The 72,089-nt window shown below is 45.8% G+C and overlaps 2 long non-coding RNA genes across 2 annotated transcripts; both read right to left on the reverse strand.

Moving 5' to 3' along the window:
* Window positions 1-30,183: 30,183 nt before the first annotated feature.
* On the reverse strand, window positions 30,184-36,460 carry LOC123590895. Its single transcript, XR_006709022.1, has 2 exons — window positions 35,852-36,460; window positions 30,184-32,661 (listed from the first exon to the last, which is right to left on the reverse strand). It is a non-coding gene; the product is annotated as an uncharacterized LOC123590895 (long non-coding RNA).
* A 6,286-nt stretch (window positions 36,461-42,746) lies between these two features.
* On the reverse strand, window positions 42,747-55,605 carry LOC123590896. The gene is made up of 3 exons (XR_006709023.1): window positions 55,572-55,605; window positions 53,148-53,247; window positions 42,747-42,961 (listed from the first exon to the last, which is right to left on the reverse strand). It is a non-coding gene; the product is annotated as an uncharacterized LOC123590896 (long non-coding RNA).
* Window positions 55,606-72,089: the final 16,484 nt, after the last annotated feature.

The raw sequence follows: 72,089 nt of genomic DNA on the forward strand, positions 1-72,089 counted from the left end.
GGGTTTGACCTGCCGCAGCGTGTCCAGTCGTGAGGAGGGTCCCTGGGGCTTCAGGACCCAGGGGAGCCAGGTGGAGGGCAATGGGGCTTATAAAGAGACTGAGGTCTAGCTAATCAAAAAGCATAAGTAGTAAACACAGGATCAAAAGAGGAGAAACCACTGTGTTTCTCTAGGGCTAATCCTGCTAGAGAAGTTACTAGAACTCTGTTCCCCTACGGAGTCCCTCAACCATTTCTGGAGTCACTAGGGAATCTCGGGTGTGCCCGTGAACAAGCTCCCCCCTCCCCCCCCCATGCTTCAGCTTCTGCTCCCTCAGGAGTGTTTCCCGTGCAAGCCTCAGCTGGTCATAAAGCCCCGTCCGCCTCCGGATACCCTGGCACCAGCGTGGCTGGCCTTGTCCCCCAGCACTGCCAGAGCCTCTTGAAATGACTCCTTCCACCTGTTCTCAGCATTTATTCTCTGAGGACATAATCAGGGGCCTCTTGGTACTGGGTGTGATGACAAGTCTCACATATGGGCTGTACGAAACATCAGCCACTGTCTTAGGACGGCCCTGTGGCCTCCCAAACAGGCTTCTGCACCTCTACTCTTTACTGAAGGTGAATTTTCCCCATATGACCCACCCACTCTCCTTGCACATCTGATTGTTTTCCTGACCTAAAACAATCACTGTAGCAACCATCATGGTAGACTTTTCTCAGATTAAGCCATCCCTTATGTCCCTGGTGTTTCTCCAAGACACATCAGCCTTGGGGCAAACTGCAGCCCAGTTAATGGGAATAAATCCTATCTCTCTGATTCCAGCCCCGCCCCTGTTATGTAAGATCTCAGGTGTTCCTGAGAGTTCTCTCTTGCAAGGGGCCACCTCCTCGAGGCTCACAAACAAGCTTCGCCCTTTTCCAGTTACCAATACCAGGGAGCATATGGGCTTATCACTTCTACCTCCAGCGACATCTTTAACTCCTGCTTTCTGCAGCCACTCGAGCTATTAATGCCCGTGATGGCCATCAGAGTTGCCACAAGTCACAACGCCAGCCATCAAGAAATCATGACCAAACTAGGGTTTACCTATAACAGACACCCAAGTCAATGTGAATAAGCACAAGAGGGGATTTGTTAGGTCCCATGACTGGAAAAAATCAAGATGGAACAGTACTCAGGAATCCTAGTGTCCCCTTCCCCCTCTCCTCCACTCACCCATGTGCTAGCTTCATTCCCAGACAGGCCCCCTTCTTGCAGTGGTAAAATTGGTCACTGTGACGGTTAGCTCCAAATTTATGGCTATGCACAGCAGGAAGAAGGAGAATACAAGTTTTTTCACTCAGTTGGTCCAGAGTAAAAGTCCTGGCAAGACCTCTGATTGCCCCAGCTGGGTAACTACTTTCTCTGAACCATGCACTGTGACCAAAGGAATATAAACTTCTGTTGACCAAGGTCATGGGCCCAATCCCATGTGGGAGAGTATTGGCTTCAACTAAACTTTCCCCAGAGGAAAGAAAGATTTTTATCACCAAAATAAGGAGAAGAGTTCTGGGAAGGCTAAAGCAACAGAAACCCAAATAGACTTTATTCCGAGATCTTAACATCTCTCTTTGCTCTTTTATGTTTGCTCAAGAATGGGGGGGTTGGGGGGTGGGTAAAACCAGATCCCCAAGCAGAGGAGTGAAAATCAAGGTGGCATTGAATCACTGGATCTCAGTGTGGAAATCTAGGATCTGGAAAGTCAAGGACAACAAAGTAGAGACAGCTGTTGACTCCAGCTCAGACTGGCCTTGGCCAAGTCCCTTGCTCTGTGTGGGCTGCATGAGCAGATCGGCCTAAGTCACTGTCCTTAACCCAGGGCCCCTGAGCCCACAGAAGCTTCATTATTGCCCCAGGATCTAACTTCAGCATAAGACATGAGAACCCTATTTCCATGCTGCTCTTTCCAAGTATGCTCAGATACAAACATTTTAGCAGTTAAAAAGCAGCTCCTTGCAACCACGAAGGTAGGAACAGCCTGGGAATAAAGGCAACACAGAGCTGAGAGATGGAAACAGACTTCTGGCTACATATCATTTGAGGCCTAATTCCCGCCCTGCCTGCAGCCACCGCCTTCCTCTGGACCATTCCCGTTACAAAAGCTGTCGAGTTCTCCTTTCTGCACACACCATAATGGGTTGAATCTTCTATCACTTACAACCAAAAGAATCCTAAGCAAAGGAAAGAGGGAGTTCCTTTCTGTAGCACTATCTTAAAAAATGTGATGACACATTTGTGGCTTTGTAAGAACACTCAACAGACTAGCAATGTCTGTCCTTGGCTTGAGTCCCTATTGGGACAGGGAAGTTTGGCACCTATGCCACATAGTTGAGGAAATAAATAAATCCAAATCTGTAGGACAGTAAATACCCTGTCTTTAGTGCCACAGATTACCGATCATTGACCAGACCCCAATCTCCGTTCACACGTCCAACTTTCGTTGCCCAGCGAGATATAGTTGGCCAATTTTTTATCCCCCAGGATATCAGGGAAACCAGTGCAGTGAGATTTCATCTGATTTGCAAAGTAGCAGATCCCTGAACATTAATGTGCTGATCAGCTTTCAGAGAGCCAGCCAAGCGTCGAGCCAAAATAAAGAGTCTAACATGGGCTTCTGTGAACCTGTTATCTTTCTGATTCATACTCAGTTTCATCTTAAGGATTAATGCTCTCAGTACAAGTTGAGCACCGATAATGCATATGAATTTACATACCCTGTGAGCAGCTTTGTGTTAAACTACCCAGAGCCTTCATGAATTCGTGAAATCCAAATCTCCCAAATGAAAAATTGAGGTCTTACTTGCAGCTTAGAAGATAAAGCACTTCAAAGACTTCCTTGGCGTTTTGAAGGCCTTGGACCTGTTCACCTTTGAGTTTGAGATTTGGCTCACCTTTGGAGTTTGAAGAATCTTAACCAAATTTGTCTAACTACAGAACAGAGCCTCTTCACCACTGCTCTCTCCTGCCTAACACAATTCTTACAACAAGCTAGAAAGCCACAAAAATATTTTTAGTTTTTTTTCTTCCTCTCTAGAGGAAATCCTAAAGTTAAAAATGGCTATGCCCTGGCACTCAGGATAATCCCATACAGTGGCCTTCAGAAAACTAAATTGAAGCAATAAAAGGGATTCATTAGTTCATGAAACTGAATGGCCCGGGGATGAGTGCAGCTGCAGGCAAAGCTTGATCCAGCACCCATAGTCTGAGATCAGACTTGGTTTCTTTCTGTCCATTTATTTTAGCTTAATATTTGTCTATTTTCTTTGATACTGGCTCCATTTTCAAGCAGTCTCTCCCCTCATTTTGTCAAGATTACTGGAGATAGCTTTTAGAGGTACATGATTCTTTATTCACATCCAGCAGAAATAGAGTCTATGTCTTAGCATTTCCAGAAAAAGTCCCAAGGTTCTTCTAATTGTGTGGGCTTAGACTGTATGCCCATTTCTGAGCCAGTCACAATGGGAAAAGTAGCTGCAACACGCTGAGTGGCCCAAGCCAGAGTCCATCCTTAGAGCTAGGAAAAATGTCTGTCCTACCCAGACCGCATGGCTAGAGAACTTGGGGTATAGTAGGTAGGAGAAATGGGGCAATCCCCAAACATCCATTTCGGCCCTCATTTTACCCATGAAGCAACAGAAAACCAGAGACATTACTTTTACTCACTCGGAACCACACTGTGAGCTAAGTGGGGGAAGGAGGAACCAGACCTCAAACCTATTGCCCTAAAGAGCCTTATTCTCTTCTATGTTGAACTTGCTCCCAACCAAAACTGCACAAATGCCACTGTGTCTTTTCACACTTCTAAAGTTTCTGGGAAGAAAAATACAGAAACACTCTATAGGTATGTGGGGGAAAGTAAATCACTGGCAGGGGCCCTCCATTCCTCAGGAGCAGGATCACTGATTTTCAAGAACAAACAACAAAGAAAGAAAAGTCCCAAGAGCCCGATGCATAGACTAACTGGGTCATCCCAGCCAGACAGAGCAACCCAGGATTCTGGGCATGGGGAACAAAAGAGAAAGTCTTGGTTGGGCCTGGGGCAGCCTCCAGATTTGAGGGAGGAGGCTGGGGGCCAGGACTGCCTTTTCTCTGTTCCCAATCCTCTACTAGGCTATTTGCATCTCATTGTGGTCCTGGATGATTTAGGGAGCCCAGTGAAAGCTCTTGGATGTGGTTAGGACGTTCATGCTCCAGTGATAAATAATGTGACCAGTGTGTATGGCCTAGAGTCACTGCATTATCAAAGGGCTCCATGGAAACTGGGGACATGCCACGGCTTCTTTTCCTGCTTCTGCTTGTTGCCTTTCTCCATTTATTTCACCTACTTGATGAATCGATTTCTTGTCCCTTTCCAAGAGCTTAACACCAACCTAGGAACTGACACTCTTCCCATCGTTGGCATGCAATCTCTTCAATCCTGCTGTTCCACTAGAGCTTTGATCAGCAGTAGGAGTTGAAAGAAAAAGATGCAGGAGACCAGGCCCCTTGCCCATCCTTTGCCCTCTGCCACCCTCTCCAGATTCCTTTTTTGTGTTTTTCAAAAGAAATCACCCAGTTGACTTCAAAGGAACCCCTGCCTCCAGAGAGATAATACTGGTGGGGAGTAGGGGAGGAAGGGGGAGGGTTGGGAGGAAGCAATGGAGTCTCTAGGCAGGGAGGGATGGGGGGCAGATGGGAACCAGCCCCCTGTTTCAGCGCAGCTTGTCCTGTGTGGCCAGCCCTGGTTGGGAGGGCTAGGGTCTGCACTCAGCGAGGGGCGTGACAGTAAGCACTCAAAAGTGTGGGCTTGTCTTTGCTGGCAGAGTAGTCAGGTTTGGAAAAGTCAGAAGGGAATGACGACTGGGTATTTCTGGAACAGCTTACATTTGCCCCTATTTCTGCCATGGGGGTAATAACTAGGGTTTGGAGTCTGGGTTCAGGTTCTAGCTCTGCACATTTCGGGTGTGTTCAGTGGGGCAAGCTTTTCATCTCTCTAAGCCCCTGACTTCCCAACTCGTCCCTGAGATGAGAGCACTTCCCTTCCCCTTCCACTGCAGTCAGGGCAAAGCCAGCAGAATTGGGAAGGGTGAACTGAGTATGCCCCGCCCAAAACCAGGGCCTGCCACCATTGGGACTGAGCACTTCACTATCCCCTGGGCAGGCAGGGAAATGAGGTTAAGGCATGCCCAAAGGCCCAAAGTTTTCCAACTTCTATGTTGTTGCAGGGGGTGCACAGGAATCGGAAGGAAGCAATTTGCCAAGGGAAAGGAATATCACAAGGTACACTCACAGCTGGATGAGGACAGAGGCAGCCCAGAGATCAGAGCAGTGGCTTTCGGGTACCACGTTTCAATTGTCTCCAACTCTTCTCCATCACTATGAACCAAGATGAAAAGAATGCCCACCCAGCGATAGCCGAGAAATGGGCCACCAGCTCCCCAACTACTACCAGGAATCTGAGACACATCAGTGGAAGGAAGAGACTTCTTTATTGAGAACATATGCCAAGGTCTATTTCTCCGGGTGCCTTCCTGCCCACACCCCCCCCCCCCAAGAGCTAGAGATACTTCTGTGGCCAGAGAGAACATTACTAGTGTCCAGGATACAGAAATCATAATCTTCTTGTCTCTTACAGTTGCTAGGATCCAATAAATTAATGTATGTGTAGGGCTGTTAGGCCGTGCACAGCAAAGAGTGCCTACCCCAGAGATGGTAGCTGTTGTTAGCATTTCAAAAGCATGCTATTTGCTTCATTTAGATTGTGAGTTTATCAGCACTTCCTCTTTTCAAGGTGGAAAAACCAGAACGCAACTCAGATTTCAAATATTTTCCTCCCTCATTTGTGTGGTGGCTCTTTAGGCACGGAGGCTGATCATGTTTTCTTTTCCACTGTCCCATCATCATAGAACTTGACTTTCTGACATCATATGAGCCCTCTGCGCCAGGACAACCAATTAGGCATCAATGGATGGAGGAGTCTGTAACACAAGGGCTCATTTTTTCCATTTGTCTTCCAAGGGCAGCGATGGTTGCTTTCCAGAGCCACACAGACCCCACCTGCATCAGACCCTCCAACAGAATGGTTTACGCACATCTCTTTACGGGCACCTTGTCCACTTTGTGGACCCAGTATTGTCTCCATCATGTTCTGGTTTCTTTCTGCCATTTGTCACATACCTGGAGCCTTTGTGTCCTCCCTCTATGCTGTCATCATGTGGTTACTCAGCAATTGCCAACTGGTTTTTCATAGTAGCCCAAGAAAAACATCATTAGGAATGGGGAGTCTGTGGCCAAATCCATTGCTTAATGGTCTGCTAAGCCAAATAGGAATAAATTGGAGGTAGCTGACCGAAGTCCTCTCCATTAGCAAGGAACATGAAGTTGAGTCTTTAAACATAAAAAAATGGTAGGGCTGCCCTTGCTGCATTGCAGAGTTCTCCCTAAATTATGTCACTTATAGAAATGTATCATTGTCTTTAGGCCTTCCTACAAATATGCTCTAGAAAGGAAGACCATTTTTTTCCTACGAGATAAAGTGATCGTATTGTCAGTCTTTACTAAAATTCCTGTCCCCCATAGAATGAGTTCTTTGATAATTGGCTCTATTTCTTCTTAATGGGGCTGCAAATTATGGAGAAAATGGTTCCATGTTCTCTTCCTTAGGGCTTTACTTTTTCCTCATCCTACGGTTCTACCTCTACCTCCCCAACTGACCACCTTCCCATCACCACCCACCCCTACCTCCACTGACCCCCACACATAGCTTTACTCTCATGCAATCTCATGGATACATACGCAGAAGAAACAAATTACCTACCAGGGTGAAATTCAGGCTGGCATCAAACATCTCAACAGCATAAGACAAAAGATCATAAATGGCAAGGAAAGAGAGATCCTAGAATTTTACCTGTGAGGAAGCTATCCTTCAAATTCAAAAGCAACCGCTAAGGAGAGCCTGGGTGGCTCTGTCAGTGGAGCATCCAACTCTGGATTTTGGCTCAGCTCATGATCTCACAGTTGTGGGAATGAGCCCCACATCGGGCTCTGCGCCCAGCGTGGAGCCTGCTTAAGATTCTCTCTCTCTCCCTCTGCCCCTTTCTCTTGCTTACTCTTTCTCTCTAGACAAAAAAAAAAAAAAAAAAAAAAAAAAAAAAGCAACAGCAAAGATAAAACATACCAAAAAAAGAAAAAAAAAAAAAACAGAAATAGCCTAATGTGCCCTTGGAAAAAAAAAATTTTTTTAATTTGCCTATTAAATTCAGCCAATGAAAAAAATGAATCAAAATAAAGAACTCAGAAAAGAAAATATCCCATTTTAAAATGCTTTTAAAAGAGGGGCGCCTGGGTGACTCAGTCGGTTAAGCGTCTGACTTTGGCTCAGGTCATGATCGCGCAGTTTGTGAGTTAGAGCCCTACATCCAGCTCCGTGCTGACAGCTCAGAGCCTGGAACCTGCTTCAGATTCTGTGTCTCCCTCTCTCTCTGCCCCTCCCCTGCTCACACCCTATGTGTGTGTCTCTCTCTCAAAAACAAATAAACATTAAAAGAAAATTGTTAATGCTTTAGAAAGAATAGGTGGTGAATATTAACATACTGAAATACAAAGCTAATGCTATCAAGATATAACAATTGCAATTTAAACACAAAGTGTAGGGCACCTGGGTGGCTCAGTGGATTAGGCGGCCGGCTTCAGCTCAGGTCATAATCTCACGGTCCTCGAGTTCGAGCCCCGCATCGGGTTCTGTGCTGACAGCTCGGAGCCTGGGGCCTGTTTTGGATTCTGTGTCTCCCTCTCTCTCTGCTCCTCCCCTGCTTGCACTCTGTCTCTGTCTCTCAAAAATGAATAAACATTAAAAAAATTAAAAATAAACACAAAATATAAAAGATATAAAGATGAACAAGACATACCAATTATCAAGTTAACTAATAAAAAATGTGAGATAATGATAGGTGAAGAATTCAAGTTCTAATTTTGAAGGGTGCCATGTTTGAGGTTTGTAGATTTGTCTACATTTAAAGCACATGTTCAAACAGTATAGCAACCCCAACTTGTTAGGTTTTAGGTGATCTTTATGCTTTTACCTTTGATAGTGTCTTTCAGGAACTTAATCACTAGTTGTAAATAAATGCTTACATGCAATTTTAGTCATTTCCTCAGTTCCCTTACTTGCATGAAATAACAGATCATGGAAGTTACTAACTTTTGTTTTTAAAGACACACATAGAATGTTTCTATTTTTTCTATTCTTTTATCTGTATATGGAGAGAAAGAGAGGAGGAAATGATGGTCACAAACGATGAAGGTAGTTATTTCCATGTAGTGAGACTGGATGCTATCTTTAGTTTTCTTCTTTGCATTTTCCTGTCTTGAGTGACTTATTTTAATCATTATCATGTATCATTTAAAAATTTTTTTATGTTTATTCATTTTTGAAAGACAGAGAGAGACAGAGCACAAGCAGGGGTGGGGTGGAGAGAGAGGGGGACACCGAATCTGAAGCAGGCTCCAGGCTCTGAGCTGTCAGCACAGAGCCCGATGCGGGCCTCAAACTCACGAACCGCGAGATCATGACCTGAGCCAAACCCGGACGCTCAACCCACTGAGCCACCCAGGTGCCCCTCATGTATCATTTTATAAAAACAGCGTTGTCCAAGAACACTGAAGGGCTGGATTTGAACAAAAGGAGAATGGCTGGTGCCTTCCCCCAGGCTTCTCAGACCCTGACAGGCTGAAGGGGACACTGGGGAATGACCATGATTGTCAAGGTCCATCCGTGTGTTGTCTCTGGAACTCTTTTCTGTCTGCACCAAAGATGGATTTCCCAACAACTCAACTCATCGACTCCCCCTGGAAGTACCAATAAGATCCAGAAAAAATGAATGTGTAATGTAAGGAATCTGCAGGAATTCCTGTAATTGCAGGAATCTGGGATGAACACACACATCTGGTCGAAGATGGAGGAAGTGAAATGACTTCCATTTCCTCACCTGGAATCCCCACTTTCTGAGTCAACCATGCAGGGAGCAAAGGAAAAATAGTCACAGATGCTTTTCCACCCTAAGGCCCCAATGCTTCATTCCTGGATCACCTGAGAACTTTAAGATAAAGTTTCTAGAGGAAGTCAACAAAAGTCAAAGAAAACCCGTTCCCACCAAAATCCAGTGACACCAAAGGCCTCACTGTCTTTGGGGCTCAGCAGAATGGAGCGAGTGCAGAGGGCTTTGCACCTGCTGGGGGGTGACCACCTGACTCGTGCCCAGATGTTCCGGGAAATGGGCAAGACAGAGACTCGGGAGGGGCAATCAGAGCAGCCATCCAAGGAGAAATTGCAAGTACCACCCGCCCCCAGAACCCCACGCTTTGTGTCATTAAACCCCTCTCTTCTTCGCAACACCCTTAGGAGGTCAGCGTTATTATCTTCACTTTATGCACAAGGAAGCTGAAGCTTAGACAGTTTAAGTAACTAGACCAAGGTCACTTAGCTACTATCGGTGACCCCAGGATTTAAAAATAGGCTAGTGGTGAGCTGCTCAAACTTGACAGCATTCCTAAAAGAGTCAGAAGAATGAGCCCAGCAAAATCGGCTGAATCAGAGAGCAGATCAGGTCCAATCAGGCAAGAGTTGAATCTGGGCAGCTAAGTTCCGGAGTCTGGAGTTCTAAGAGGCAGTCACAGCTGGCAGGGTTAGGGGCCCCATCTTCTCCAGAATATCCGCTTACACAGCCTGATGGGCCAGGAGAGATGCCCTATTCCTCAGGATGGCACTGTAACTAAGGAGCGTGTCAGGGCCCAGCTCTGATGAGTCAGAGACCAAGATGCTCAGATGACCTAAAAGGCCTCTTAAATCTTCTAGAGTGGAATTCAAACCATACCTGCCATAAATCAAATTAAGCTTTATTCCAATATCATAAGACTAAGGTGGCTAGATGCTTGCATTAGGACAAGGCTGGGTCATAAATTCACGGCTGGTGTGCCCAGGCCCCATGGTGAATTGCAGCCCTCAAAGTTATTATCCAAAGACAGTCTTGGGCCACCTGGGTGGCTCAGTCAGTTGAGCATCCAACTTCGGCTCAGGTCATGGTCTGGCAGTTCAAATCTTAGGGCCTCACTTAACACAGCAAGGGCCCCACTTTAACACTGCTTTGGCCTAGCTCCTCCAGCTTATAGATGAAGAAATAGAGGGCCAGAGAGGAGAAGACACTCATTCGGGTCACAGAGCACATGTGCTCCTTCCTTTTTGAATACCCCTCTTAGGAAACTGGCCCAGGAAGCTCATCTTTGACGTGTCTGTGCCCTGCTTCCATCTGCCCAGCAATGGGGAAGGGCATGCTCTGATTCACCCACACTTCCCCTTGTGTCTTGGGAAACTTGTTTCTGAAGCATTCCAATGGGTGGTGAGAATCTTGAATTTCCATTGTTCCCCAACACAAGCCCTGTATTTCATAGGCCTGCCATAACAAATCACCACAAAGCAAAAACAACAGAAGTTTATTCTCTCACGGTTCAGGAAGGTAGATGTCTGGGTCGAGATGTCCAGATGTCTGCAGGTTTGTTTCCTTCTGAAGGCACAGAGGGGAAGCAGCCTCATGCCACTCTCCCAGCTTCTGGTGGTTGCCAGCAAAATCCTTGATGTTTGTTGGCTTTACACATATCACCCCAATCTCTGTCTCCATCTTTACCTGGCTCTCTCCGTGTGTCTTTCTGTGTCTGCTCCTTTTCTCATAAGGACACCAACCATCTTGATCCAGGATGATTTCATCTTGAGATCTTTAACAAGTTACACTTATAAATATATTACTTCCAAATAAGGTCACATTCTGAGGTTCTGGGTGGACAGGAATTTGGGGGGAACACTATCAAACCCACAGTAAGCCTCAAGGAACTCGAATCCATGACCTCAGTTTCTTTCACTAGCACAGCGCTTAGCCCCTCTAGCTGAGCCAGCACAGTCCTTACTAAAATCGTTCTTGACAACACAGGCCCTTCAACTCCTACATGTCCTGTTGACAGTCCCAGCAGGTCCCCACCTCCTGGGCCAGAAGAGATAATCCAGAGAGAAGAGCCTAGTGCTTCCAGATAATATAGGAGATTTTTCTTGGAAGAGCCTGGCCTGAGGTTCTTCCCCCAGTGCTCCCTTGCTCCTTACTCAGCAACGAACTTGGGAAGGGGCTCTCTTGAGCTCTTCCTGAAGTCAACTCAAAAGTTGACTATGACTATAAACCAAGAGACAGGGAGCTTATCGGCGACATTCCAAACTCTTGGAATCCTACTATGTTTTCAGATTTGGTTCTGAGAGCCAAAATTGATAGTATCCTGGAATATCCCTAGCTTATATCCAATTCACTTAAAGGAAAATGGAAAGATCACTTTCTCTGCAGAAAAATTTGCTGGCCGTGGTTGAAGAACTGTAGTTGGTAGGTGATGCAATGAAAGTTTCAGAGAAGCCCCAAAAGAGGCTTCCAGAAACAAGACCTTGGCAAGAATTGTGCCCTGGAATGAAGCCAGTTGCCATGAGATAGCACCATGGCCCTAGATGGTGACAAGTCTGAACACACTGAAATCGAGATGACTCTTTGGTTTCTGGGTGTCTATTCACTACATTTTGGCTTTTTCACATCCAAGACTGGCTTCTTCTTGACACCAGCTTGGATCAGGAGTACATGTTTTCCCTCTTAGGTAGTCAGGATTTGGAGAATACAAACCATTGAATCGCAGTAAGATCTCAAGTTTTGGCATCAGATACACCTGAGTTTGTGTCCCAGCTCTGCCACTTGAGAACAATGTAACTTAACACAAGTTACACTGAGCTAAAATTAATACTACCTAATGGGATTTTATAAATTAAATAATTAACTCACGTAAGGTATTTAGCACAACGATGGCGCATAGCATGAACTCAATGGATGTTAGCCACCATTATCATTATCATTATTATTGCTATGATTACAAGATCATAAGGAAGAGAAATTTACACCCACCCTCCCCCCCCCCCAAAAATACACTCTGCATGTGACAACTGAACAAGATTTGATAATATCTCTTGTTTCCAATTATTCTCGCCCTACGTTTCTGGTGACTGGATAGATAATAATATAAATTGCTAACACTTTCTGAGGGCTTACTGCATGTCAGGCACTATTCTAAGTTCTTCACGTCAACAAACCTAGGATGTAGGTACTATTATTATCATCTTCACTTTACAGGGGGAAAAAGTGAGGCATAGAGCAATTACACACTGCCCGAGATCCTGTTTTGTCATGGTAGAACTAGAGCTGGAACCAAGGCCATCTGGCTCAAGAATCTGCAAGCTTAACATTCCTGATGGAGGCTGGCCAATATAACTCTGTTTAGATGCACTTCTAGCAACTTCAAAGAACTGTCAGCAGGAATTTGTAACTGACAATTTAATGTGACAGATTCACCACGATTCAAAGCTGATTGATGCGTTTGATTTACATTCAGAAAGTGTGCATGGGTTGTCTGAAGTCCTACAGTGAGTGTCTGACAGATCTCCAGGCAGCCCAACTGAGACCAGTTTTCCTTGCAAATTCAAAAGAGAGAAGAAGCACAGATTGCAGGAGGCTCTTCCTGAATGCCATGGTTCTGCCTCTTAATTGATTCCTGGGCTTAGATGCCAGGTCTGGGGTTGTCCTGCTTGCTCACCTTGGGAACTGAGGATTCTGTCTATAGTCCCAGGACAAAGCCCAGTCACAGGTACACGGGCTGAGGATCTGCTATACTCCCAGGAGACAGGATGGGAAGATATGGGGACTGAAGTTAGATCTCAGGACTCCAGGATGGAGATTCTTAGCCATGAAGGAACGCAAAGACTCTTATTAGCCCCTGCGGGATATCCATGGCAGGCAAGACTTTCATCCCAGCCACAGACCAGTTGAGATGGTGGATTCCACTCTGAGTTGGGAGAATGATGTTAAAGAGCACAAGGAGGGGGCACAGTGGTGGCACCACACAAACTTTCTCTAACCTTGGCTCATAAAGAATGTCTTAAAGTTTCCTCAGGAAAAGAGTGTATTATGGGAAGAAGGGGTAGACAACTCTCTTGGGATCTACTGATAGAGCTGAATGCCTGGGACCAGTCAGGGTGGGGACAGAGGACCTTTTCCATTTGGTGCCAGTTGCCAGTTAAACCTCAGAAGAAGAGCCACAGTCACTGAATGTGTCTGAGGCAATGGCAGCCAACAGTGGCAATAGCAAAAAGTTTTAATTCCTGCCAAGAGAAATATGAGCCATCCCACTCCACCCCAGGCCCTGCCAGGAGTAGAGGAAAGAATTGAAGGGCTCAGGACACCAGTGGTTCACCAGTTGTGACAGACAGCCCTTAGGCCCCTGGAAAAGGTCTATATAAAGAAGAATATTACCTCTTGTAATCCTCTCAACAATACCAAAAGACAGTTACCCCAGCTGATAGATGAAGAAACCAGGACAGAAAGATTGAGTGGAAACCCACTTGCTCCTTGGCTTTCTGCCTGTGCATACTGGGGGAAACGTCAGGCCTCTTGGAAGGATTGGGAAGGAGTTTCTACCTGTATTTCCACCTTTCATTTCCTTCCCTCAAGATGATGTACCTAATTAAGGAGCCTGAGAAAGGCTTAGAGCACACGTCCTTCATTCACTTTCAGGTTCTTGACTTTTTAGGGTAACCTATTCCCACCCCCACTACCCCCACCCCAACACACACACACACACACATACACACATTCTCTCTCTCTCTCTTTCTCTCTCTGCCTCTCCATCTAGTAAGTCAACTACTACCATAGGAGGAAACCTGTGCTTCTTTACCTGCTTTGAACACCTGGCTAAGAGTCACCCGCAATGAATCCAGACGTCTAGACTTCAGAAGCCTGATTTTGCTGGCAGGTCCTATCAAGCTTTATTAGTAATAAAGCTGACAAATTAATGCCTACTACTCCATGCATACCAATTCCTTGGGGGAAGGGGGGACTTGGGGCACTTCAGAAACCCAAAGTCTATCTTGCTAATAACAACTTGCCAGGGGCACCTGGGTGGCTCAGTTGGTTAACTGTCTGACTTGATTTTGGCTTGGATCATGATCTCATTGTTTTTGAGTTCAAGCCCTGCATCAGGCTCTTTGCTGTCTCTTTCTCTCAAAAATAAATAAATAAACTTAAAAAAAAAAAAAGTGTCAGACAGCTAGGAATTGTGTAGACACAAGATCTGAATCCAAAGGATGAGCTTTTAATTGTCACTCTACATTGGAGGAAACTGAGGTCCAAGGAGGTGAGGCAGGAGTCACATCACTAAGGGCCTTGTGGAATTAGAGGAAATTTGTATCTTACCACAAGGGCTGTAGGAAGCCACACACAGATTTCAAGCAAGGAGAGGAGACACTGCCATTTGCCATAACTCTGTACCAGACCCCCACACTGGAGAATCTGTGTTAGAATTTTCTCCCCAAAGAAAAAGTATTTAAGAAAACAATATTGTTAACTGCCTTTGAAAACTATTCGTGACACGTGAGACTGAGGAACGGAAGGGTTTATTGTCGTCGTTGTTTGTTCTGAAAGGAAAAACATATCTGAGCAAGTGGGTTGTTTTGTCTTTGGTCGACTTCCTCATTCTTGAGCAGTCAGGCAGGTTGGCTGGCAACCCAGGGACATCGTATGAGGTCCTCCTTGGCTTCACGAATGAGTCCCACGGAGCCAGACTTTACCGGCACCTGCTAGTCTTCTGCCCACTAAGCTCAGTTTGATGTCCCTCATTGTATTCTTCATCATCATTAACAATTTCCTGTGCCACTTATATCAGCCTCAGGGTGTACTGGCCACTTGACATGGTCAGCCTCAAACAATTTCAAAACAAACCTATGAGGTGGGTGCTATTATAATTTCCATCTTGCAGGCACAGAGATTTAAGCAATTCGGTCAAGGTTAAACAAGTAGGATTGGCAGAGCAGAAACCAGGACCCAGATATTTTTGATGCCAGCTTGCAAGCTCTTAACCGCAAGGCTACCCTTTGCCACAGAGCAGGTGCTCATAGTTGGTGGGGAGACTGCCAGAAGCAATCTTTTGTGCAATGTTTAGGGTGTAGCTGGGGAGGGGACCAGCTTTGATGGGAGTAAGGATTAAATGCCCTGGAGCACAGGCGTGTGGAAGACCAAATGCTCAGTACTACTGATAGACTCACCCAGTGATACTTAAGATAGAAAACGTTCTTAATGAACTTCAAGTCCTGGCTCACTCAGAATAATGTGGAAATCTCGCCTCAGTGATCCAATATACAAAACAAATGAGTGAGCAAATGGAAACATTTGCACCTTTATCTTTAAGCATAGTATGCAGCACCGAAATAGGGGCAAATGGCTTCTGATTCATGCAATTCAGTGTTTGTGGGGTGTATATTACACACTAGACACTGACACGGAAATGAATCAGCACAGCCATTGCCCTAATCAGGCCTACAGAGTTCTTGGAAGGGCAGAAATTTAGAACTAACTAGAACGCCAAGTCCAAATTCAATATATGCACTATGAACATGGTGTTCATTGGAGCACAGAAGCCTGATCACTTGTTTTCATTCAGAATTTAATGAAGATTTCACAGGGGCAGGGGTATTAGAATTGAGCCTGGAAGGATCAGAAGAGTCAGGATATAGGAAAGATATTCTGGAAAGAGGGATGGTTTGAAAACCAAAAGAATGAGCAGAGAAAAAAATGCAAAGTATATAAGAAACTGTGAGAAATCTCATATTTCTGCAGTGAAGAGGACAAATGGAGACTTTGCTGGGAACCTAGGTAGGACTCAGATCACAGAGTGCCTTGCCTGCGCAAATAATGAGCTTGGACTTGAACCTGTGTGTTATGCGGTTCCTTTGGAGGCAATGAGAACCACCAATTGGGGTGCATTTTTTGGAACACACACTGATGCCAGAGTGGAGGATGGACTGGCGGGTAGAGGCTAGAGATGAGGGTAAGAGAATACTGAGGAGCCAACTTAACAGTCCAAATTATTGATGACAAGGGCCTAAACCCTGGCAATGGTAGGAGGAATGGAGAAGAGGGCTCGTACTGAACAGATACGTCTGGGGTTGAATAGACCAAGTTCGCTGACTAATTGGACATGGAGGGAAGAGAGTGGGAAAGGAAGACCCTAAGGTGTCCAGTGTTTGTGAAAGGGTATAGGGCTAATGATGTCATGAGTCAAGATAGGAAACCCAGGAGGAGAAGCATAATGGGGAGTAGGGACGATAATGGGTTCTGTTGGGAATATATCGTATTGGAAGTATTACTAGACAGACACAAAATTGGAAAGCAGTTGGATGCAGGAGCCTGAATCTCCGAAGAGAGAAATGTGTGAATCATCAGCATTTTGTGGTAGTTGAAGGTCCCAGAGAACACAGAAATTGCTAGAGGCACAGAGAGGGCAGAACCCTAGGGAGGATTCCTATTTATAGTACTGTTAGAGAAAGAGGAGCAAGGAGGTTAAGAAGGAAGAGCCGAAGACCAGGTGGGATGACGGAGAGGAAGGTGTTCTGAGTCTTGTGTCAAATGCCTCAGAGAGACTGAGCATCTGAGCATTAATGTGCTATGGAGTTACTTGGAGGTCTTGTCAAACAGAAGATTCTTGACTCAGCTGACCTATGTAGGGCCTCAGAGTCTGCATTTGTAACAAGTTGCCAGGTAATGTCCTTGATCCTGTCCACCCTTTGGATAGTGAGGAAGAGAGTGAGGATTGAGACAGAATTATAGAATATAGCACTTAGGAGACCACTGGGGACCTTTGAGGGATTTTAATAAAGTGGCAGAGGTCAAAGCTTTGGTTGACTAGTAACAGGGCACTGGGGGAAATCAAGGCAGGGATGGAGACAAGATCTTCCAGAGGCTCAGCAAGGAAGAGACATGTGGGACAGTGGCTACAGAAAAAGGCAAAGGCAGGAGCTGGGAAATGTGGGCATGTTTGTAGGAAGGGGAGAGAGGCAGAAGAAAGGTGGTAGACGATTATTCTAGAGAAGGTGGGAGGACATGGGCCATGTCCTCTCACCTGCTTCAAACTCCCTTCTTCTGAGACAAGAGGGAAGGAAGGAAGGCTGGACAAAGAAACAGGTAGAGTTTTGAGGAGGCAAGATAGTGAATTTTATCACTAATGTCCTTTACTTCCCAAAGAAGTGAGAACTAAAGTTGTCTGCTGAGAACAAAGAAGCTAATTGGTTTTGGAGGGCAGGAGAGAACAGCCGTGGAAAAGATACGATGCAGATAAGAAGATGTAACATAAGGTAACGATCATAAAAATGAAATAAGTATGAGAGAAATAGACAATTCAAAATGATCCTGTTTATATAATAACCCATTACATATATAATATTCTACTTAGCATACAAGAATCAGTTGTAGAATTTCAGAGTCCAGAGAATTTGAGTTGGAAGCAATTTCATACTCATGAAACAGAACTGTCAAAGCCATAAAGTGAGCACGCATAGGACTTACGACATGTCTACCTTCATTCTAGAAGAATCTTCAGCTGCTGTTGTCCCCAGCTCTGGGCTTAGACCTCCTGAACCCCACAGACAAGAATTTCCCTACACCTCCTCACTTCATCAAACTTAATTCAGATACCCAGCCACACCAATATCGCCCATTCTGCTCTTTTATAATAGGAAATCTTTCTTTGCAATATTCCCTTTGGAAAAGATCTACAAATAGTAGGGTGCCTCTGAGATGAAATTTTATAAGTGACATCATCTTCTGCTCCATCTGAGTGAAGAGAGCAGGTCACTTTGGAAGGGTTTATTATGAGGTTTGGGGACATGTTACTTAAGGGGCCTCCCTTTGCACATGTCACCCAAGTTTAGGGACATGCTGACATGGCCCTCACCAGGGAATGTTGGCAAGAAAGAATTGCCAAGAACCTACAAAATCTCAAAGTTATCCAGAACCTGACCGCTTCTCACCATTTCCCATGTCCCCCATGACCACCCTGGTCTGACACCAGCCTCTGTCTTACTGATTACTGAAATTGCCTTCGAGTTGGCCTCCCTGCTAACCCCTGAACACCAACACTATTTCCAAGAGGTCAGCAGATTGATGCTTTCCCAGCTTTAAAACTCAACTCAGCCCTGGTCACTCCCCAGTCCACATCACTCGGAGAAAAGACTGGAGTCCTTACAACAGCCTACGAGGCTCTTTAGGAGCCACATGCCACCAGATGTTTGATGTCATCTCCTACTACTCCGTCCCTGTTCATCTTGTTGGGGCTGCATTGTTCCCTCGCTATTCCTCAGACAGGCCAGGCACACTCCAGACTCAGGGCCTTGTCACTCTCTGTTCCCTCTGCCTGGAATGTTCCTCCCTCCAGTGTGAAAAGGGCTCATCTCCTCACCTTCAGTTTTTGCTCCAATGTCATCCTCCTCTTGAGCCCTTTACTCACAACCTGCTGCACCTGCAACCCCATCTTGCCCTTCCTTTCCATCTCCCATGTCTGCTTTTATTTTTCCCCCCAAATTTTCACATTCTCATGAACGCTGTAACTTACTTATGTGGCCTATTGGCTCTTCCCACCCCCCCACCCCACCCCCCATGGAATGTAAGCTCTCGGAAGTCAGAATCACTGTCTGTTTTTTTCACTTTTGTATTCTTAGTGGATAGGGGCCGGTAATCAGCAGATACTTGGTAAGTATTACTTCAATGAAAATACCTGTGACCTAAGTCCCGTGTTGAGGTCTAAAGCATGAAATCTAAGCCCAAATGCACACAGGGGCTTGGCAGGCAGTGACCAAAAGCATTGTGAAAGATGGAAAGCGGGTGCGCTGGAGAGTCCCCATCAGCTCCGGCGGGTCATTGCTAGAGAACAATGCAAGCAAAAGAGAGCCAAATCTTCATATCTCTTTTTAAAAGAAACCGGACATACTATTTTTATACAAAATACCGTGACTTTGTTATTCATGACTAGGTGCCTGGCCTAAAAGCTCAAGGAAAATGTCCTGGCCCCATAGAACATGTGGCTGAGGCCAGGAGGCCCTCCACACCTGGTCATCATGCCCAAGTGAGAGCTCTCAGAGTGACATGTGAGCCCATACAAGGGCCAAGGAGAAAAGAGGCAACAAGAGAGGTGTGCTTTGGCAAAGGTGGGTGTCAGGGGGGTTTAAATTCAGGAGTGTCCCAGGAAAGTTGCTTTCCTAAGTTAGAACAGTCTGTATTATTAATATGTCCATTCTCCCCAAGTTGATTCAACACAACACTGACTTCAATCCTCGCAGGATTTTTTTCATATATCGACAAGATGTTTCTAAAAAAAAGTCTGTACAGAAAGGCAAAGGAGCCATACAAGCCAAAATAATTTTGACAAAGAAGAAGAAAGTAGGAGATCCCACACTACCTGATATCAAGACCTACCATAAAACTATAATACTCAGGACATGTGATATTGGTGAAAAATTAAACACATAAGTCAACGGGCTAGAGTGAAGAATCCAGAGATAGATCAAGAAAAACATGGTCACTTGATTTTTGGCAAAATTGCAAAAGCAGTTCAATTAAAAAACAAAAAGAATAGTCCTTTGAATAAATGAGCATGGGAAAATTAGATGTTTAAGCAAAAGAAAATGGACCTCAATCTATACCTCATATTTTATTTTTACAAATTCACTTAAAATGGATTATAGACTTAAACACAAACTATAAAACTATAAAACTTTTATAAGAAAATCTTTGTGACCTTGAGTTAGCCAGAGTTCTTAGAAATGACACCACAAACATCATTTATAGAAGGAAAAATTGATAAAACGGACTTGATCAAAATAAAAATGTTTACTTCTAGAATACATTGTTTAAAGAGTGCAAAGAAATCCAAAGACTAGGAGAAAACAATGGACTTGGATCCAGAACATACAAAGAACTCTCAAAACTCAACAATAAGAAAACAAACAGCTCAATAAAAAAAAAAAAAAAAATGGGCAAAAGATTTAAGCAGACCCTTTATCAAAGAAGATATACATGTGTAGATAAGAAATGAGTACATGAAAGGATGCTCAGCATCATTAGTCACTAGACAAAGGGGGATTAAAACTGCAATGAGATACGAGTACATCTCTATTAAAATGGCCATTTATTTTAACTGCCAATAGCAAGTACTGGCAAGGAGGCAGAGCAACTATAACTCTCACATATAACCTACTAGACAACCTACTTATTCCTAACACGGGTAGGAATGCACAATGATACAACCACTTTGGGAGATGGTTTGGCATGCACTTACCCTATGACACAATTCGACCCTCAGGCATTTACCCAAGAAAAATGAAATATATCTAATAAAATATATCGACACACACATGCACAAAGCCTGTGTGTGAACGTTTACAGTAATTTTATTTATAACTGCCAGAAACTGGAAGGACCCCAGATGTCTTTCAACTGGAGAATGGATAAACAAATCTGTGCATTGGATCACAACCGAGCGATTGAAAGGAAGGAACTAGTGACACATACACAACACGGATGACCCTCAAATGCATGATGCTGAGTGAAGAAGGAAGCTAGTCTCAGAAGGCAGTTGGTTCCATTTATGTGACTTTGCGTAAAAGGTACAACTACAGGCATGGACCACAGAGCAGGGGTGGCCAGAGGCAGGGGTGGGGCATGGGCTGGTGGTGGGGGGGGGGGGTTGACCACAAAGGGGGTGCAGGGGAGAATGCGGGGAGGTGCTGGAGCTCTTTGCCTGCAGGTAGTGGTGGTTACATGACTCTATGTATTTGCCATAACTTATAGAACCATATACTCCCCCAAGTTTTATTATAGGCAGTAATAGCATCTACCATATACTCCATAATAATAGTACCTATTCCGTATCTTTGTTTTATAATAGCACCTACTTCATACCTACTCCATACTCAGAAGAGGAAATCTAATGAAATAACACACATACCAGACCCACATTCTTTGGGTCTTCATTTTGGTTTCTTGGTTTTAGGCGAAGACAAATGCTTAGCATAGGCCTGGTGCATAGCAAGCGCTAGGAAAAACTTTACTAACACTACCAAGAAGCAGTATCGTGCTGTGGTTAAGAGTGTAACCACATTTGAACCGAGAGCATTGGTGTCTCAATCCGATTTTGTCACTAATTACCTATTTGACCTTGGTAAATTACTTCATTCCTATGTACCTGGATCTCTTCATTGGTAAAATGGGGATACTGATGGTACCCACTTTCAAGGCATGGTAGGTGGAATGATGGCCACCAAGGAGGACCACAAGCACATCCCCACACCTGTGAAGTTGTTACCTTACATGGCAAAGGGGGATTCAGTTTTCAGATGGAATTACATTTGTTCATCAGTTGACCTTAAGATAAGGACATGATGCTGACTTAACCAGTGGGCCCCATGTAATCACAAGGGTCCTGAAACACGGAGAAGGGAGACAGAGAAGGAAAGTCAGAGGGAGATGTGACTATAGAAGAATGGTCAGAGTGCAACATCAAGCTGGCTTCGAGCATGCAGGAGGGTCCATGAGCTAAGAAATGTGGGTGGCCCCAGGAAGCTGGAGAAGGCAAAGGAATGGATTCTCCTCTAGAGCCTCTAGAAAGGAATGCAGCCTTGTCCACACCTGATTTTAATGAGACCTTTTTGGACTTCTGACCTACAGAACATTTGTGTTATTTTAAGGTACAGCTGTGATTAGCTACAGCAGCCAAAGAAAACAAAGGTTAATAAATATAAAGTACTTCAAATAGCGCTGGGCATTAGACAGGAGTTCAATAACCCATCCTCACTTGATCACGATGACATTGCTGATTATCACTCCTTCTATTGTCAGTTCCAACATTTCTGTTTATGCTGCACCAAGACACATGGCTCAAAACTACATCTCTTTGACACCATGTTGGACCTTGGAGATACAAAATGAAAAATAAATACTCTCTGGCCCTGACTCTCAGGTCAGGAGTTCACCGTCTACAAAGAAACCCACTGCAAATAAGTCACCTTTTGCTACAAAGTGGCAAGGGTAACAAAGAAAAATCTAAGCGCTTTGCTCTCTGGCGCTCCCGCTTCACCTCTCCCCAGCAGCACTGTTAGAGGAGGTGCGCTGGCTGAGTGGAGATTAATCCTGCCTGGCTTTCCCAAAATGTGAAGCAAAAGAAACTCTCTATGGTCTTCTGATACGATGAATATTTGTGCTTCTCGTGGGGATTCGGCGCTGTGTGGGAGAGCTGGGGCAAGCAGAACTCATAGCTGAAATGGAAACTTCAAGGCAAACTTGAGATTTGTTGCAACAAGTGCTTTTAGGAAGGTCAGGAAGGTTAAGAATGGGCCAGGAGACCATCATGGGACACTTTGTTTCAATTATTTATTTTAAAACTCCATTGTACCATCTCCTCTCCCAAATGAGGCATAATAAATAAAGATAGGATAGGCTCTGTGCTGACAGTGGTTCGGGCAGTAAATGTTCAGAAGGGAACTAGATCAAGTCTGGCTGGAGGGGCCACTCCATGCTTCATGGTGTGTTGAGTTACCTTTGTAAGGCAGGATTGTCTAAGTGCGCACGTGCATCTCCACACCTATGCACACTCACTCATACACACACATACACGCCACCACCACCCTTGGTCCCTCCCACATCTCTGACGTTTACAGCCTCGTGGGGAGAAAAGAAGGAACGAGAAGTGAAGGATGTCTTACGGCTATTTGCGGTCATTCATTCATTCAACCAACATTCATTCATTAAGCACGAGCTTTGTCATGCCAGGGTCGATCGAGGTGCTAGAGACAGACACGGAAACAAGACAGTGTCTGCCTGTGAGGGGCTCTCCATGTAGCAGGAAGGGCGAAGAAGAAAGCTGGTGATCGCAGCGCCAAACCACCAAGGCGAAAACAGCAGTTACTACAGGAGCTCTGGATGAAGACACATAACAACCTGAAGAGGTCAGAGAAATGTCCCAAGGAAGTGCCCTTGGAGGACCAGAGCTGTTGGATAACCAGTCGTAGACCCAGCCACAAGGAAAGGAGCATGTGCTTTAAAGAAAGCCGAGGTAGAACTAGGGGCTCACCCCCCTCCCATCTCCAACATCCACCCAGAGCTCCGTCCAGGAGTTCACATCCTCCCATAATAACATGGCGGATCACATCACACACAACTGGCCCAGCTCATAAACGTAATGCCACGTGCAGCCTGTGGCCTGGCGAACACGTGGGCGGCTAGAGCCCAACGCGCTGTGCCTACCATTTGCAGATGCACGAGGCTGGGAGACCCGGGGCCAGAGGACCGTCTCAGGATGAACCCTCACTCTGCCACCTGATAGCAGGAGGGGCTCGCGTGGGTTGCTTCGCTTCCCAAGTCTCAGTGTCCTCGTGTCTAAAACGGGAAAGAGAGGACTATTGTGAAGACAAAGCAAGATGCACACAGACACAGATACGGCAGGAATTCCGTAGTAATACTCAGCAAACGTTAATGGAGAATATCCACAAGCCACTCCGGTAAGATCCAGAGATGCAGCCGTGGACAGACAGACTAGGTTTCTCTTCTCATTCCTGCCCCACGACTGTCTTCCTTTGATGGAAGAGCTAAGGACTCCAGGCTCCATCTGCTTTCTAGAACTGTAGCAAGAAGCTGAGTGATCACTGGGTGCCAGCTACTTACTGCCTTTGTCACCCTGTGGTGAGTTCTGTGTGAAAGTCTGCCTCTAGTGAAAAGAGCATTGGGCAGGTGGCTCTGGTCTCAGCTCAGCCCCTGACCTGCCACCAAGGGTCGCCCAGCCTCTGGGCTGTGGTGTCCTCCTCTGTCAAGGAGGAAGTCAGACACAATGGTCTCTGCAGCCCTTTCTTGTTCTTGGAGTACTGACAGAGAAGGCTCCGTGTGCCTGTATCAGAAGAGGCAGAGACTGACCAGCCATGACCTCAGCCCTCAAGGGGCTCACAGTCTGATGGGGAAAGCTGGGAACACACAGCACAAGACAATATGTGCTCTGTGTAGAGTATAGGGGAGCCTTGGGAGCTAGGTGTCACCTTTGGGTTCAGAGAAGATCACCACATAATGGGTGGTCTGGGAGGGCTTCCCGCAAGAAGTAGACTTGAGATTCTATTTTGATCCTAGGTTTAGGGTCTAGGGTCAGGGCAGTGGGGCATTCGGCAAATGCCCAGCCACCAAACCATTTTCATTCATGTGACAAATGTGTGTGGAACACGTGCTTATGCTCCCCTTCTGGGAAAAGTGGAAAATTCTGTGGTCCCTCGGTCTTCTGGACAAATACAAGTACTGAAATCCCAATTTCAGTCCTACTGCGTTCCCATTTGGGCCTCCATAACCTGGCCTCTCTTTCTGTATAAAAACTTTCCAGTGTGTTTGCCACTATCCTCACGTTTACTTCTAGGGGGATCTGGCGTGCCATTCTGTCTGCTTCTTTGTGGGTCTCTCCCCCAGCACGAGCGTCTCTTTGCAAGCAGTGACATTTCTCACTCATGTTTTTATCCCCAGCATCTAGCAACATGCTCTGGAGTCAACACACTTGTGCTGCAGAGAGAGTTCCAGAAAATGCACCCAAATGCTCACATTCGCCCTCATCCCATGACCTCTTTTTCATTAAGAAAGGGGAAGGAAAAAAAGGGGGAAAAAAGAAAAAAAAGTTACAGAGAGGAAGGCAAACCATAAGAGACTCTTAAATATTGACACCAAACTGAGGGTTGATGGGGGGTGGGGAAGAGGGGAAAGTGGGTGATGGGCATTGAGGAGGGCACCTGTTGGGATGAGCACTGGGTGTTGTATGGAAACCAATTTGACAATAAATTATATTTAATATAAAAAAAAAGAAAGATCTAACTTGGGTCGTCTATCATCTTCCCCTTCTTTTCTAAAAGACATTTTTGGCCCTTTAGTTGAGCTCCTGGAGGCTACTATATCGGCCAGGAAAATCAAAGTAAAAATTTAAGAAACTGGCTCAAATAGATGCTTACATTGGAGAAATAGCCATCAGGAAGACTGGCAAAGGGGAGGCCCCAGAAGATGGGAAGAAGGGGGACAGAGCCAAGACCCGCATGGTCTGGATTTCAGGAGGTTTTGGTGGAGAGCTGGGAATGAGTATTGAAGAAAATGGGGGCTTGGGGGCCACTGCAAAGTTCAGGAGATATTGGAAGTGATGGAAATAATAAAAGAGGGTTTTAAAAAATATTGCCAAGATTTATGAATTGCATCTCCCGTAATATTCTTCAGGAGATGCCAGTAGAGGCTGAAATAGCTTTTTAGAAATGTTGGTTGTTATACAGGGTTTCATTGATGGTGATACTATGCAAAATCTTGGCCATGGGACCCACTGCCTGTCTCTGGGTAGCATGTATTTAGACATTTGGTTCATGAATGAGCCATGCTAGGTTGTCTGATGCACAGCAGGATTAGGTTAAGCAGACCACTGAAGCTTGTTCTAAACTGTTAGGCGGTGTTTAAGAACTTGAGCTCTGGAGCCAATTTTCCTGGGATCCAGTGCTTACAAGCTGGGTAACTCAGACAAGTTGCTTAACTTTCCTGAGCCTCTGTGTCATCATTTATTTAGGGGCTAATACCGGTATCTACAGGACAGGGTTAGCATGCAGATTATAGGAGTTAATCCATGCAAAACTCTTTGGACAAGTCCTGAAATACAGTAAACACTTAATAAATGTTAAGTTGTAGTGTTTGTGTATGGTTGTCATTATGATTCCACTACAGTCTACATAAATACAAGGCCCAGTAAGTGTCTTGAGTTTCTTGCTCACCAGTCAAGCCACAGATTTGTCCCCTGTACCAATGTAGACCACCCTTCTGGGCCTAGGTCAGAACTCATTTACTTCTAAGTGCCTTAGCAGGATTTTCTAAACCGTCATTGGGTATGGATGGTCCTATCTGTCTGGTATTGTTCATCTTGCTTCTCCGATGCAGATGCAAGTTCCTTGAAGAATACAGGAATCATACTTTTTGGGTTTCCTCTCCCTGGCCTCAAGCAGCCCAGAGGAGCACATACTGAGCTTGGAATGTTCTTTGGTTGAGTGGAATGGGCAGGGGTTGGTGAATCATTTGGTGGACATTTAGCTTTTGCGTTAACATACTTTTCATTGACCTCCTGCTCACCCTCATCTATCCTATTGTCAAACCCAAGAAATGACCAGACTGTATCATCCAGAAAGTTCTAAAATGCATCAGAGACTCTTATGTACCAAGAAAAAACAGGGTTGCTGGAGGGGAGTTGGGTAGGGGGATGGGTTAGATGGGTGACGGGAATTTAAGGAGGGCACTTGTTGGGATGAGCGCTGGGTATCATACGTAAGTGATGAATCACTTGGTTCTGCTCCTGAAACCAGTACTACACTGTAGGTTAACCGACTTGAATTTAAAGAAATAAATTTGAAAAATGAAATAAAATGCAGTGACAAGTGTTATGTGCTTACGACTACAGCTGTGTTTCATCTCAAACGTCCTAGGCTTAGTAGATAGTACGCAGACTTTCCTGTGTCTCTCAGGGCACCACGACCAGCATGGTGTCTGAGAACGAGCACAGGGTTGGGAGGTAGGAAGCATGTGCTTGAGCCCTCTTCTGTCATCTTTTGGTTGCAATGATGGCACTTACCACCTCCTTCTCAGCTCGAAAATGGGAATAAAAAATACCTGCCCCATGGACGCGTAGGTCAGATGAGAAGATATGACGTAGGGGAAAGTTCTTTGAAATGGTAAATACTCCAATGTAGTGATTGTTCCCATTATCAAATCTAAGAATCCACCAGAGAGAGGGTGTCTCACAGAAGAGGCACAGGCCGTTGACCTCCTAGTGTGTGTTCAGCCTAATTAACATTCACCCAGAGAGATTCTGAGACTGAGGAATGAAAAGAATGGGGGATGTGGGCATGTGGGTGGGGGAGGGACAGTTGGGGATGAAAAAAGAAAAATCTAATCTTCTGATAATACCGAGGGCCCCAGCTTAAGAACACACAAGTAAACAGTGAAGCGTGGTGACCCCAGGACCAGCTGGGGGACCTCCTGAACAAAAGCTGTTAACAATACTGCTTTCTTCTGAGCAGCTCACCAGGGCCTGCTCAGGCCTGGGGCTGCTGGAAGAAGGGGGGGGGGGGTCCTGCCTGGAGCCCCAGCCTCAGGGTCAAATGTCAGCCCATCAATACCAAGTGAGCAGAAAGGAGCCTGATGCTCAAGGCCTTTGTTTCTTTGTTTTTAATTAATTAGTCTTTTGTTCGTCAGTCTGGGTCGTAAAGAAATCTCTTCTGCAATCCTTTCAAAATCCAACTCCCCCACATGTACCCACATTAGTGAAAACAGAATAAAATCTGTGGTTTTGGCTCATTGCCTTGGCCATGTGGTCAAATAGGACTTTGAAGGGCTCTTTTTTTTTTTTTTTTTAAACAAGTGTTTATTGAGTGACTGCTATTCATTCAACAAACATGAAGAGAGTGCCCTACTACACTCCTGGCCCTGTGCTTGGTGTTAGGGGCACAAAGATGAATAAAACCCAAACTTGGAACTCAATAAGCTCTGTAGGGGAGGTCAGAGACTGACCCCAGTTAGCACAGTGCCTGGTAGAAAATGCTAGCTGCCATGAGACACAGCCGGATGGGATGCCCAGTGAGCTCCCAGGAGGAAGAGAACACTGCTCTTGGGCAGGAGTAGGGAAGGCCTTCTTTCATGATGGCATGTGAGTGCCGAAGTACTCAGGCGTGCATTCCCCCACATGTTTACCACGTTAAAATAATAGCAAACTGGTGCAGAACATCCACTGGGTGTGCCAGGCTCTGTTCTCAGCACTTTCCCGCTAGAACTCACACAGTGATCTTTAACATGGGCCCTCTGGTTATCTCCACTTTGCAGATCTGAAGCCAGGCAGCCAGGCTCCAGAGCCCAGGCTCTTGACCTCAGTGCTCTGCAGACTCTGTGTTCCAGACCTACCATTTCTGGGAACCACCCGCCTCTTCCCCCGGCTCACCCTCCGACCCCCACCGCGGGCTGTCAAAAGCAGGGGACATATCTTACTGATCTTCATGTCCTCGGAGTCCAGCACTATTCCTGACACGAGGTGAGCCTTTGAAAGAGCTGCCTGGAACTGGTGGACTGAACCCTCTGCAGCCAGATACTGAGGTCCCAGCAGGCCCCCGCGGTAGGGACTGGCGGGTCAGAAGAGCAGGGAGGCCAGAGCAGGGCCTGGGCTGGGGTGGGGTGGGGAAGAAGGGAAGACACAACAACGTGTTTCATAAGGCCTTGCTTGTGGCTTTTTCCCAGGGCAGGAATGAGAGCAGAGCTGGAATTTGGGAAGTGGAGGCCCCAATCCTGCATGACCCCATGCACATGCCGCTCCTCCTCTGGGCACAGACCTGCCCTCGGGTGCACTTTTGTGGCTGTGAGGGCAGGGTTTGGGCTTTAGATAATAATTGCATAGATTTGCTTAGTAAACACAGGGCAACCGTAGGATAATGACATGTTCTTACAGAGATGGGGCTTGGTAACTACTTTCAGTGGCCCCAAAGTATTATTTAACACATATTCTGGTTTATAAGACAGAAATAATGATGAATTTGCTTGGTAATTACACAGCACTTACCCACTCCATATCCTGCCAATAGCTGATACTTAGCCCGTCATTAAGGGGCTAGCAGTCGCTTTGGTAAATAGTAACTTCTTCTTCTTATTGGTCTCTAGGCCCATAAAGCATTATTAAAACACCATTAGTGACATTTCTCCAAAGACTACATACACAAGTCTGTGTGAGAAGCCAACTTTCCTTGAGCTAAATGCTTTATTTTTATCTTTCTGACAGGAGCAATAGAAAAGAATTAATTCTAACCTGAGGCTGTGCTCGCTGTAGACATCCCCTCAATGAAACGGAGTTGAAGAGGCAAATGTGCCCTGGCTGAGGGAATGGGAGCCGAGTCACCCCCGTCTTCAGTGTGAAGGTTGCTCTTTAACTCACCCAAATGGTTGCTCCAGTTGAGAAGGAGCCCCAGGTCTGGCGCCACGACCCCGGTGGGGGGCTGGGTCAGCAAACTGAGAGCCAGGGCAAACCACAGCCTTTCGATGGGTCCCGTTGGTAGCATCCTCAAGGCTTCTCCTTGGATGGGGCCTGAGAGGCTCATGGGGATGTGGGGGTTGGGGGTTGGTGCTGGGACTCTGGGAGAGGGGGCACCTTGGTTCTCAGGCCATTTGGGGTACACGTGGAGAAGGAACATATACAAGCTGGATACCAAACAAGGGAGATGCAAGTCCAGGACCAGCCTCCTTGTCCTTGGAAAGGGCTCTTGGGAAGGCTGCCTGACATATTTTGTCCGGAAGGCAGTAATTTGGGGGGCTATGGCGCAGCTGTAACTGCCCTTGGCTTAGCCACTTGCATCAGAAGAAATCAACCCTCTGTAATCAATAGGGGGCTTAAACAGGGTGGTCAACCATGATGGCTGGTGGGCAGAATAGGGAGTGGGCCCTCTGGAGCAAACAGAGCCCTCATTACCATTCCATTCCAACCCATCTCGTTTCTGGAGGGTACGATTCAACACCAAATATGAACTCAATTCCAGATCCCAACTGCCAAGGCAAGTGGCCAGTTGCAATGGTCTGTTTCTGCTGTAATGAACTCCAGGACTCTGACTTTGGCTTTGGGAGTGACTTCAGTTACCATGGAAGCCAGTGGGGAGTAGTTGGGAAAAACTTAGGGTTAAAGCCAGAAGACCTGGGTTCAGATCCCAGCCCTGCTCCTTACTGGCCCGAGAAATCTTTGGCAGTCACCTCTCTGAGCTTCAGTTTCTTTGTGTGTGAAGCAATCTGCAAAGGCTATAAACTCCATTAGGCCAGAAACCATGCCTATTTTATTCACCATTGACTTCCCTGGGCCCAGCCCAATGCCTAACACTTTCTAAATATATAATCAACACGTTTCACCAAATAAGATTGGGGAAATGCATCACACAAAGAGAAGGAAATAAAAACAATTATTTAAATAGCCCAGAAGATTCTATTTGATAATCCACTGAATGCACACGTGTCCCAGGATGATCTTAAAAACAAAGATGTGAAACTATTCTTCTCTCCCTTTCTGGTTGTGAAAAACTTGCTGCATTAGATGCATAAATGGCTGTATTTTGATATTGCACTTTGGGAAATGTTCTCTCCCTAAATAATAGGCAATATGTTAGTTTATCCATTCCACATAATTCACAAGTATTCCTGTATTTGGTCACAATCACAAAACCTTTTAAACTGTACTTTATGGATGATTTATAGGAGTTTCCAGGGAAATTTTGATTACACCCAGTTTTTGCCTTAGACTTAACCTTGAAGCTTACCCCATAGCATTTGGATTATCTCACAGGGTCATTGTAAGTGAGCCAGCAATGTAAGTATTGGGAACCAGAAGCACTAGACAAAAATAGCTGTTATCCTGCTCTGTGCTCTCTTGGTATGGCTACTTAGCTCGGCAAAAGTCAAGAGACTTGATTACAACCCACACCTTTTGATTTCCAGGCTTGAGCGCTGGCACCTACATCGCAATTTCACAATAAAACCCGTCGGGTAACTGTTAGGTGCTCACCAAAGTACTAGATACACAGGGTGGTATAAGAAAAATAAAAGGCATACGGCACTGACCGGCAAAAGCTCAATGATTCACACAGACTCAACAAGTGTTCGGCTGGCCCCAAATCACAGCAAATCTTGGCATCCCATCTGAACCTGGAGGCAGCCACTGGGGGGCCTGAGATGGAGAAGCACTCATACATACAGGTAGAACTGGCCCCAGTCCTTGTCACTAAGGCCCGTTTCTTCCCTGCTCCAACGTTTATTTATTTTTGGGACAGAGAGAGACAGAGCATGAACGGGGGAGGGGCAGAGAGAGAGGGAGACACAGAATCGGAAACAGGCTCCAGGCTCTGAGCCATCAGCCCAGAGCCCGACGCGGGGCTCGAACTCACGGACCGCGAGATCGTGACCTGGCTGAAGTCGGACGCTTAGCCGACTGCACCACCCAGGCGCCCCTCTTCCCTGCTCCAAACTAATAACTGCTGTAACTATTTCCCCCTGATTCAAAGCTGCCTCGTCTCCATTTGATTTCACAGGGTTTCAAACAAGGAAAGGAAACACAATGTGATTCCTGCCCCCCATGTACTACCCACGCCCCACCCCATGTCTTCTATTACCAGGAATGCCCTCTAGTCCCAGCGGGAGAAGCTGGGAGGCATATACAATCCCATATTCAACTGTAAAAGTGTCGCAGGGGCAAGAGAGAGGAATGTGGCCTGGGATGAACTTGAGCTTGAAAAGCAAGCTATGGGTTGTGTGTCTACTGATGTTACTTGTCCTACATCCATTCAACCTTATTCTTATGATAGGATCCTGATTTCCTCTGGGTGAAGACCAAACTCCCTAGCCTTAGGGCTGAGCAAGGGACACAGGCCTGGACAATAACAGGAATCCCATCGCCCCGATTACAGTGATTAGTTCATAGGCAAACATGAATGTGTCCCAAGTGGTCCAATCAGGCCTATCCCCAGGATCACTTTTTCCACGCGGGAGTTAACATGGTAACATGCAAGAATGGAGCCCATTCAGCGCCTACCTGAAACTCGGGCCAATGTAAAAGACAGAGTCTAGACCTGAAGAAATAGACTAAGACCAGGTCCTGGAAAACTCATTTGAACGCCTAGATCCAGGTGTACCTATCTTTGAAGTCAAGTGGTCCTGGATTTTAAGTTACGTTATTCAATAAATGTAGTTTTTTGCTTCAGGCAAGTCGGATTGGGCTTCACTTAACCTCCATGGAAAGAGTCCTGACAAATTAGATGGTCATAAAAAAAGGGGAGGCTGTACAGAAATGGAGAATGACGTGAGCAAAGACTTAGAGGCAGGGATATAGGTTTGGGGGCATCTCAAGCATATTCATCAAGACCATAGAAGATAAATGAGGAGGGGGGCGTATATAATGAAAACCATGAAGTGATAGTGACTTGGGCTTCACCTGAACTTCTGAGAACCCAAATCCAGAGCCAAAAGGAGGAAAATACATGCCTGGACCCAAAGGCATCTCACAAGCTGGCTGGTCCAGTTACTGTTCTCATTCAGGGAAATCCCTATCATATGCCAGATGCTGCACATCTGTGGTTTGCATTGTTCCTTTAAAGAATAGCATAGATTCTTCCCCGGGCAAGCCACACATTTTCATTAGCTGTGGTCAGGAGGGAAGCGTGCTCCTTCAGACAAGTTTCAGCTGACAGACTGCTCTGGGGCACGTCTTTCAGGGAAGCTGATTCATCTTCTCTGTCGGCTGGCTGGGGGGGATGCACACCTGTGTCCTGGGATGACTTCAGAGAGAGGGGAGACAAAAGACCACTTTGGGCTCCAGCTGCCTCTGCAGACACTCCTGCAGTGGGGCAGACACAAGTGCAGCCATGCCTGGTGGGCAGTCAGCACCGGGGCTGTTTATGTTCAGCTCCTGGGAACCACCCCCCCACTGGAGACTCTTCCCCTGAGTCCTGTCCCAGCCCTCAGCTTGGGTCGGGGGGAGACTGACTGACATCTGGGCTTGATTCGATCCCCCGCTTATCCACCTCTCAGCCATCCACACGCTACTCGTTCTTCAACTATTGCAGAAAGCAAGCTGTTCAGAGATGCTTTGATGGTGGAGTCCCAAACAGGGCTGGAGGTGAAGTCACAGCAGGCCCACATTTAATCTAGAAGAATTCTGCTAGATGTGGTTGGCGAGAGGGAGAAAAGAGAGACCAAAAGAGAACAATAAGTTATGGACATGACTTGACCTTCCAACCCACTTAGACGGCACCTGCTCCAGAGTGACTTTGAGAAAGCGTGTCATCTGTGCTCTCTGTGTTCATACGCCTCTCATCACCCACAGCCTTGCTTTGCTGACCACAGTTGTCAGAGTAACTGGCTGCTGTAACAGAGCTGGCTGCTGTAACAAACAATACCAAATCCAACAGGCATAACACAATGGAAGTCACAGGGTGGAGTGTGTCTGGAGGTGCTCCTTAGTGACTGTCCTCTAAGCAGTGATGAGCCAGCACCTTCCATCTGTGACACTGCCATATTAAACACTCCAGAGGGAGATGACAGCTGCTGCTGGCTGGATTCCCCAGAAGCAGACTCTGAGGGTGAGATTAGAATGCACGATGTTTATCAGGGAGGGCTCCTGGGATCAACACTTGTGGAAGGGAGGCAAGATTGGGCAGAGGGAGAAGATGAGCTGCATTGCAGCCCCAAAATAGTCTCTGGGAGCCCAGTGGAGAATTCTGGAACTGGGTGGCCTCCCAGAGATGCCCTGGTTGGGGCAAGGTGGTTATGCTGTGAAGCCTCAGTGTTACCAGTCGGTGAATACAGGTGAGACCACCCTTCCGCAGCACTCCCAGCAGCTGAGGAATTAAATTTTCACCGCTAAAGAGGGAAGTGGGTGGTGCGTCAGAGCAACCACTGCAGGGGGACTAGAGCAGATGTCCGTGAACTTTTGGTAAATATTTTTTTCCCCAGATTTTCCCCCTTCTAATGTTTTTAATTTTAATTCCAGTATAATGTACAGTGTTCTATTAGCTCCAGGTGTACATTAGTGATTGAACACTTCCAAACAACACCCGGTGCTCATCACAAGTGCCCTCCTTAATCCCCATCACCTATTTCACCCAACGCCCCACCCCACCCCCTGTGTGGTAACAATCAGTTTGTTCTCTATGGTTAAGAGTCTGTTTCTTGGCTTGTCTCTCTCTCTCTCTCTCTCTCTCTCTCTCTCTCTCCTCTTACTTGTTTTGTTTCTTAAAATCACAGGTGAGTGAAATCGTATAGTATTTGTCTCTTTCTGACTTACTTCACTAGCATAATACTCTGTAGCTCCATCCACATCATTGCAAATAGCAAGATTTCATTCTTTTTCTGGCTGAGTAATATTCCATTATATATATAATGGAATATATATATATATATATATATATATATATATCTTTATTCAGCTATCGATGGACACTTGGGCTATTTCCATAATTTGGCTAGTGTAAATATCACTGCTAAACATAGGGGTGCATGTATTCCTTGGAATTAGTGTTTCTGAATTGGGGGGGGGGGGTGGTGGTAAATACCCAGTAGCATATTTACTGGATCATAGGGTAGTTTTATTTTTAACTTTTCAAGGGATCTCCATATGGAGATTCTGTTTTCCACAATGGCTGGACCAGTTTGCCTTCCCACCTACAGTGAAAAATGTTCCTTTTTCTCCACCTCCTTGCTAATGCTTGTTTCTTGTGTTGTTGATTTTAGCTATTCTGACAAGTGTGCCGTGATATCTCATTGTGGTTTTGATTTGCATTTCCCTGATGATGAGTGATGTGGAGCATCTTTTCATGTGTCTGTTGGCCACCTGTTTGTCTTCTTTGGAGAAATGTCTGTTCATTTCTTCCGCCCATTTTTTAATTGGGTTATTTCTTTTGGGGTGTTGATTTGTATAAGTTCTTTATATATTTTGGATACTAACCCTTTATCAAATATTTCATTAGCAAATATCTTCTTCCATTGAGTAGGTTGCCTTTTAGTTTTGTTGATTGTTTCCTTCACCGTGCAGAAGCTTTTGATTTGATGTAGTCCCAATAGTTTATTTTTGCTTTTGTTTCCCTTGCCTCAAGAGACACATCTAGAAAAATGTCGCTACAACCAATGTCAGAGATCTTTCTGCCTGTGCTCTTTTCTAGGATTTTTATGGTTCCGGGTCTCATATTTAGGTGTTTAATCCATTTTGAATTTACTTTTGTATATGGTGTAGGAAAGTGGTCCAGTTTCATTCTTTTGCACGTGGCTGACCAGTTTTCCCAACGCCATTTGTTGAAGACAATTTTTCACATTGGATATTCTTCCTTTTGGTACATATTTTAGGTTTTGCAGGCCATGTGGTCTCTGTCACAACTACTTGTGTCTGCTCTTGTAGCATGAAAACAGCCAGAGGCAATGTGTAAACAAATGAGTGTGGCTGTGTTCCAATAAAACTTTATTTACAAAAACAGGCAGCAGGCCAGACTGGCTTGGGGCCATAATCTGTCAACTCCTGGGCTACCGAATGACGGAAGTATTTAAAATCCAACACTGACAATGACATAGATCACTCCTGTCCATATTCCATTGGCCAGGACTCAGTCACATGGCCCAATTTCACTGCAAAAGGCTAGGAAATGCAGTCTTCCTGTGAGTCCCAGAAGAAAATCAATGAAATTTGTGAGCATCCAGCCAGACTCTGCCAGTGTGATTCTTGTGTTCAAAGCCATTTTTTAAACATGATACAGACCCGAAATATATGAAAGTGTTCTACATATCTATTACTAAGTAAAGTAGCATCCACTGTACTTCAAAGGAGACTTGGAAGATTTTCAAGAGTTCTTTTCATGGTGTGTGAATTTTGCTCCACGCACCCACTTGGGAACCTAATCCGCATGTGAACTGTGATTCTACGTCAAGTGAAATGGTGAAGGGCCAAAGAGGCAGGATCTAGATAGACCCAGGTTTAGAGCTCAGTGCTGCCACTAACCAGCTCTGGGTAGCCGGTCTCATTTCCTTCTTGATCCTCAGAGTCTCTTGTTCTAAAATGAGATGCTAATAGGGCCCGCTCCATGTGGTTTTTGCAAGGATAAAAGTGCCACTTAGCAGCGGGCACATAGTAAGTACTCAACAAATGGGAAAGACCATCATCAGTTCTTCATTAAGAAAGGGGGCATATAATATAGGCGATCAAAGTCTGCTGGGTGATGAGAGGCAAGTTTGTGCATCTCCCCAAATCTGTTATAACATTTGTAAAATAATCAGACGGTCCCCCTAGATGTGAAGTTGGGATGAGTAGGAATTTCTGTGACTCTGACAATTAAAAATAAATACAAAATGGTAGTAATACTTACCTGACAGGGTTGTTGTTGGGAAGATAAAGCTTATGTCCATAAGAATGCCTTGAGGGCAGAAATATGCCAGGCAATATAGTAGGTTCTGGGGAAACAGGCATGAATAAGTTGTTTTATTGGTTATCTATTGCCACAGAACTCATTAATTGAAAACAACAGTTTAAGTGCCACAATTCTGTGGGTTGGCCAGGTGGTTCTTTGACTAGTTTCACTTGGGCTCACTTACGCAGCTTCACTTAGCTGGTGGCTTGGTTGTGGATTGTGCTCAGCAGGGACATCTGGGAAGGCTGTGTTCCATGAGAGCAAGCACAAGCCTGGAACAAGCTTCTGATTACATCATGATTGCTGACATCGCATTGGCCACCACAAGTCACATGGCTATCATGTGAAAGGGAACCACATGAGGGCATGGATACCAGAGGAGGAATTCATCTGGGACCGTTATTGTGAAAATTTACCACAAGTACCTTATATGCTCTTAAGAAAGCTGCCATGAAATGTCCATATTGCTCCAGTAGACTCATTATTTTCCACAGCCCATCCTCCCTGATATCTCTAAAGGAAGCATTGGTAAAAGAACCACCTAGTGAGCTTGCATAAAATTGCATAAGTCAGGGAAAGACAAATACATGACTTCACTCATGTGAGGACTTTAAGAGACAAAACAGGCATAAGGGAAAGACAATAAAAATAATATAAAAACGGGGAGGGGGACAAAACAGAAGAGACTCATAAATATAGAGAACAAACAGAGGGTTACTGAAGGGGGTGTGGGAGGGGGGATGGGCTAAATGGGAAGGGGCATTAAGGAATCTACTCCTGAAATCATTGTTGCACTATATGCTAATTTGATGTAAATTAAAAAAAAAAATTGCATAAGTCAGACTCTCCACCCAGAACATCAGGCATCATAATGTCTATCTCACACCATCAGATCACTCCTATTCAGATCCCATTGGCCAGAACTCAGTCACATGACCCAATACAACTGCCAAGGAGGCTGGGAAATGTGGTGGTCCTGTAAGTCCCAGAACTGAGAAATGGCTCAGCTTTCACAGAGACTCTTACACTGATGTTACTTCTGCCTCCACAGGGTCCTTCACACTCTGGGAAGCTCATAGTAGGATCTTCCTTTACCTGTTGGCATGGCTTGGCTGACAGTGTAGCAACGAGGAGGACGTAGTAGGATCTACGGAGGTTGGACAGTTGCCCAGGCCTCAAGTAGGTTGGGTTCAGGAACAACCAGACATTATACCATGGCCCCAAAGTCCTGGACATGAGCCCCTCAAACAGACACTGGGTGGGACAGCCCTGGAGAATGTGTCTCTCCTTATGTTCTGGGAAAACAGTGTAGGAATATAATTGGCTTTACTGTTTTTCTACAAAGGTAGCATGTCATGGAGTCAACTAGGACTTGTGTCCTCTTACCATGACAAAGGACGAGGACTCTTGGTTCTTGGGGGTAACCCCTACGTCTCCAGGGAGTATCCCACATGGAGTTTCTCCTCCACTTATTCTCTACTTCTCTTATCTCTCTGTGGGCCGATAATTCTCTCTTTTTAAGCCATCCCCTGTATAGTATCTCTGCTCTGCTGTTTCCTAGACATGCCAACCCTCCTTAAAGATTAGGGGGGAGGGGTATCTCACAGAATGATGGAATTGAGGGATATGAAGGAAGGCAAGATAATGAAGAGATAGCCAAGCTAAGAAGACTCAGAGGACAGAGAGAAAAGATATTTAATTGGTAGTACCAACAAAATTCGGTGATGTGGGGCTCTTGGCCTATTTCCTACCCAAGGCCAGCTTCATAATTTGCAGGTCTCAGTGTAAAATAAAAATGTGGGATCCTACCTAAAATGCAGGAAGAAAATTGCCATCAAAGGTACTAATTGTTGTTTTTTTTCTCTTCTTCTACAGTCTCTCTTAGGATTTTTCATGGTACTTTTTATTTTCTATTTATTGTCATTCTAAGTAAAGAAAAATTAAAAATTATAAATTAGTAGCATGAATGTACCATTCACCTTTATATTGCTCACTGTCAATTTTAAAGTTTTTATTTATTTATCTATTTTTGAGAAAGATACAGAGAGCAAGGCAGGGAGGGGCAGAGAGAGAAGGAGACAGAATCCTAAGTAGGCTCAATGCTGTCAGCCCAGAGCCAATGCAGGACTCAAACTCCCGAACCATAAGATCATGACCTGAGGTGAAATCAAGAGTTGATCACTTAACCAACTGAGCCACCCAGGTGCAATGCCAGGTTTTTGTTTTTTTTTAATTTTCAAAAATGTTTTATTTATTTTTGAGAAAGAGACAGAGAGACAGAGTACGAGAGGGGGAGGGACAGAGAGACAGGGAGACACTGAATCTGAAGCAGGCTCCAGGCTCCGAGCTGCAGCACAGAGCCCGATGTGGGGCTAGAACTCATGAACCGTGAGACATGACCTGAGCCGAAGTTGGGTGCTTAACCTACTGAGTCACCCAAGCGCCCCCAATGTCAATTTTAAATGCAAATAGAAGAGCATTTAACTCCTATGCATAACCATCAAAGGTGCACAATTCTAGTTTCATGCCTCTTACTTGCATATGTACCTCGTTTTTACCACAACAGTAGAAATGCTGCACCAAACTAACTCAGTTACTTTCATTTCTTAAATCACCCATCCTCTACCCAGAATTATGAGTAAGGAAGGAACAGAAGGAAAAGGAATGATAGGTGGCCTATGTTTTCCGTTCCTTCTGTACCTTCATTTTCAGCTTAAGGATCTGATAGGGTTCCTTTGTTATTTGCGGTTCTTAGAATATCATTGTTTTCCTTCTGTGTTCTAAGAAAGTTGTTTTAAGTGGAAGGTATGGCTTCTGGGGGTTGTCGGTGCCCTCATTTGGCCAATCATAGATGTGCTCACCTTGTGCACGTACGTTGTGCTCACTTTAAGTCTCACTGAGCTCCTACTCGTCATGAATCTACTAAAATTTGTGCTGGGGACATGACAACGACTATATGTGAATGGGGGGACAAGGAATGGCAGACATGCAAATTGGGTGTATTTCTTCTGCTCACACACATGCTTCATTGTCCAGTCCAACTTCACTTAATTATTGGGAATTTCAAAATGGCAATAGCAGAGCATTAAACCAAGCTCAGGAGGGCTCATCCTTCTAAGCAAAGAGCTCTGCACATGCCCACGAAGCTGAAATAGGCATTTGGAATTTTCGCAGACACCTCCATCTAAATGCATCCCAAACTGATGTCTTGATCTACCCACTACCACCGCCATCAAATACTCTCCTCATCTCCTCTTCCCATCTCAATGAATGGTTCCACTCTCCACTGTCTTGCTGAAGTCACGCGCCTGGTAGATACCTTCCTCTCCCTCACCACCAGCCCCTCTCCTCTACCACATCCAGTGCATTGCCAAATCCTATTGATTTTCACCTCCAAAATACACCCCCAATCTGTCCACTTCTATTTATCTCCACTACTCCTAGTGTAAGCCACCATCAACTCTTACTTGGACAACTGTAATTACCTCTTAGTTGGTGTCCCTGCTTCCATTCCTGCCCCTTACAATTCATTTTCCACATGGCTTTCAGAGTGATCGACATAAAATGTGAAAATGAAAGTGTGTCAACCCCTGCTGCTGAAATCCATTCCTTAACTGGCTCCTTCTGATCCTTGAGATCTGAGTTCAAGTGTTCCTTCCTCAGAGAGGCCTTCTTGGGCCCCCAATATAAAGTAGGCCTGCCCTACACCTCCCCCATTCTTCTCTCTCAGAGAACCTGTTCTTTCCCTTTGCCATGCTTATCACCACTCGAAACTATATATTTGTGGGTGTTTCTCGAGCCAGCATATAAATTCAAAGAAGAAAATACTCTGTTTCATTCACCACCTTATATACCCAGCAACTAGCACAGTACCTGGTCCTTGGTGGGAACTCAAACCTTTTTTTTAAGGACTGAATGAATGGATTCATGAGGACAAGGAGAAGGAAGAGCCTAGGCTACCTCCCAGACCTCTGGCTAAAGAGGACAGGGAGCTAGTGGTGGGACACAGAGGAAGGAGCGGTTCTGAGGGGAAAATAATCAATTTGGCAAGAGAATGAGCTGATGTAGCTGAAATTGCCTTATAAGCTATAGATCTTATAAATGTGCAGTAGGAAGTAACAGAAGACAGCTCCTGTTGGTGTGAATTGAGGTGAACATATCATCAAAACCAGTGTACTTTAAGAGTAAATGGGACACTAGAAATAATTATGTTTGGATAATAGGATAAGCCAAGACTAGCCAGGCAACAGGACATATGGTCACCCTAGGAACAGATTATAAAGACAAAGACACAGGTCTATGTTATAGGGCCCAAGAGCAAGAGTGCCCTGCTTTGGCCAAGTGCCAATCCCCTAGTTCACTCTACTAGGAGCAGGGGGAAGAAGACCACTTCACAGACATGGTTTCCAGGTAGTACGAGAAGCCAGGTAGATTTGATCTAAAAGAAATCAGTCATAAGATGTTAAGGTATTCCAACTTAACTGGCAAGGCATGATGGCACATTAAATAAGTGGCAGTTGAATGTTTGCAGGCTCCAAGCTGGGAAAGGTAGTCAGGGAAGACTTCCTAGAAGAGTTGATCCTTGAGAGATTGGTAGACTTTGGACGGAGGCAGACGAACTGGAAAAGTGTTTCAGGAGAAGGGAACACAGGAGCAAAGGGCAGGAGGCAGGAAAAGTGAAGTTAAGTTGGTCATTCTCATTCATCCTTTGATATTATCACCCCTCACCACCATGTAGCCCATAGTTCCTTATTGTGGAGTCTTTTCTCCAGTAACAATCTGTTTGAGGATTTGAAACCTTGATCCTCATCATCATCCTGTTCCATGTGGGTGAGCAACCAGAGCAGCTGACCGTAACTGGTGTCATCTACGGGGCCCGGGGGTCCGGACCTGGGACTGACTAATTAATGAAGCCATTTTAGGAGAAGCTGTTTTTTGACCAAGATGTCTATAACAGAGTTTTTCCAATCATGCGTTAGTGGGTCAACCAGTAACTTTTTTTTTTTTTTTTTTAGTAATATAAAATAGAGTGGAAGAGAACATTCCAGAATTTATTACAAAAGTAAGGGTAAATATCGCTTTGTAAAACTTTTGTTTCAGTCACATTCACATGGATGTATGGGTCATGCTCACAAATATTTAAGAACACTGCCTGAGTCAGAGCCTTTTTATTACCTCCTCCTCCCAAAGAAATGGCTCCTTGGGAGAAAGCGAGCTGGAGGTCCGTGATGTTAACTGGATGCTTTCCTAAGATTCAAAATGCAGACAGAAGAGAAAGCTCCAGCTTTTGGATTTTGCATTCTAAAAAGGAGCCAGAAAAGCATGTCATGGTAAATTATAAAGTGCTTCTGTTACCTTCCTTTCCTTCTCCACCTCCTACCCTCCTTCTTTCCATTAATAGGTTCATCAGTGTGGAGCAGACAAAACAGAGACGACACGGGCTGCCATGTAATACTGACGCATGGAGTGGACACAGTGACTGATCATGACCCTTACCCGTCTCTCTAAGATACAAAATGACCAGACCTCCCTCCCGTCCATGAACAGATCAACGCTAATCCTCAGACAGCCATGCCAAGCCTTTGGGTTTCCCAGGTTGCTCAGGGTGAGCCAGAGACTGATAAGCAAGCTAAGCAAATTCCCAGGGTTCCAGCTACTAGGTCAAGTTCCTAAGAGCCAACGGATCCTGCTGTACTCTTCCCCACCCATGGAACATTGCAGCTCGGGTCACTGCACAGGCCGCTGAACAAATGCCCAGTTGGCCCGTGAGCCACGCCTTGATCGCTTCACTGTGGGAGGTCAGTTTCCTTTTCCCCCAAGAATCCAACATTGAACTTCCCAGTCCGTCTTTTCTCATTATATAAGCCAGCTGTTTCCTGCAGCCGCCTGCTGGGATGAGAACACTGGCCCCAGGACCGGTCTCTCCCGCAGGCCGTGGCTACGGCCTCTGTCCTCTTGGATCTCCGTTTCCTCATCTGCAAAATGGGACAGCCCTCTCTTGCCTTCCCACAGGGCCGTGGGGAGGATCTGGTGGCCTGGTTGCCACTTCCTTCCCCTTCTGCGAGCGAGGTGGTGGTCGTATCATAAGCCACTGCTCCTGTCTGCCGTCTTGGGGGAGCCTGAGGGGTGGGGGTGAGAGAGAGAGGCTGGGGTTGGTGCTCACGCAAAACGCTGACCCAGGGATACCTCCATCGTACTTGGCCCCCGGCCCACCCACAACTTCCCCAGCAATCTTGCCGCTGCCGCACCTTAAAACCACCCAGCAAGAAAAGGGGGAAACTATTTCTCTCAGTGAAGCCCTCAGGTCCTCCCTCTGAAACCAGAGCTTCGGGGAGAGCAGCGAGTGAGCGGTGACTCAGTGTTTAGTCTGTGGCATTTCGTGTGCGGACGGACTCCGGAGGGTCTAGCTAAGCTCCCAGCGGCTCTAGGAGGGGTCCATGTGGGAACGAAGCACACTCAGAGGGCGGCTGAGCCCGGCACAGCTGAGGCTGAGGGGAGACACCGGTCCAGAGTGAGTGAGGACAGAAAGGTTAAAAGGTAGCCCTGAGTGGGCGAGTTGGGGTCAGGCAGGGGATGGTCTGGGGCCAATCAAGATAGACATCCAGGCGGAAGCTTCTGGAGCCAACGTGAGGCAGCTTGGCAGCCAGAGAGTTTCTTCCCCCCCCATGGATCCCTGGCAGGGAATGTCAACAGTGCGGGGTCTTGTCAGGGCCCCACGCGTGACCGAAGCAGGGGAAGAGCTGCCGGCCCACCTCAGGCTTCAGGTCAGACCCCCCACCTCGAGCCCAGCGAGCAGGCAGGGATGGTGCCCCCACATCGCAGCCACTCCAGACGAGGAGAAACTCACATGGAAACATCTGCTCCTCTTCATGGGAGTAAAATGGCCTCTGTGTGTGCTTGTCTGTTTCCTCCTCATGCCTCCCCTCTTCGATCTCTCTTTCCTCTTGACTTTTGTAAATATAAAGTGTGGTGCCAGGGCTCGCAAACCAAATCCCAGAGATATTGGGGTGGGTTTGACATGAGGTTCATTTGCTACCGCGAAGGCCTGCTTGCCAGGGGGAGACATGTCTGCGAGGAGAGGGAGGGAAGGAACGGGGGGGGGGCAGGGAGCACGTCGGAGGTGTGAAAGGAATCCAGGGAACGGGGACGAGCTAGGCTCACACCTTGGAGATGTCACCACCTTCTCAGCCCATGTGCTTAGTGACAGCTGTGGAAGCTTTGCTTGGTCCCGTCCTTATGTGGAAACCTCCTCAGCCCCAGGCCATGCCTTCCACCTGCACCTTATTTCATCCAAAGCTTACTGCCAGGACTCAGCAAGTCATAAATAACGGTAAAATAAAGAACATCCAGTGGACGTTAAATAGTTCAATAAATCAGGCTAACTAGACTTCTTCCTGCTCTCACTGGAGGGACTGGTCACAGCAAAAGCAGCTGTTCCCCGCTGGCCACTAGCCACTCCCTGCATGGCCACGCCATGCATTTGGACTAATAACTCGATCAGTTTTGAGCACCCATAATTATTTCCTTCTAACGTTATTGCAAAGTCTAGCTACTCTCTCAGGCTCTGCCTTTTATCTCCTGGCTTCCCATTTCCCAGTTATAGGAGACCAGATACGCTCCTGCTGATGACCCGAATGTCTTCTGAGGAATGTCCTTCTGACTCAGAGACTGAAATGTGAAAAGAGAGTGGTGTCCTGAACACAGAGGTCACTCGCTTACTGGTCTGGATAGGGGGAGATATGACGAGGAACAAAAGAGTCTTTGTGTCATAGCAAGAGCGAAGGTGCTTAATCCCCTTCCTTCAGAGCATATCATTTTATCACTGCCTGACATCATAGTTTATGTTTTATATGTATCTTCTTGCTGGTCCACTACAAGGTAAGCTCCGTGAGGGCAGAGACCTTGACTTTTAGGGTTGATTGCTCACTGCTGTATTCCAGTGCCCCAGACATTGCCTGACACATAGTAGGCATTTGGTAACTATTCATCCAATGGATGAATGGTTGAATGGACCTCTCTGATCAGATTGGATCATGCATGACAAGTAAAATGTCTAACCACATGCACACAATGAGCACAGATATGCACGCACACCCACACACAGGGGGTAGTGAGGGTTTGTGAGTGAGTATGATAATGATTCTATTAATTCAGACAGTCATGGCAAAAAGTCAAGCTTTTCTGTGCCAGGGATTGTGCTAAGAGTTTATGAGCATTGACTCAGTCAATACTCCCAATGTCTTGTCCTATTTTAAGCTGATAGAACTTTCAGAGAGATTAAATGACTTGGCAAAGTCAAGACTTAGTTAAGAGCAGACCTGGGACTTGAAATCAGGTCCATCTGCCTATAATGTCCCTACCTCTCAACCATGATACTTCCTCAAAATCATCTTTTCAGTCAGACACTCATTGTGTTCAGCAAAACACTATTAGATGATTATTATTTGACTTCTCATGGTTGCCTTATCTCCACTACTAAATTAGAACTTCCTAGTGAGGGACTATATCTTATTTCTTTATTACATTCCAAACAAGACCTCGTACTCTGACCTGCACGTAGCAGAAACACAATGCGTGTCTATTCCATTAGTTAATTAATATAACCATTGGGTACATAACAAAAGAGACGTCAACCACAGATGACACCCAAAGAAAGAAAGAAATGATGAGATGGAAGTGTCAAAATGGCCCTACCTGGTTGGAGACCTCTGGTTGCTAGGGTCAAGTTTTATTCCTCTTTATATTTTCAATTGTTCACAAAAGTCTTGGCATCATCTTTGATGCATGAATTAAGAAAAACTGGTTCACAACCTGTGAATTTCAGAGTAGTGGAATTGAAGAGTCTTGAGGGGTGTTTTATCTAGACATTTGAAGGCTTTGATGGATAAGCACCTATTATGATGCCCAACATACAGAAAATACTCAAACACCTTGTTGAATGAATCAGAAGTGGTCTCATAGTACCTCACATGGTATCTGACATAGAGAGAGGATTCAATAACTGGTTGCCAAAATGTACGATTAAATGATTTTTGCTGGCCTAATAAAAATGTCTCCATTTATCTAGTCAGGCACATTTTTGCATTTATTATTTCAGTTAATCCTCATATCAACTCCATGGATCAATAATAATATAGGAAACTAAGGGAATGGCCTGGGAAAGAGGGCCTTCACAATTCCATCTTGGCCTTGTCTGATGTATCACCTGTATTTTATAGGTAAAGAAACTGAGCCTCAGAAAGGTTAAGTAATTTGCTTGAGATCCCACAGATATAAGGGGTAGATATAGGAATAGAACTGCTTGACTCCGAAAGTTTAGCCATGATGCTTGGTCCTGTCCTGTCGGTTCCTTCTGGCAGAAGTGCTGTGTCCTGGCATCATAATAGTCCTGGGAAACCCCTAAGCCCCACAAGCCAGCTACTGGAAAGAACTTCAGATACACGGCAGTGGCTTAAGGTGGCCCTCAGTCTTCTGACTTCCCCAGTGTTCCACAGCCAGAATCCTCCCTGCTTTCCCTCCCTGGCAGTAACAACTTCAAAGCATGGGAAGAACACACACAATTGAGGGCTCTTGGCCCAGTGAGGTGTCCAGTATCCAAGTTCTTTGCTTTTGTTATGTAATTTAGGTCTCTCGAAAACATATGAAGTGGATATTGATCTTATTCCCATTTTATGGAGGAAAATACTGAGGCTTAGGGAGGTTGAGATGTATGTCTAAGTTCACACAGCTGGTAAGTGGCAGAGCTGGGTTCAAACTCAGGTCATCTGGCTTCCCAAACTCGTAAGCACCATGACTGCTTTATTTACATTTATGGTGCTTAGAAACTACCAGTTAAGACATTACTGTTGATATAATAATTATAATCATGGCAATCATGTAGTTACTTATTGTTTGCAAGGCATTTCAAAGTGTATTCTTCATCTGATCCCTCTGCTAGTGTTATGGAATGAGCAAAATGCCACATTTTACTGATAAGAAACTGAGGCTAATGCAGGGAAACAACTAAAGAACTGGGAATTTGAACCCAGGCCTGGATGATTCCAACAACTGGATAACACCAACACCCTCCTGGTATCCCTGTCCTTACCCTTAAATTTTCTGGCATTCTTATTTTGATGTTGCCCTTGCCCTTGAAGTTGTACTACACACCTCATCTGCTCTCCATGTCTTGTACTGTATATTTCTTGGGAACTACAGTCAGGAAGATTACAGGGAAATACAAAGACTTGATGTTGATGCCTCAACCCTCTACCTTCTACTGTACCGATCAGCCCTGGTTGTCTGCCCTTTCCCACAAAATTATTAGGGCTCCGCTCTCACAAGGACTTTAAAACAGATGGACGTTGGAAGGATGCTCCTGTTCCACCAGAATGCATTTGGTTAGAAAAAGTGTGATATGGGGTACCGTCTCATTAACGAGCAGAATGGCTTCATCAAGTAGGATCTGAAATCATCCCTTCAAGCAACTACTAACCAACAGAAATAGAGGTAAATATATGTGCAAAGTAAGAAGTGCAGATGTTAAGTGGAATGCCCTTTAGCATGTAGGTTTAGACCCTTTCAAATTATGTTACAAAATCTATAAAAACCTGTTGGAAAATGAGTAATTCAAAGAGATGCCTCTGGGTGTTTTCCAGAATAAGCAAGTTTTGTTGTTATCATTAGAATCAACATTGTCAGAGCGAGTCTTACACATTAATTGAAGTAGCAAATGCTTCTGAGTATAATTTTAGCAATCAACGAATTATATTAATAACCCTTAACATCTGTATGAATTTATGGTGTGCAATATTTTTTCACATATAATGTACTGTTTTGTCCTTACCCCAACCATTGAGATCTTTCCATCTAGATAGAAGAAAACTAAGGTTCAGATCTGAGATTCCCTGAATTCAAATTCATTGTTTTTATTTTTCTATTACTCTTAAATATAATAATAATAATAATAATAGAAATTAAGGGAATGGCCCGGGAAAAGCGATATTCTTTCCCACCTTTACAGTTCTGCCTGGGTCTTGCCTGATGTATTGTTCTTCTTGTATTTGACTAAGGATGATGAAAAATGAGATAAATAGATGTGATTCCTCTCTTCTGGATGATTACATTTCGATAAGGCAATAGTGATGCCCATCTAAAGAGTATGTATTTCTTCATTCATCAAATACAAGGACATGGGGCTTTGCTGGCACCTAAGGAGCTCTTGTGAAAATTACAAAAAGGCTCTTCACCTTCTTAGAGGATGTGACCCCAGATAAAGATACAACTACCAACCAGCATAGCACTGGTCAAAATTTTAGCCCCCACTTGTCCCTCAAGCTAGATACCTTTGTCTAGTGTACAAATTTCACAACCAGAGGCAGAGACTCACACTCTAGAGGAGGAGGAGAATATATATATATAAATAGATCATTACAGTGATGCAACAAATTTCATTTAAAAATTTTTGAAAAAGACACTACAAGAGAATAAACTAGGAGTTCCATTCAGAATTTTACTTTCATACTCTTGTTGAGGTTTGAGAAAGCCCAACTAGTGATGTCCTTTTTTCCCTTCCTCAGAACCAACTGGGAGATAAAATTTAGAAATAAGCTGTTATCAGAGACTTTAGGTTGATGGATAAGTAGACTTCTTCATACTAAAACCCCAGAATCAGACTAATTTACCCATCTGGTCAGTTGCAAACAGTTTCAGATTTTCACTGCATACCACCCACCTGGACCCACCCTGGGGCCTAGCCATGCCAAACTCAATTTTTGGAGAAGCCCAGCAGAATGTGTGCTTCCTGCAAAGTGAATTATATGCTAGAGAAAGAGGGAAGAAAAGGTGGAGACTCTCATTCCCAGTTACCTATCCTAAATTCACAATTTCAAACATTTGAAAGGCTGGGAGCTCTAACAGAGCTTCTCCTCCATGGAAAGAAACACCAGACGTGAGGAAGAACTCCCAGTCTACCCCACTTCCCATTTAATGAACAGAATGATGTATTCATTCCTATTCCCAGAACCAGACCACAAGCAGGGGCCATATCTGTGCCACTTTCCATTTTATTTCTGTGGTACCTAGTAGGAACTCATTAAACATCTGTTGAAAAAAATGTGTTGACTGAAATGATCAGAAAGGCTTCCGGAAAGGAAATAACATTTGGGTTGAGCCTTAAAGAATCAGTAACCAAGAAACATCAGTGATTAAGGGGATTTGGAAGTCGTTCAACAGGGACACAAGATTTTGTGAAAAGGGGAAGATTGGAGGCAGCACGGGAGAAAGCGGGTCATAAAATGCCTTGTGTGCCAATCAAGCTAGTATTGGAATACAAAGAAAAATAAACAAGGATGAGCCATAGATGAATGTAGTAATGTCTGGGTTCACATGATAGTAGATGTGACCTTATGGGTATGCCTCCTCCAGACCTCCTATTCAAATACCCATGGAGATGCTCCAAAAGGTAAAAACATCTTCAACAGGGTGAGCAAAAGATAAGGAAGCATGGTAAAGTGCGTGGTTTCTGGAAGCGATACATATGGTAAAAATTTTGAGGAGAAACTAGAGCAAGGTAGGGGGTCAGAAGTGCTAAGTTGTAGGATGGTGGGGGTGGGGCAGGTCGTAACTCTTTCCAGAGTGTTTAGGGTAGGCCTGCCTGAGGACGTGGCATTTGAGGAAAGATCTGAAGGAGCCGTGGGAATGAGTATCTAGGGGAAGTGTGCCAGGCAGAGGAACAGCCAGGGCCAAGGGCCTCCAGCAGGGTGCATCTAGACATTCCAGGAACAACACAAGGTCCAGGGTGGTTGGCGTGGAGAGGGCAAGGGGCGGGTGGGAGGAGATGAAGAAATGGGGCAAAAAGGGATGTCACCACAGAGGCCTTGAGGACACTTGAAAGGCCTTTGACTCTTTCCGTGCAGGAAACTGGAGACTTTGGGGTTTTAGTAGATAAGGGTGTGATGTGACTGAGTCTCTAAAAGGGTCACTCGGATGCTGTATTGAGGCGAGACCATGGGGGGACCAAGGATGGGAGCAGGGAACCGGTGTAGGGAGCTATCACAGTAATCCAGCTCAGAGAAGGCGGTGGTTTGGACCACGGTGGAAGACGGGAGATGGGCTTATTCTGAACCTATTTTGAAGGGACAGTCAGCAGGATCTCCTGATGGATTGCTTAGAGGTGTGACCGCAGGGTCAAGGATGATAACACCATTTGTGGCCTGAAAAACCAGAGGGGTAGAATTGCTGTCAAATGACTAAGTTTGGGAAGACTTTGAGGGAACAGGTTTAGGAGATAAAAATGTAGTGAAGTTTTGACACGCTGAGTTTGAGACATCCATCAAACATACAAATGGAGATGTTGTACAGTTGGACATTTGAGTATGGAGTTCAGGTGAGAGATGCCTGGGATGGAAGTTTCGGTTTCAGAGTTTTCAGCATGTGAGTGGCATTGAAAACCATGAAGCTGGATGGGATTATCAGAGGAATGAGTGTAATCCAGAAGACCAAGTCCAATTCTCAGAGCTCTCCAACAGTAGCAGAGGAGGGAATAGCAGGGGAAACAGAGAGGGAGAAGCCAGAGAAACAGTAAAACCAAGAAGGTGGTACTCTGGAAGCCAAGGGAGGAAGTAAATCGAGAAGGAGAAAGTGATCATCTGTGTAACATGCAGCTAATAGGCCAAGTAAGATAAGGACTAAGAAATGACCCTTAGATATGGTCTCAGGTTAGGCAATGGGGACCCCAACCACAGTACTTTCAGTGGAACAATGGGGCAGTTCAGAATGGGCTTAAGAGAAAGTGGGAGAAGAGGAAGTGGACACAGAGTATAGACACCTCTTAGAAGGAATATAGCTGCAAAGGGAATCAAAGAGTAGAAAGGCTTTGGAAGAGCAGGATCATGGGAAGTTCATTTGGTTTTAAGATGTAAGGGATAACAGCACGTGTGCATGTTTGCGGATTTGATCTAGCAAAGAGCAAAGATTGATAAAGTAGGGAAAGAGGGGAGAATCATTGGAGATAATGTCGAGTGATTGGTTTTAGATTAAAGCCTGAGTAGCACATTTAGTGTAAAGAAAGGGCTGGCAAAGAAGGTGGGACGGACACTTCTATGGCATGGACCGCAGGGCAGGTTGGTCATGGAGTAAAGGGCTGGGGGTGAATGGGGACACTAGCTAAATATATTATGGTATTTCTGAATAACCAGTGTACGTATTTAAATTGAAAGTCCAAAACTATAATAAAAACTAAGATGTATATGGCTTTACAAAAATATACAATATTGACAGTGATGACAAGAAGAAGCTGGCTCTATAACTCAAATTTAAACTTTAAAAAAACTAGGAAATACGTGGTAAAGGGAGGCAGAAGGTGAAAAGATAAACAAAACTCCTCATGGATTCAGGGATTAAAAGCAATGGACCCTCAACTCTGATAATTAGAGAAATATGGATTTCAAGCATATTTTATAATTTCAGAGATAACAAAATCTGTAGTAGAATATAAAATAAGTATTTGAAATTTGGATGCCCTAAAATCCAAGAAGTCTGATCACTTTTCCCTATAAGCCACATGGCACAGGCCAAAGCCACGCCCAGAATGAGGCCCCAGGAGTTTGAAGGCTCTGCTGAGAAGCAGGAAGTAAGTAGCTAAGCAGCTTACTTCACTTTTATGTTTCCTTCCAGGGGATTTGAATTATTTGTGAGATTTGCAAATTTGAAGGCAAGCAAAACCCCCCACATATCCATTGAGTAAACAAGGACAGGTTCTGTCACCTGTAGCCATCATCAGTGTCATATGGATTATAATCTTGGGGCATCTGCTGAGTTTGGCTGCAGGAAGGTCTCTGCTCCTTCTTAAAGACAGTAAGAAGCCCACATTCCTCTTCTCTGCATTCTCAGAGAGCCCTGCTCCACCCACCCTCCCTTCCTCTCCTTCTCCCCAACTGCTACCCTTCCCTACACACACACACACACACACACACACACACACACACACAGCCCCACTCCTTCCCAACACACAAGCAGCTGGGTTCTCATGATTGGAATGATATGAGGTCTATTTATTTTGGGTTAAGAAGAAAATGTTTATAATTCACAAAGTCAATGAATGGTTTCCTAGCAACTTCTTGTACAACTATTGTGAAATAATATTCCCTTTCTTTCTTTCTCTCTCTCTCTCTCCCTTTCTCCCTCTCATATCCTCTTCCTGACCACCAAGGATTCTTTTTTTTTCTGTTTTAAATAACAGAACACATTGAGGGTTTTATAAAAACTGGGAATCTTTCTGTAGGAAATACATGTAAATATGTACATATTCACTCACAATTCAATTGTGATATACTCAATTCCATACACGATTCAAGGAGTTCATGGAATTCCTGAAACCTACCCGGTTAATAACCCTGTCCTACACACAGGTAACATAACATTCATTTTCCCTCCCTCTCATCCAGACAAGGAAAAAATAAAACAGCAGGTGGTTATCCCTGCAAAAATATGATGGACTCCACTCACTTCAAAATATTTCTTCCACCCTTCCCCAACATTATTCGTTCAAATCCCAAAGCATCAGTGCTCCTGCCCAGAGGGATCTGATCTGCCTGCTTCTGCCTGCATTCCTCCAGCCAGCAAGCATTTGGGAAATGGGAACATACCTTATGATGGCCTGAGGAGAATGCCATTAACATAGGCAACTCGAAAGCCTTCCAAACCCAATAAAAATGGCATCAGTGGTCTCCTCACCCGGCTCCATTTCACAGGCTCATCACCACTGGGTGTTGACCATCTGTGAGTGCCCAAGAGCCAAGGCCAAGTGCAGAGGCTGTACTGCCCTGGACCCTTAACACAGCCCAAAGTTGACTTCATTGCTTCATGAGGCCCCAAGAGCCTTTCAAATGTCAGCTTAGATCCTTGGTCACATCAGTGTCACCAAGTTGGAACATCTTGATCAAATCCTTTACAAAATGAAAAACACATTGAATAAAAGAAGATATTAACAATTGTCTTGCCCTGAATATTCTTCTTTAGTTCTTCTCAGAAACAACCTTCTGAAATATCACTTCAAGGAGTCAGTATGGCATGAGGATTAAACAGGTAGCCTCTAGAGTCAGAGTAACCTGGTTGGAAACCCATTGCCACCACATATCGGCTGTGTGACTTTGGACATGTTTTTTTTACCTCTCTGTGCCTCAGTTCCATCTGTAAAAGAAGACCAATAATGTTGAAAAATACCTCTGGTATAGGGTTGTCATGTGGATTAAATGAGTCGCTATGTAGAAGACACTTGAAACAACATCTGGCGATAGGAAGTGCTCAATAAATATAAGCCACCACCACTCTTCCCATTTTACAGATTAGAAACTAAAGCTCAGAGGGCAAAGTGACTCTCTCAAGATCACACCCCTAAGCTACATCTCTAGCAAGTGATTCTAAGGACTGGGGTCACAGCCAATCTGTGATGCCTCCAATCTTTCTTGAACACCAAACCCTTCAAAACGATTGCCTTTTTAAAATCAGTCTTTGTGACACTGCATCATTCCTGTGATAGTCCTGCCCAAAATGCAAACCTGCGTCTTACTATAAGGAAACATCACACAACCCAAATTGAGGGCCATTCTTTAAAAACAACTGGCCCATACTCTTGAAATATGTCAAGGTCATGAAAGACAAAACGTGAGGGCTATTCCATGTGGAAGGAAACTAAACAGACATAACAATTAAGTTTAACACACAGTCCTGGATTGGACCCAGAACCAGAAAAAAATTTTTTTTTTGCTACTAAGGATGTTATTAGGTCAATCAGCTAAATTTGAATAAGGTATGCAGGTTAGATATAGCATTATATCAACATAAATCGCTTGATTTTGGTCATTGTAAGAGAATGTCCTTGTCACTTAAGAAAATATACATTGAAGTATTTCAAGATAAAAGGACACCGTGTCCACAACTCCCTTTCAAGCAGTTCAGAAAAAGAAAAAAAAAATATATATATATATAAATATATATATACACATATACGTATATATACATACATACACACACGCACACACATGGGGCGTGGGGGAGAATGACAAAATAAATGTGGCAAAATGGCAACATTTGGGGAATCTAGAAGAAGAATATGAGGGAATCTTTGTGCTATTCTTGCAACTTTTCTCTAGATCTGGAATTACTTCAAAATAAAAACATTTTGGAAAAAGAAACACAAAGAACCAATCTTCTCCCTGCCAGTGATTGCCCCTGAGCATACAAAGTGTGGGGTAGAATTTCTCTGCGGCCTCACCTACAGATACAGCTTCATTCCAGAGAAGACTTCCTTGTTGATGTTAACACAGTTGATTTGTTTTTCCAAGAGAAGATACTCCACCACCACCCACTGGACCCTTCTAAAAAGAGAGACATTTCAAAATTAGAAGACATTATTCTCTCTTGTCCAAGAGGATGTAGCAATTTCTCACTCCTTTTCCCCACTCCTGAAAACTGTCCATGGTTACACTCATCACTCGACACCCACTGACAAAACCCTTTTTTGTCTGCCAGATTTTCACAGGCTTCTAAAGAATGCGGTGAATTTGCCCTGCCTGACTGTGGTTCATTTGAGCAAAATTCCTCAACCCCCTTTTCCATTCACACTTTCATCGTCCGTGCCCTTTTGTCCCATAGGCCCCTTAAAAACAGCACCACAGAGTGAGTGGATGGTCGGGGCCAGGGGGGAGGCCGCAGGCCGCTGAGTCAGCAACGGTGAGCACCTACTGTCTACTGCCAACGGAGCCAGCCGGGAAGGAGGCAAGCCTGGCCCGCCCTCACAGAGCTTCCACTGGGCAAGGGAAGTGGAACCAAAGTTTGGAGGGTGTTGCCGAAGGGAGATGCAAGGTGCTGGGGGGGTGGGTGGGGGAGCTGTAGAAAGGGAGCCGACTTACCCTGCCCAGGTCAAGGGAAATCCTGTGCCACGGATCAGGGGGAGTTGGGTGGGGAATGGGGAGCAAAAAGAGTGTTTTCCACTCATAAGAATAAACACCTGTACTTTCTTTTGGAAACAAAACGGCACCAGGGGTAGAGAAAGGAGTGAGTGATTCTTCCTTATCTTTTCAACCCAGGGGAAACCTATTCTCAAACTCCGTGTGCACTTCCCCTCCCACCTCCCTGCCACCTGGGGTCACCTGGCCATACCCAAAGCTGGATGGCCAGTGGAAGGAGAGCACTTTGACTGGCACTCACCAATCATGATTCATCCCAGGGCTGGGTAAGGGCTCAGCCTCTCCAGAACAGCACAGCCACCATAACGCAAAGCCAAGCTGTTCTCCCAGTGGTGGGTAAGGTAGCCCTGGGGCTGCTGGGGAAACCAAAGGTATCTGCCTCGTCCTAAGCCAATGTCTCCAGCCTTCCCTCACAACTCAGACAATCCGGTTTTGCATACAGCCTCAGGGCAGTGGTCCTCCAACCTAAACACGCATCATTATCACCTGGAGACAGAAGCTTCTGTGCTTGGCATCCTTCCAGATTTTGCCCTACGTACCACTTTATCAGCTATTCATTTGTATCTTTTATAATGAAATGGTGTCATAAGTATAGATAGCCCTTTCTTAAGTTCTGTTAGGTCATTCTAGTGAACTATCAACCGGGAGAAGGCATAGGGGTCATGGGAACCCACACTTGTGGCTGGCATTGAAGGAAGGGCAGCCTTGGTGGGGAGCTTGCCCTTTAACTAATGGATCTGATGCTAACTCTGGGCGGTTAGGGTCAGAATTGAATTGAATTGTGGGACACACGCTTGTCAGAGATCTGGTGTAGGAATGCACTCATTTAATCCTTATATATATACCACATATCATCACTGTCCCCAGTTTAGAGACGAGAAACTGACAGGGTCCCACATTCCCATGATCACATAGGAAGCAGTGGAGTCCTAACTGAAACTCAGTTCTAGAGACCCCGAGCTCCAAATCCAGGTGACAGCTGAACACAAGGCCAGGGGTACCACGTACCTGTTGTGTATGTGAACAATGCTCCGATGTTGCACAGCGTGGAGCCCCGTAATCACCTCCCCAGTCCGGGTTAGACTCGTTCGGTCATGAATCACCTGGGGCATTTGTTAAAAATAGGGATTCCCAAGGCCCTTCCCCTGAGGACTCTGATTCAGTAAGTTTGGGGTGAGCCCTGGGAACTTTTATTTTTAACAGGCTCCCAGACTGTTCTGACCACCTGGCAAGTTTGGCAAATGTGGTGCTGTGCCACTCTTAGCAGCCTCCTTCCCCAGCTGCACGGGAGGGCCAAAGAACCTGCCTTGCTGCCACCCAGTATTTGTCTGAGTATCTGACACGACCCTATACAGAGATCCTAAGAGTTGGATATGGTCTCCTCCAGTCTCCACACTGTGGCTCAGTCTTCCACTTGGAGGAATTTTAATCAATTAGGCAGTACGAAGCCAACGCGACATGGCCAAAGCCAAGCCCATCCACAGCCCCACTCCTGCTTTCTGCTCTTCCTCCTGTGTTCTCCAAGTCAGCAAATGACCCGCCATCCACCCAGACGTCAGGGCCACGAATCTGTGGCACATCCTTCCTGCACTTTCTCCTTCACTCCTCCACTCCTGGTTACCATTTTCTAGCCATTTCTCCCTCCTTTGTGATACAAACCAGCTTGTCCTCTTCTTCCCTCCGCTGGAGGACACCCCACTCTATTTTTTCCCCCAGACCTGCTTACTCACCAGGCTTTCTGTCCTCGTCCTTCACGCCTACCCCATACATGCACCCTCTGGAGGCAGACTGCATATTCCAAAGATGATTACGACAACATCTCCCATTTCACATGCTCTTCTAGAATCTTCTCACTATTCCAAAAGAGGTAGGGTCTAATGTCCCTTCTCTTGAGCATAGGTACATTTTTGTGACTATTTCAATCAAGAGAGTATGCAGAAGCGATGTTACCTGACTTCTGAGGCTACTTCCTGGTGGTGACTCAGATACCCCTTTGCCCACTGTGACACTCACTCTTGAGACCTTCAGTCTCCACCTGTGCCTCCGTGTCGGCAATCAACTGCCCTGAGACTGCCGAGCCAGGAAAGAAGCCCAAATTTGCCCACACTCAGAGACCACATGGAACGGCCCTGAGGCTACGTGAAGAAAGATGCCTGACAGGCTCTCAGGGGCTCCAGCCCCTTCGGCCACCATTTGGCTGCAACCACGTGAAAGACCCCAAATCAGAATTGACCAGCTGAGCCCCTTCCCAAATTCCTGACCCAAAGGAATTATGAGAGATGACAAAATCATTGTGGTTTGAAGCCAGAAAGTTTCTGGAGTGGCTTTTGCATGCAGCAGCTGCTAACTGGAACCCTCTTTAATGGACACACAGTGGCCAGAACGATATGAAGCCAGAGAGCAAACTATTTGTTACCACTCAGCATGGATATTGAGAGGAAGTGCTTTTGACAGGGGGATTTCCTCCTCGTTGAATCCTGTCTTAAAAAAAAAAACAAAAAGAACAACTTGGGCTTGTGCTTTGTCTGGATTTGGGCAGACCTGGGTTCAAAGAAACCACTTTGGCTGGGTTGGTCAGACACCACCCTTCTTGGAAACTGCATTGCATTGAAAGAATGAAGAGAGGCCATGGATGAGGAGGGAGAGGAAAAACACACCAGGCAGAGGCAGTAGTGGGGGGGGGGGTCCCTATCTAAGGCAAGAAAAAGAACAATATGTACTCAGGACTACAAGAAGGCGAGGGGCCCTTAGACAAGTGCCCACCTTGGAAAACTCTGTTCCAGGGGCTTAAACAATTCAAGGTTTATTTTTCTCATTATATTAGAATCGTGTCCATGAGACGCTCATATGATCTTGGCAGTGGACAACATCTGTGCCCACCAGCCAGTCTTCAGCTGCCCAAACTCGCAACTGTTTAGGGGCTTTTCCCCAAGTCAGAGCAGGTCACTCCGCCCTCGGGTAGGAGAACCGAAGTGTGTGTTCCACACTGGCTCCCACAGTCCCCTCAAAGAGTGAAGCTCCAGGTGCCCATGAGGGATTGTACTTCATGGCTCACCCTTTATTGCCTTTCTCCCCATCCTTGTCTCCTGTCGCCTCTCCCTTTTCAGCATTTCCTGGGATCACTTACCAAATAAATGACTTGCATTCTGTGAAGCTAAGGCAGCAGAAGCAAGATGGGGAATGGCAGGTGCCGATGCTGGAAAAGTAGGCAGGGACCAGAGAAGCAGGGACTTGCTTGAGGACACACAGAAGTTAGAGGCAGCGCTGGAATCGGCCTCGGCCGATTGGGCAGCACATCTATCCATTTCAGGCTGCCCTAAGCTCACTAAGAAGCCGAGAAACAAAATCACAACTTATAATCTTGGTATTTCTTCCTGCAGATGACCTCACCTGAATTCTTACCTCTCATGGCTTCCTCCCACCAAGTAGCACCCACCACAGAGCATTTCTCTGATGCTGAAACCATCAGCAGACCAAAAAGCAAACAAAAACAAAGATTCAGTAGGAGCTGGGAGCGCCTTACAAGTATACCCACATCAGTCAGCTTAACGTCAAAGAAACAGCGCCCCAAGTCAGACTCTGCCCAGTGTATGCCTCCTCCATGTGCTAGCTGTGTGGCCAAGGACAATTTTCATAACTTCTCTGTGCTTCCTCTGTAAGTACAGATACACTCATAATGCTACCTCGCTGGGTCGTTTCACAATAAAATGTACAACATGAACAGGTGCCTAGGTCATGCCTGACCACCGTATATGCTTGGGTAATAGCCAGCCCCTCTCATCTCCTCCTACACATTCACTTTTTCCGAACAGAATGAAAGATCAAGTAGAGGTGTATTGGCCAAATAATGGACTCCATTTGCCTGGCGTTTCTTAGCCTACTAGCTTCACCTGATTATTTCTAGGAGGCTAATACCTCATTACAATAACACTGCACTCTAATACCGGTGGGCCCATAAACAGAGGCCCCACTAAAATAAAACCATTATAATCATGGCTCAGATTTAATCACTGGCTAGTGGGCTCCCCAGTGGTTTGACCAAGAGCCAGGCAATAGTCAAATAATCAAACTGCAGATGCCGGGATAGCAAATCAGCTCAAATTTAAACAGTGGCAGAGACCCAAACTACAGTGGGGAGAAAAGGGGGATGGGGAGGGGGGAGACGCAGGCTTACACAACGTCGGAATTTCCCTTCCACGGCCTCCCAAGTTAATTGGCCCGTAAAATAACTGGGCTTGTTAATGAATAATAGGCTCGTTCCTGAGAGGCATCTAGGTCAGGCAGTCACCCTGGGCCCGCTGGCTGTTGAGGCTGCTCTTAGAGGTGAAAGAGAGCCCTCCTGAAGACAGAGGCATTATGATCTCCATCCTGCTGGTTGCTCACGGGCACTCTGCTGCTTGGAAAGAGGACCCCGAGCCATAGAACCAATAATGGGAGGGAAGGAGAGGCAGATCAGTTTTAGCGGGCTGAAGCTTACACAGTTTGAGCGCCCACTAAAGAAAAATAAGACTGGGCACCTGGGCGGCTCAGTCAGTTAAGCGTCCAACTCTTGATTTCGGCTCAGGTCAGGATCTCACGGTTTGTGAGATCGAGCCTCGCATCAGGCTCTGTGCTGATGGTGTGGAACCTGCTTGGGATTCTCCCTCTCCCTCTCTCTCTCAAAATGAATGAACATTAAAGAAAAGAAAAGACAAATAAGACAAACTGTGCATATAAAACATGTTCGACCATTCAATACCACCTTGCATGAAAGAGTGGTCATGCCAACCAACCAACCCAAGGAGAAGTTTGAGGGAGGGGAACTGGAATTAGCCCACTGCAGCTCAAACACCTTACAAAAACGTAGGGCCACGTGGGCGTCAAGCTAGAGCTGCTCCTCGGCGGGTGAGAGGTCTGAACCTTCATTAGCTTCACGGTATGCCCACTGCAGTAGGGAACTAAGACCACCAACTCCTGAGTGTTTCCTGTTTTGCTTCCCGCTGTCATTCCATCAGCCCATGAATGCTGGTGCTACCTAACTTCAGAGATGGGCTGCCACTAAGAGCATGGCGAGTGGAGCCCATCCCGGGGTGAGTGTCTGAGGGCACACCAGACTCTTTCCAAACCCGGAACGCCAAGTGCTTTTGATTCCTCGGGGGGCAGTGCTCTCCATGAGAAACTGTGTATTTAAACACTAGGTGCTTCGCTCGCGAAATAGGTAGACATATTGTTTCAAGGAACCCAGACGTTCAAAGAGAATTGCCATTCAGACTCTCCCCAGGCAGGCTGACCGTGGCAGGAAGCATCGTGGCTAAGAGGAAATTCAGCAGATTTGGGTTCAAGTTCTGCCTCGGTCACTTGCGAGCTCTGTGACCTTAGGTAACTTACTTAACCGCCTTCAACATTGATTACTTCTTTTCTTAAATGTTTTATTTATTTATTTTAAGAGAAAGAGAGAGGGAATATCCCAAGCAGGCTCTGTGCGGTCAACACAGGGCCCAACATTGAGTACCTCTTATGTAAAACTGAGGTAATGATAATATGTTTCACAGAAGTGGAAAAGGCTAATGAGGGTAAGTCACATAAGTCACTTAACCTCATTTCTGACACATAATCATAGGAGACCAAGATTCCCTGGGATTAAGAATAAATCTACTGTCCCTTCCCATTATAGAAGGAATGTCTATTCACCCCCACCCCCGCCCAAATCCATACCTTTAAGGCCCAACTGCCAGTGGGACTGTATTTGGAGACAGGACTTCTACGAAGGTAATTAAGGTTCCATGAGGTCATGAGGGTGGGTCTCTGCTCCAATGTGATCAGTTCCCTTATAAGAAGAGACACCAGAGAGCTCTCCAGCATGTAAGGACACAGGGAGGAGGCAGTCATCCATAAGCCAGGAAGAGGACCCTCGTCAGACACGGATACTGCCAGACTTTGGCCTAGGACTTCCAGCCTTCAGAACTGCAAGGAAAGAAATGTCCGCTGTGAAACCACCCAGACTGTGGTGTTCTGTTACGGCAGCCTGAGCACACTAACACACTTTCACATCAGTCCTCTGCAGCCCACAGTGAACTTTCTCTTTGCAAATGTGATCAGTCCAGAAGGAAAGCACCGTCCAGAAACACTGAGGCTGGTCCTTCCAGACTGGGTTCTCAGGGGCCAAGAAGGAAACAGACATGCATGAATAACTTCAAGTGATGGCCTTCTGGCCAGGATCCTTGGAAATGTGAGAAATGGAGGGAGAAATCGACACACTGTACATCAAGAGTACAATAACCTCATCTTGTTCTTCTACTTTGAGATGGCTTCAGGGTGATGGCAAGTGTTGCCCACTGAGGCTCAGAAAGCAACTTAAGCGAGGGGACCCATCCTCCCTAAAATGAGCCTTCATTTGTTCTTCCTATAGTGAACACAGATTTTTATTGTTCAGGATCCCTTCCATCCTGCCCACTCCAACTCCTAGCTCTGAGGACTGCCCGTCCCCTGCTCCAGCTCCAGGATGACCAGCCAGAACGCCTTATTTACCTCTCCAGCCACAGTGATTGCACAAGAGGGGGGCATTTGGCCTGAGCCGAGCGAGTCAGTCTTCATCGAGACTTTTCAGCTAACGCAATCTGGGAAGATGGCTTCCTATCACGGGATTGCTTGAGAGGATGTGAAGTCAGGGTTTTTGGTGGTCGTCTTCCTCCATCACAGGGAGTTAACCTGTCTGTAGCAGAGAATAAGAACAATGCAGAGAGGCAGGAAAAAGCGTAAAGCGATGAAAAAATAGAGTACACTCTGAAGATGCCTGAGGCCTGGATCCAGCTATGCCTGAAACCCACGTGGACTTCCCAGTCACGCAAGCCAACACATTTTATGTTTTCCTTAAGCTGATTCAACTTGGTTGGGTTGATTTGTTGTTGGTGGTGGTGGTGGTGGTTTGTCACTTGTATCAAAGTGTTAATACATTTGCCATGATGCCCAACCTGACTAGAAATCGTTGGCACCATCTGATCAGGTGGGTCACTTTCGGGCAGCAAATTTCCCACAGCCCTTCACACTCAGCGGGGGCTAGACTCTCTTGCAGCCTCCTCTTACGACTTTTCGGTCCTCAGCCACCAAGTGGCTCGGGTGGCATCACATCCGCAGCTACCCACACTGCAGCCTTTGAAGCAGGAGGGACAGAGCGGAGGCGGCGGGGCTGGTGTCTACTCCAGGCACCTTAAAACCTGCAAATCCAGTTTTCTGAGGGCAAGTGAGTAGAGTGCCAGCCGAGCAGGGGCAGCACGGAGCAGTTACAGTCTTCCTGTCGCCCAGACGGACGGCTTCCAAAGCTGGTACCACACGTCCCGTGTGTGCTCTGGGGAGAGATGCAGTTCGTCTGCCGTGGCTTGTCTTTGTGCCACGGGGAGGGCGGGGCAGGAAGAGCCAGCCCCTCCATCCACAGGACACAGAGGCGTGAAGTCAGCTTGCATCCGAAGACCATCCTGGCCGTGTGACATGTGACCAGGGCACCAACTTCCGAGGAAAGCACAGCCCCACGTGTTCATTGGATAGTCCAGGGTATACCAAACAGACCTGCTCCTGCCCTGTGGGTCACAGCACATCCGGGAAGTAAGAATCCACAGCTTGATGGCATTTCCTTCCCTTCGGACCCGTGAGGGGCTCTCACAGGAGTCGGCTCCCACCAAGTCTGAGGACAGAAGGAGGGGACAGGGCAGGAGTGAGTCTCTCTTCCGTGTGTTTCATGGAGAGAATGAGGTTAAGTGACAGCAACTGCTTCCTCAAAGCCACATTGTCAGCCCCATGCCTCACTTTCCCTTCCTCAGCCTCTCCCAGCTGTACCTCATCTTGGCCTCTGGGCCCATCCACCCACAGAACTCATGAAGACTTAAGCAATCCTGTGGCAGCCTGCCTGACCAGCCGGGATTGAAGCAGAAATTTCTTCAGCACACACACAAGCAACCACCTAAACACACACACGTCCTTACACGCATGCCTATACACACGAGCATACGCTCACATGTTCCCACGCACGTACGTATACACTACACATTCACGCATACAGGCTCGTGACAAGCACACACGCAAACGTCCATGCAAATAAATACACAGCAGAAGATCACACCCACACATTCACCTAGGGTGGCCTATCGTACCCTGGCACATTTTTTAGTCAAGTTCATAAAACTGAGGCCTTTTTCCTCTATTGAGCTGAGTCACTGAGCCCATAAATCCCTCCCCTCTACCCCCCATTCCAGTTACTTCATCCAGGATGAAGATCTGAGTTTTTCTTCACTTACAGCCTCTCACGGATGCTCCAAAGATATAGCTCTGTCATGACAGCTGGAACAAAATCTGTCACTAACATATGTGGAAATGAAACAGAGAGGAGCCAGCGGAAAGACCACGGACTCACTTGCGCCAAAAGCTCCACGCCGAGAGCACACAAATAAAAAACCATAGTCCACAGGGGCGCCTGGGTGGCCTAGTGGGCTAAGCATCCGACTTCGGCTCAGGTCATGATCTCGCGGTCAGCGAGTTCGAGCCACGTGTCGGGCTCTGTGCTGACAGCTCGGAGCCTGGAGCCTGCTTCTGATTGTGTGTCTCCCTCTTTCCCTGCCCCTTCCCCTGCTTGCATTCTGTCTCTCTCTCTCTCTCTCTCTCTCAAAAATAAATATTAAGAAAATTTTAAAAAACCATAGTCCATATTTACCAAAATAGATGATAAATTCCAAATGAATATTAACAGATCACTCTCAGCACTCTAATAACCGAAATACAAGCATCATGAAGTAAGGCATCTATTATTGTAATTCACTCCATTAACATTCAAAACTAGTTATTGTGTTATTTGAATACTCACTCTTTGCCAATGTAATATTGGCTTCATTACAGAGAATTGGAGCAAGATAGATGGATGAATATGATGACGCCTATAAATACATTAACAGAAGAGGAGATTCCAGAGACGGACCCACACAGAGGGAGAAATTTAACGGTAGAGGTGACAATTTATTTTTTTAATTAAATATTTTTTTAATGCTTTTATTTATTTTTGAGAAAGAGAGAGAGAGACAGAGGACCAGCAGGAAAGGGGCAGAGAGAGAGGGAGACACAGAGTCGGAAGCAGGCTCCAGACTCTGAGCTGTCAGCACAGAGCCCGACACGGGGCTAGAACTCATGAACTGCAAGATCATGACCTGAACCAAAGTCCGATGCTTAACCCACGGAGCCACCCAGGTGCCCCGGTGACCGTTTAAATCAGAAAGGAGAAAGGAAAGACCATCAGTATGTGGCCCTGACACAACAGTTCATTTACAGGGGAAAAATAAAATTAGATCCTACCCCACGTCATTCAAAACAATAGATCCCAGATGCATGAAGCTTCAGTATGAAAACCCAAACCAAGAAGCTGACTTGTAACTACAGAGAACAAACTGAGGGTTACTAGAGGGGAGGTGGGCGGGGCGGCGCCTTAACTAGGTGATGGGGATTAAGGAGGGCACTTGAGATGAGCGGCGGGTGTTGTTGGAAGTGTTGAATCACTATATTGTACACCTGAAACTAATATTACACTGTGACTAACTACCTGGAATTTAAATAACAACTTAAAAAAAAAACAAACCACCAAAACTACAGAGCATGCCCAACGGCAAATGAATTCAGATAACATGACGGGGCTTGCCAATTAGCACAGTAACACTGAGTCCACATTTTGAGCCATAATACTTTGGGCCCCGCTTCCAGCATTATGCTGGGGTTTCGGTATGCTAGGAGAGAACACGGTAGAACGTTCTTACAAGCTTCGGACGGAGAGACGTCTTCCTAAGCGAGAGGGAAATCTCGAAGCTGCAGAAGGAAGACTGACAGATGTGGCTGAATCAGAATTTAAGGTTCTAGGGGTGCCTGGGTGGCTCAGTTGGTTGAGCATCTGACTTCGGCTCAGGTCATGATCTCGTGGTCTGTGAGTTCGAGCCCCGCATCGGGCTCTGCGCTGACAGCTCAAAGCCTGGAGCCTGTTTCGGATTCTGTGTCTCCCTCTCTTTCTGACCCTCCCCTGTTCATGCTCTGTCTCTCTGTCTCAAAAATAAATAAACGTTAAAAAAAAATTAAAAAAAAAAAAAGAATTTAAGGTTCTATCAAATGACCACCAAGTGAAAGTTCAGATGTGAAGCACTACATTTTTTCAATAGAAATATCATCAGTGTGTTCGATTACACCATTTATTATACAGCCTTAAGTAGTGGTTACCAAAAATGATGCAAAGTTGTATATACAGGTTTGGTAAAATTTCCAAGACACAGAGCTAAGGGTCCAAAACAAGTTACAGAGCTGGCTAGATAGACAGATGGATCCCATTCATGTTTAAAAAGTGTGTGTGGTTTGGCCATAAGAGACTCTTAAAAACCGAGAATAAACTGAGGGTTGATGGGGGATAGGACGGAGGGAAGGGTGGGTGATGGGCATTGAGGAAGGCATCTGTTGGAACGAGCACTGGGTGTCGTATGGAAATGAATTTGACAATAAATTTCATATTTAAAAAAAAAAAGTGTGTGTGAGGGGCGCCTGGGTGGCTCAGTCGGTTAAGCGTCCAACTTTGGCTCAGGTCATGAACTCACGGTTCGTGAGTTTGGGCCCCGCGTCGGGCTCTGTGCTGACAGCTCAGAGCCTGGAGCCTGCTTCGGATTCTGTGTCTCCCTCTCTCTCTGCCCCTCCTCCACCACACTCCGTCTGTCTGTCTCTCTCTCAAAAATAAATAAACATTAAAAATGTTTTTTTAAGTGTATGTGAAAATTATTATAAAACTTCATGGAGACTCCTTTTTAAATTTTATTTATTCTTGTTTATTTTAGAGAGAGAGAAAACCTTAAGCAAACCATGCTCAGCGCGGAGCCCAACATGGGGCTCGATCCCACAGCCCTGGGATCATGACCTGAGCCGAAATCAAGAGTTGGACGCTCAACTGACTGACACACCCAGGCGCCCCAGCGGGGACTGTTATCAATAGAGAACAGACTGAGGGTTGCTGGAGGGAGTGGGTGGAAGATGGATTGGATGGATGATAGGTATAAGGAGGGCACTTGTGATGGGCACTGGGTGTTGCACCTAAGTCAGAATTACTGAATTCTACTCCTCAAACCAATATTGCACTGTGTGTTGGCTAACTAAAGTTAAACAAACAAAAAAAACTTTATGGAAAATGGACTATATTCATCCATAATGAACTGTTCGTGCTGGTATCTCTGGGCAGGAGGCTGGCATCAGTGGGTGAGGGATGGATTTCACTTTCAAGTTCATAAGCTTCTGAATTACTGAGTTCTTACAAAAAGAACGGATTCATGCATTTCATTGTGTCACAGGTAAGAGACAAAGAAAATCATAACATTTGGAATCAGGCCATTGTCCTGACTCCCATGTATTTTTAGCTTTGTCGCCTGTGGCAATTGGCTCCATCAAAATGAGGCAATAACCGCCTGCCTCATAATAATGATTTGAGCACTGAGTAAGATAAATTACAGCTACCCTTTATTGAGCGCCCACTGTATACCGGGCTTTATAAATGCACTATTACCTTTTCAATATACTATCGGCTAATTTTAGTGATTTGCATATAAGGAAACTAAGGCCCAGAGAAGTGAACTAACTTACCCAGGGTCACAGAGCTGCTACGTAGCAGAGCTGGGGGGAAACCTGGATTGTTCTGATTCTAAGATCAAGCCCGTTCACCCACGTTCGCCACTCGAGCTCCTTTTGTTTGCTCTCCCAGAAGGGTTCTGGCACTGGCTTAGGCAACACACAGGGATCGACCAGCTCCAGCACAGCCCCCAGGCTGGACCCTGCAGAAAGGGGACCAGGAATTCCTGACTCATAGCCACAGCCGATTGCTCACAGGCCGTGTCTGGAAGCGCCCATCTCCCACTTCCTCTGAAATAGATAACAGCTATTTTAGCCTCAAATGCCCCTGGCATAAACACATGAACAGTAATAAATCTGAACTGAAAAAAAAAAAAAAAAAAAAGAACCTCCTAAAATAGCAGCCAGCGACCTGCATTATAAAACTCTCCACCCCTCTACAGCCTGCTAGAACCCTCGCTCTGGGGACCCCACCTCCCCCCCCCCCTCCACCAAGGAAAGGGAAGGAAGAAGAGATCAGGAGACAGCTACCACAGTCAGTAGGGACTAATTAGAATAATCAGTGGCGGAGGCTAAACATATGTTAAAGACTAGGAATGGCTAATTGGGTATTCTAACTTTTCAGAGTATACACAGTCTGACTTCTCTCTATGAACCTGAAATTGTAGGTGAAGTCAGATATACCTACAAATACTAGCTAAGCCCGTTCAAGGACTTACTATGTGCCAGCAACTGTTTTAGGGATCTTCACAAATTAACGCGGTTAATCCTCCGCAACAACTCAATTGTTACCCCAATTTTCCAGATGAGGAAGCTGAGACACAGAGAAGGCAGGTATGTTCCCAAAGCTAGTAAGTGACAGGCCCAGAACCACTTCAGACCGCCTCCCACATGCTTGGCATGGGGAAATTGTTTGCACTGAAATCAAAGAAGGAGCTGGAAGTCTGGATTTATGCAGTGCAGAGAGGTTAGCCTCAAGACAAAAAAGACCTTGAGGATATCAAGATACTCAGAAGTCTGGAGAGAAGAGAGTTGGACTGGCCAGTGAATGGAATGAGGTTTCAAGCTGATCTTATCTGGATCAGAAGGTTCAGAGACCTAGCTGTCACCTGGGTTATGTTTCCAAAGGATGTTACCCTTCCTCTCCTCCAGATCGCCCTTGGGGGTGAAGAAGTCCTACTGTGTGCCTGGCCTGGCGTCCTCTGGTCTTTGGCCACTGGGGTTCTCCTTCCCAGTTCCCCTCCCAGGTGTCCCACTTCTGCCATACCACTGTCCTTGCTTCGTATCACTGGGACTTCGTATCATTCTAACTCTGCCCCACCACCTCCAGGACAAAATACGTCTAGAACTACAACCACAGAAGTCAAATGAAGGATGCACAGCCCGGCTATATTGTTGGTATCGCCTGAATGGAGGGCATGGCTGGTACTCCCTGGCTAATTGGTTCCATCAGCTTTCCCTGAAGTCTAGCCCAGTGCCATCCAACGGAACTTCCCGCGATGAAGAAGATGTCCCGTATCTGCTCTGTCCAATAGGAAGCCGCAAGCCATGTGTGGCTATTGAGCAGCTGAAACGTGGCTAGTGCAACTGAACAAGTACATTTTAAATTTGTACTTAATTTGAATGCCAAGAGCTATATATGCCTAGTGGCTACTGTTTGGGACGGCACAGCTCTAAACCATGGGGAAGAGCCAGACACCATGGCAGCAAGAAGGGGAAAAGAAGCCTAATGTCACTCGAGTCTGTTATTTGTTTCCTTATTGCTGCTATAATAAATTACCAGAATGTAGTGGCTTCACGCAACACAGCTCTATTATCTTATAATTCTGGTCGTCAGAAACTCAACACATATTTATTTCACTGGGCTAAAACCATGGTGTCACAGGGCTGCATCCCTTCCGGAGGCTCTAGGGAAGAATCTTTTCTTCATTCCTTGGCCCACAGCCCCCTTCCTTTATCTTCACAGCTGGCATTATCAACACATCACCTTCCCTCTTACAGGGATGCTGTGATTACATTGGGTCCACACAGATAATCCAAGAGAAGCTGCTCATCTCAAAATCCTTAACTTAACCACATTTGCAAAGTTCTTTTTTGCCATGTAAGGTAATATATTCCGAGATTCAGGGAATTAGGATGTGGACATCTCTGGGAGCGGGAAGTCATTATTCTGCTTTCCACAGAGCACTATACTGGGACAGTGAGAAACGGACTTCCAGATCTGCCTCTAAAGCCTGTCTCTGGGGCCTGATCCAGAGGTGTTTACCCCATTGGGGCTGGAATTGGAAAAGAATACAGGGTACCTGGATCAACTAACTCTAGAGAGTGCAATTTGCTCCTTTTATGTAAATGAGACGCCATGGAGTTTTTACAGTGCACAACCTGAGCAATTGTACATGGGGCTCTGGGAGAAAGCTTCTATCCAGCAGACAGGCCATCACAAAAGGAGAGAGAGAGAGAGGAAAGGTAAGCACACATACTCAATTCCTCTTCCTGGTTTGGTGAATCAGTAAGGCCTTCTTCATCCCTTGGGGAAAGATTCAGTGAACAAAAGGTAGGAAATGCATTACTTGCAAGTACTTTCCGCCTCTCCTGGAAAGTGGGGTGAAAGTTCCTCATAGAAACATTAGGATAGGAAAAGAAATTTCCACTAAGGGGCTGTCTAGCTCAAAGTATCCAGATCCTAGTTGGCTGGAGATTCCTCTCCACACCGCAAGACATACCCAATACCTCCCCACCCCAAATGCTCCTGGACTGACGCAGCCACAAGACTGATAAGACCAAATGTCCCTCACTGGCAAGGATCGCCCTTTACGACAAGCCCACAAAAATGTCCTGTGACACTTGGCCTTTCCCCACTGTGGAGGACTCAGTGAAATCAGCATTTTTTACAGTTGTCTCTGCCTTTGGCCAGTTAACTCAATCCCAGCTCCCTTAAAGAAGAGGGTTTGTCATCTTAGCCTGAATTTTCCCCCTGAAATTCCGAGAATTTCTCTGGCTCCTTCCCCACAGCTGGGGAAGCTCCAACTACCACGGGGGAGTTCTCTGGGAGTCCTCAGGGAGGGCTCATGGGTACTCACCAATGTCCCCTCCCAGCCACAAGGTAGCCTCATCGGACACTTTCTCTGCTGCTCCAGCAATGACATCTCGTGGCCCCTCCCAGCGTCCAGGTGCATCCGGGCCTCTCCAACTTCTCTGATGGTGTGGCGGGCTGGGCCTGCTCACAGCTTGACCGCTCTTTGTCCCAGCCCCTCCCACAAAGGCTACTACCACCTGAGCTGCCTTGAGTGTCCAGGGTCTGACGAGAGCCACTGGCATCATTCCCTTAACGTCGCCTCCTACTTTGTTACCATGGCCCCTTTCTGGGGCTCTGTCTTGAATAGCAATGAGTGTCAGGAAAGCAGTGAAACACAGAGCTATGTGTGTGACTTGAGGGCGACGGGAGGGTAACTTTAATCAGGTGGGTGTGACGTCTCCTCTGAGGAATAAGATTTGATCCCTCCTTTAACCTGAAGGAGGAGACGAAGCAGCCTGCAAGAGTGCCCCAGGCAGAGACCCCCAAGGCCAGAGCAGGCTGGCTTCCATCTGAGGAACAGAAAAAAAGAGCAGGGTAACTGGCACTAAGGGAGTGAGGACAGAGGGCCCAGAGACGGATTGTCTTAGTCTGCTTTGTGCGGTAAATGCACAAAGTGGGTAAATGCAAGAAAAGAAAGTGGTCAGGTCATCAGGGCTTTGTCGGCCACAGCCAGACATTTGAGTGACTCCTAAGTTGGGGGGGTCTCGGAAACTCAGTAGTTGGGGTACCATTTACTGCGATGGACAAGTGGGAGAATAGAGGAACGGGTCTGTGAAGGATTGTGAGGTGGAGTCAGACTTCCCATCCAATGGAGCCAGCAGGACTGAATGCCACGAGCTTGATGCTTGGGACCGTTGTCCCAGCGAGAAAGGTGATTTGAGCAGGGTGGTCCACAGTCTCTCTTGTGGCTGCAAAATCAGAACGAAACTCATAGACACACTGACAGACGACATTCCCACTCCATTAGCCCCACCCTCGCTAAGTCAGCTAACAAACTACTCTGTCCGAAATATTAAATCAGCCACGATTTAAATCAGGTGGTTTTGTGCTCCCGCTGAAAACCTTCTGCTGAGCTCCCATTACAATTAAAGGAGAAAAAAAAAAATCATGCCCCCTTTCCAGGTGTTGAGGCAGCACTAGCTGCCTCTCAGGCACATCCCCGAATCTCAGTGGCCAAACCCAATAGAAGTTTACTTCTGGTTTATATGCTTTAGACTGAGTGTGTGCCCCGCAAAGACATATGTGGAAGACATAAGCCCCAGTGTGATGGTGCAAGGAAGTGGGGCCTTTAGGTGGTAATTAGGTTCAGATGAGGGGTGAGGGTGGCGCCCCTGTGATGGGATTAATCTCCTTCTAAGAAGAAGAGACTAGAGCTCTCTCTCTCGCTTGCTTTCTCCTTCCTCTGCCACAAGAGGATACAGCAAGAAGACAGCCTTCTGCAAGAGGGCTAGCACCTGACCTTGGACTTCCCAGCCTCCAGAACAGTGAGAAATAGATGCCTTGGCTAAAGCCACCCAGTATGGTATTCCATGATAGCAGCCCAAGCAGACTAAGACAATCGGCACAGTCCAAACAGGTGATCCTGATGAATGGTCAGCAGGCCTCCAAGTAGTGACTCAAGAATTCAGGTCCCTGTCATCTATGCCTCCACCATCCCAAACATGTGGCTTCTAATGTCACCATATTGGAGAAAGAACAGCAAGCACCGCACCATTGGAGGTGCCATTGGCTAGAGCTCAGTCACATGACCACACCCGCCTGCAAAGAAGGCTGGGAAATGTAGTCTAGTTGTGTGGCCAGGGGGGTGAGGAGGACAACATCTAATAGGCTCTGCCCTCCACGCTTCCAGAGTCCCTCACAATCTGGCTCTTGTCTACATCTCCAACCTCATCTGCCACAATTCTCCCCTCACCTACTATGCCTCAGCCTTCTTTCCGTTTCTTGAATACCCAAACCCAAGCCTTCCAAGCCTTTTCCTGCCTCAGGACCTTTGTACTGGCTGTTCATCTACCTCTCACTGGCCGATTCTTCCCATCATGCTCACTTTCATTCAGAAATTTCCTGCCAGACGCCACAAGATTCCAGCCTCCTGTCAAGTCCCAATCCTTGATTGGGACTTTGATTGTCTTAATTACATTTGCAGTATCCAAAACTATATTATTTATTTGCTTATTTATTGTGTCTTCCTCTATTAAAATGGAAACATCAAGAGTCCAGGAACTTTGTGTTGTTCTCCACTGCACTCTCCAGCACACATAGGGGCTCAATAAGTATGTGTTGAACAAAAGGATGAATATCACCAGGATTGCATCTCTATCAGGGATCCCCTCGGCACTTTCAAGGCAGCCTGGAGCAGGGCTTAAAGTGTGAGTTTTGCAACCACGCAGCCTGGAATCAAATCTCATTTCCACATGGTCTGGGACAATAAACTGACAAGCCTCTTAGCCGTAAATCATAATTATACCGACTTCAGTTTTTATGAAGATTAGCAGTAATGTCTCTTAGATGCCTGAGACGTTATAGGTGCTCAGATAGGTGGTAAGTGTTGAGAGAAATAAACGGCTATTTTAACTAACTTTTTTTTTTTTTTTAATTTTTTTTTTCAACGTTTATTTATTTTTGGGACAGAGAGAGACAGAGCATGAAGGGGGGAGGGGCAGAGAGAGAGGGAGACACAGAATCGGAAACAGGCTCCAGGCTCTGAGCCATCAGCCCAGAGCCCGACGCGGGGCTCCAACTCACGGACCGCGAGATCGTGACCTGGCTGAAGTCGGACGCTTAACCGACTGCGCCACCCAGGCGCCCCTTAACTAACTTTTGAAGAGATCCCACTCCATGCCAGCCACTGGGCTGGTGACTGGGATGAGTGATCGTGGTGATCATATCATGATCATAAGAGAGGGACTCCTCCTATTCCTACTGTGCAAATGAATAGGGTTGCCAAATAAAAACATAGGATACTTCGTTTAATTTGAATTTCAGACAAATGAATGATTTTTCAGCATAAATGTGTTCCATGCAATATAGGAGACATAACTATGGTTTAAAAAATTGAAACTCAATGGTACAACTGAGTTTTACGTTGAAATCTGTATTGCATAATAGATGTCAGGCATGGCCTAGTAAACAAAGGTAATAAAACTGAATCCCCGTCCCTTGAGGAATAATGTTGTCCCAGCTGCGAGCATTCTGGATCAGTCTTTTGGGGGGAAATTTGGCAATGAATATCAAGGGTCTTAAAGACATTCTCATTCCTGGGGCACCTGGGTCGCTCAGTCGGTTAAGCATCTGACTCTCCATTACAATCTCACAGTTTGTGAGTTTGAGCCCCGCGTCAGGCTCCGCGCTTTGGATTCTCTCTCCCTTTCTCTCTGCCCGTCCCCTACTCATGCTCTCTCTCTCTCTTTCTCAAAATAAATAAATAAACTTAAAAAATATATATTCTTATTCCTTAACCTAGAAACTCCACTGCATATGAATTTCTGACATATTAGCTGATTTTCTAAGTCCTTAATATATTTCACAATTTTTTTTGGCAAAGCAGGTTACACTTGCAAAACATCTGTTGTTT

The sequence above is a fragment of the Leopardus geoffroyi genome, chromosome B4, assembly GCF_018350155.1.
Source record: "Leopardus geoffroyi isolate Oge1 chromosome B4, O.geoffroyi_Oge1_pat1.0, whole genome shotgun sequence".
Classification (NCBI taxonomy): Eukaryota; Metazoa; Chordata; class Mammalia; order Carnivora; family Felidae; genus Leopardus; species Leopardus geoffroyi.